The 72,089-nt window shown below is 42.8% G+C and overlaps 1 protein-coding gene across 1 annotated transcript; it reads right to left on the reverse strand.

Moving 5' to 3' along the window:
* Positions 1-20,677: 20,677 nt before the first annotated feature.
* BBS2 (Bardet-Biedl syndrome 2) lies at positions 20,678-54,306 on the reverse strand. Its single transcript, XM_047791778.1, has 17 exons — positions 54,012-54,306; positions 48,021-48,248; positions 42,520-42,645; positions 42,194-42,256; positions 40,842-40,919; positions 36,799-36,903; positions 36,628-36,714; positions 34,622-34,757; positions 33,942-34,081; positions 32,431-32,575; positions 32,172-32,343; positions 31,277-31,406; positions 29,646-29,777; positions 29,024-29,161; positions 27,691-27,803; positions 22,035-22,183; positions 20,678-21,152 (listed from the first exon to the last, which is right to left on the reverse strand). Exons 1-17 carry the CDS (start codon positions 54,126-54,128, stop codon positions 21,046-21,048), a joined length of 2,166 nt encoding a protein of 721 aa, XP_047647734.1. The 5' UTR covers positions 54,129-54,306; the 3' UTR covers positions 20,678-21,045.
* Between the last annotated feature and the right edge of the window lie 17,783 nt (positions 54,307-72,089).

Below are 72,089 nucleotides of genomic sequence, written 5' to 3' on the forward strand. Positions count from 1 at the left end.
GTTGCCCACCCTAATGCCACCGAAGTCCCCCATTCATTCAGCAGCACCACCCTCTTTCTCCCCCTATATAAACCCCCAATGGCCAGGGGCTTGAAAACAGCCATCTCATGATAAAACACAGTTTCTGTATTGGTCTGGGCCTCTGCTTCTGGAGGAACATAAGGCATCCTGAAACCCAGTGAAACCTTTGAGAATTCTTAACACACAGCCACCCAACCAGGCTGCTAATCAACCTCAAAATGCTGAAAGGGGGAGTTCCCATTGTGGTGCAGTGGTTAATGAATCCAACTAGGAACCATGAGGTTGCGGGTTCGGTCCCTGCCCTTGCTCAGTGGGTTAACGATCTGGCGTTGCCATGAGTTGTGGTGTAGGTTGCAGACGCGGCTCGGATCCAGCGTTGCTGTGGCCCTGGTGTAGGCCAGCGGCTTCAGCTCCGATTCGACCCCTAGCCTGGGAACTTCCATATGCCGTGGGAGCGGCGCAAGAAATGGCAAAAAAATAGAAGACAAAAAAAAAATGCTGAAAGGACACATGTGCCCTCTGCCTGGCATGGGGCGTCTTGGAACAGAGGCCCTAGTGCCCAGGAAAAAAATGAAAAATATCTGGGTGCTTGCTGTGTGTTCCACTCAAGACACCAGAAGCCCCAGCTAGAAGCCTGCACCTTCAGAGCCTTGCAGCTCTCAGCAGTTCCAGCCTGTGAGCGGCACCTGGGTCCAGAAGGTACTCTGGTGCCCTCATGTGGACACTGGCTCTAACAGCCACTCCCAAGTTTTCCTCCTCCCTCTGGCTCAGCTGTCCCCAGGGCTGCATTGGCCATAAGCAATATGCTCATTAGTTTTCCTTCCCCCTCTTTCATGAAATACCAAGAAGTACCCTTCCAGGTGGGCTAGTTCTCTCTCAAGGTTTTTCAGAGACTGAGGCCAACCTATATTATGCCCCTGCACTTAAACACTCAGCCCTCAACCCATCATGTCATACCAGCTTTCTTCCTTTTTTATATATCCCTGAACTTACAGATTTATGAAGATAGGTGTGTAGGTATATAACAATTGATTTTTTTCTTAATTTTCTAGCTGTGATTCCTTCATTTGTAAATTGACATCTTCATTTTTTCCTCTCCTTCCCTTTCTTTCTAAATTTATTGACCCCACCTGAAGCGAGGGTGAGTCATCTGCCCATCGATGTTTTTCAAGCCACAGTGTTTACCAAACCCACCACAGTGACAAAGACAGATTTTTTTTACCCAGGATGCCAAGCAGGATCTTGGTGAGAGCTTTATTTTATCAGTCAATCTTTTGGCATTTATATCCCTGACTTGGATTTAGGTCAGGTCTACTTACCAGTTGCATAGAAAGAACAGAAGAGGCTTACATCTATAGAAAAGGACTGAATATCATGAATCCTCTTAAGAGAAACAACCCATTGATTTGCACAGCTGCTCTCCAAAATATCAGCATTCTAGCACCTCCCATGCACAACCTGCAGGCACTTTATCTGGATCCCAAGCACAGGTCAGGCTGGGCTTCCAAAATTAATAGCTCAACAACTTACACCACCAAACAGCACAACAAAACCAACAACCCAATTGAAAAATGGGCAAAAGACCTGAATAAACCTTTCCATAAACCAAATAAACAGAGGGCAACAAGCAGCAGAAAAAAAATGAACACCATCACTCACTAATAGAGAACTGCAAATCAAAACGGAGTGGAGGTACCCATCACCCCTCTCCAAATGGCCATCCTTAGTACATCTACAAATAAAAAATCCTGGAGAGTGTGTGGGGAAGAAGATGCCCTCCCACATAGTGGTTGTACAAATTTACATGCACAGGACCACAGGATTCGATGTAATTTGAAAAATATTTATAGAATGACCATATGAACCAGCAATCCCACTCTTGGGCATATATGCAGAAAATGTTCTTCTAAAAAAAGTTAAATGCCTTGCTATGTTCATGCAGCACTATTCACAATAGCAAGCCGTCAAAAGACAATCTATGTACATGGACAGATGATTAGATTAGGAAGAGGATATACATATACACAGTGGAATAATACTCAGCCAAAAAAAAAAAACTGCAAAAAAAAATGCCCTTGGCAGCCACATAGAGGGAAAGAGAAACTCTCACACTAAGTGAATATGTCCAAAAGTCAAAGATAAACACCATGAGAAACCTCTTCCCTCTGGAATCTTACAAAGGACACCAATGAACCTTTCTACACAAAACAAACTCATGGACTGGAAAACAGATTTTTGGTTGCCAGAGTAGAGTGGTAGGGTGTGGGAAAGACTGGGATTTTGGAGGGTAATAAATCCAAACTCTTGCCCTTGGAGTGGGCAAGCCTAGGGAGCCTGCTGTATACCACAGGGACATACATTGTGTCACTATTTTTGGAACCAAACGGAGAATACTGTGAGAAAAAGAATATGTAGATGCATGTATGATTGGATCACTTTGCTGTTAAAGTGAAATCAAGCACCACAAATCAGCGATAATGGAAAATAATAAATGATTTTTAAAAACCAACAAAATTAGTGGCTCAGCGTTCACTAGAGAAAGTGTCTGGTTGAGACTGCTGCCTCTTAGAAAAGAGGCAAACTGACTCCATTCAACCTGTCAAGATTTCCTAGCAAAGTGACATCCGACTGTACCTAATTACCTAGCGTGTATGAATTTATTTCTATAATAATTTTTTTCATTTACTATTTTACTTACCTACTTATCTTCCTACACCCATGTGTCATGCAGATACACTCTGCCCTGGAAATAAATTCATTCCTATGCTATGCGTCCCAAGGCTCATACTTAAAACCCTCTGGCACCCAAGATATTTGGTAAAGAGAGCAATTAGGGTGGTCTTATCTATCAATTCCATTAGCTGCTCTGTAGGAATGTATATATGTATGTATTCATACGTATGTATGTGTATATATACCCCCCCACACACACATATATACACTCATTGACTTCCTTATCAATTAAGCTCACTCTTTTCAATATCTAATTTATCAATTTATTTGGGTGCCCCATGTGACACTGGGATGTTGTATGGTCAGAATTGGATCTCCAAATGCAGCTCTTGCCACAGCCACAGCAGTGACAAGGAGAGACTCTGAAGCCAGGCAGCCACAAGGGCACTCCCTGAGAGCTTGCTGGATGATACCAATCAATGCTGCTTAATTCATCAGACCTGGTTCCGCACAGGCTTCCATACCTGGCACTGTACTGAAAAGTGCTGCTCACGGCAACGCCGGATCGTTAACCCACTGAGCAAGGGCAGGGACCGAACCTGCAACCTCATGGTTCCTAGTCAGATTCATTAACCGCTGCGCCACGACAGGAACTCCTGAAAAGTGCTGCTCATCCCGAAAGGCAAGAAGGAAATTTCCATAAGCCTCTTGAGCAAAAAAAGCCCAGGGACTAGCCCAGCTGCCCACCCAAATGCCACTGAAGTCCCCCATTCATTCAGCAGCACCACCCTCTTTCTCCACCTACCTAAACAGCCACCAATGGTCAGGGGCTGGAAAATGGCCAGCTCCCGATACAACACAGATGCTCTGTGGGTCTCGGCCCCTGCCGCTGGAGGAACACAAGGTGTTCTGAAAACCAGTGAATCTTTCAAGCATTCTAAACACACTGCCACCCAACCAGGCTGCCAATCCACCTCAAAATGCTGAAGAGATACCTGTGTCCTCTGCCTGACATGAGGCGTCTTGGAGCAGAGCACCCCTGGTGCCCAGGAAACAACCAAAAAACCTCTGGGTGCTTGCTGTCAGTTCTGCTCAGATCACCATCAGCCCCAGCTCTGGGCCTGCACCTTCAGAGCCTTGGAGCTGCACTTGGGTCCAAAAGGTACTCTGGCGCACACGTGTGGACATCTGATCTATTAGCAACTCTCAGGTCCTCCTCATCTCTGGCTCAGCTGTCCCCAGGGCTGCATTGGTTGTGTGCAATATTCTTATTGGATTTCCTTCCACTCTTTGATGAAATACCAAGAAGTGCCCTGCCAAGTGGGCTCTTTATCTCTCAAAGGCTTTCAGAGCCCTGGGGCCAACCTACGCCAGGCCTCTCTGGTTACACCCTCAGCCCCTGCCCCATCATGTCATGACGACCTTCTTCCTTTTGTATATATCCCGGCACTTATGCATCTATGAAGATAGGTGTGTAGGTATGTAATGATTGATTTTTTTAATAAATTTTCTGCCTGTGATTCCTTCATTAGTAAGTAAAATCTGGCATCTTTTCTCTTTTTTCTCTTTCTGTTTCTAATTTATTGACCCCACCTGAAGCATGTGTGACTTGTCTGCACATTGATGATTTTCAAGCCACAGTATTTACCAAACCCACCACGGCGAGAAAGACAGATCTCTTACCCAGGTTGCTGGGAGGTATATTGGTGAGAGCTTTCTTTATATCAATCAATCTATTGGCCTTAATATCCCCAACCTGGCGTTAAATCAGGTTTTCATACCAAGTGAACAGAAGGAACAGATGAGGCTCACATGGAAAAAAAGGATGGAACTTCCTGACAACTCTTGAGAGAAAAAGCACAGGGATTTGCACAGCTGCTCACCAAAATATCACTGTTTTACTACCTCCTGTGCACAACCCGCAGGTACTTTATCTGGATCCCAAAGGCCAGATCAGGCTGGGCTTCCAAAATTAACAGCTCAATAACTGATACCAATACCACCCAAAAGCAAAACAAAACCAGCACCTCAATTGAAAAATGGGCAAAAACATGAATAGACATATCCCAAAGGAAACATGCCCCAGAAAAAATGATCACAATCACTTATTAACAAAGGAATGCAAATCAAAACAAACATGAGGTACCACCTCATCCCTCTCTGTATGGCCACTATTTCTAAGTCCTCAAATTACAACCCTGGAGAGGGTGTGGAGAATAAGGTGCCCTCCTACAGTGTGGGTGAGCATGTAATTTGGTACAACCACTATGGACCATAGGATCAATGTAATCTGAAATACAGAACAACCAAATGACCCCAGCAATCCCACTCTTGGGTGTATATCCAGAAAATGTTCTTTTAAAAATTTAAATGCCATGCTTTGTTCATGCAGCACTATTCTCAATACTAACACATGGAAACTCTATATCCATTGACAAATGATTGGATCAGGAAGAGGATGTATATATACACAATGTAATACTACTCAGCCATAAAAAAGTTAAAAAAAAAAAGCCATTGGCAGTCACATAGATGGAAAGAGAAACACTTATACTAAGCAAAATATGTCCGAAGGAGAAAGACAAATATAATGTGATATGCCTTCCTTGTGAAATATTACAAATGACACCAATGAACTTTTCTACAGAAAAGAAACTCATGGAGAGGAAACAGATTGTGGTTGCCAGATTGGAGAGGGATGGTGTGGGAAGGACTGGAATTTGGGGGGCATTACAACCAAACTCTGGCCCTTGGAGTGGGTAAACCATGATATTCAGCTGTACAGCACAATCAACTATATCTAGTCACTATTTTGGAACAAATGGATTAAAATGTGAGAAAAAGAATATGTGTATATATATGTATGACTGGCTCACTTTGCTGTTAAAGTGAAATTGATCAGCAAAAGTCAGTGATAATATAAGGTATTAAATGATAAAGTAAAACTCCCAAAATTTAGTGGCTCAGCAGTCACCAGAGAAGGCATCAGGGTTAAGACTCCTGCCTCTTGAGAAAAAAGAGCAGCAAACTGACTCCATTGAACTGGTCAGTATTTCCTAGCAATGTGACATTCAACCAGAACTAATTACCAAACATGTATGAAATTACTTCTATAATAACAGTTTTACTCATTTTTTACTTACCTATTTATGTTTCTGCACCCATGTGTGGCATGCAGATACCATCTGGTCAAGAATCGAAGCCACGCCTATGCTGTACATCCCCAGGGTCGTACTTAAAACCCTCTGCCACCCTAAGTGTAGGGTGAGGAGAGCCTTTAGGATTGCCTTATCAATTGCATTAGCTAATCTGTAGGAATATATATGTGTGTTCATTTACTTCTTTATCAATTGAGCTCATTGTTTTCAGCATCTGTTTTTACTTGTCAATTTATTTGGGTGCCACTGACATTGGGATGCTGTCTGGCCAGAGTTGGATCTCCCAACCCAGACCTTAGCATAGACACAGCAGTGATATAAGAGACTCTTGAGCCAGACAGCCACAATGGAACCCTCTGAGATTTATGGATGATACCAATTAACACTTCTTAATTCATCCGAACTGGTTTCAGTCAGGCTTCCATACCCTGGGCACCATACTGAAAAGTGATGCTCATCTCAAAAGCCAAGAAGGAAAAATCATTAACACCTGTGAGCAAAAAAGTACAGAGATTAGCACAGCTGCCCACCTAAATGCCACCCAAATACCCCATTCATTCATCAGCACCAGCTTCTTTTTCCACCTGCCTAAAGCCCTGATGGTCAGGGACTTGACAATGGCCAACTCACAACACAACACAGATGTTTGTGTCTCAGCCCCTGCCACTTGAGGAACCCAAAGCATTCCAAAACCCAGTGAATCCTTCAAGCATTCTAAAGACACAGCCACCCAACCAGGCTGCCAATCCTCCTCAAAATGCTGAAGGGACACCTGTACCCTCTGACTGACATGAGGCATCTTGAAGCAGAGACTCCCTGCTGCCCAGGAAACAACATAAAACCTCTGGATGCTGGCTGTGGGTTCCGCTCTACACCCCATCGACTGCAACTCTGAGACTGCACCTGCAGCCTTAGAGCTGCAACTGGGTCCAGAATGTACTCTGTCCCCCTCTGGTGGACAGATGCTCTAACAGCAACTCTCAGGTATTCCTCCTCTCTCTAGCTCAGCAATCCCTGGGGCTGCTATATTCCTGGGCAACATGCTCTTATGCTTTCCGAAATACCAAGAAGTGCCCTTCCAAGTTGGCTATTTCTCTCTCAAAGGCTTTCAGACCTTGAGGGCAACATACACCATTATTCCTCTCTGTTTAAACAGTCAGCTCCCATCCCAACAGGTCATGACAGTCTTCTTCCTTTTTATGTATCACTGCACTTACGTACTTATGAAGACAGGTGTGTAGGTGAGTAACAATTGATTTTTTTTCTTAATTTTCCAATTTTCCAACTTAATTTTCCAATTCCCAATGAATTACTTCATTCATAGAGTAATGTCTGGTGTCTTTGGTTCTTTGTATATTTTTCACCTCTTCATTCCCTATTTCTTCTAAAATAATTGACCCTACCTGAAGCATGCATGAGTTGTCTGCCCATCGATGTTTTTCAAATCACAGTGTTTACCAAACCCACTGCAGTGACAAAGACGTATCTTTTATCCAGGAAGCGGGGAGGGATCTCAGTGAGAGTTTTCTTTATATCAAGCAATCTTCTGGCCTTAATATTTCTGACCTGGTTTAGGTCAGATCTTCATACCAGAGCATAGAAAGAATAGAAGGGGTTCACATGGAAAGAAAAAGGGAGTTTAATGAGACTCCTGAGAGATAATGCCCAGCAATTGTTACAGCTTCTCTCCAAATTATCAGCACAACCCACAGGCACTTTATCTGGATCCCAAAGCCCAGGTTAACAACTGATACCACCCAACAGCAAAACAAAACCAACAACTCAACTGATATATGGGCAAAAGACCTGAAGAGACCTTTCCCTAAACCATATAAACTGAGGGCAACAAGCACTGGAATAGTGGACGCCATCACTCATTAATAAAGAATTGAAAATCAAACTGAAGCTGAGGTATCTCCTCACCCCTCTCCAAATGGTCATCATTAGTACATCTTCAAATAACAAACCCTGGAGAGGTGTGGAGAAGAAAGTCCCCTCCTATGGTGTGGGTGTGCATTTAAATGTGTACAACCACTATGGACCACAGGATCCAGGTAATCTGAAAATTAAATATAAAATGACTGTATGAACCAGCAATCCCACTCTTCTGCATATATCCAGAAAATGTTCTTTTTAAAAAGTTCAATGCTCCACTATGTTCGTGCAGCACTATTCACAATAGCAAGACATGGAAACACACTCTATGTCCATGGACAGATGATTGGATTTGGAAAAGGATGTCCATATACACCATGGAATACTACTCTGCCATAAAAAAGCAAAAAATTTCCATTGGCAGCCAAATAATTGCAAAGAAAAACTCTCTCATACTAAGCAACATATGTCCAAAAGAGGAAGATAAATACCATGAGAAACCCCTTCCCTCTGGAATCCTACAAATGACACCAATGAACCTTTCTACACAAAACAAACTCATGGACTGGAAAAACAGATTTTTGGTTGCCATATTTGAGGAGGAGGGTGTGGGAAGGCCTTTGATTTGGTGGGTAATAAATCCAAACTCTTGCCCTTGGAGTGGGTAAGCAAAGAGATCCTGCTCTATAGCACAGGGAACTATATCTAGTCACTATTTTTGGAACAAACTGGAGGATAATGTGAGAAAAAGAATATGTAGATACATGTATGATTGGGTCACTTTGTTATTAAAGTGAAATTGAGCAAGAAAAACAAGGATAATGGAAAATAGTAAGTGCTAAAAAAAAAAAAAAAAAAAACCACAAAATTACCAGCTCCGCAATCACCAGAGAAGATGTCTGGGTTGAGACTGCTGCCTCTCGAGAAAAGAGACAGGCAAACTGAGTCTACAGAACCTGTCAAGATTTCCCATCAAAGTGACATCTGACCAGACCTAAATACATAGCATTTAAGAATTTATTTGTACAATAATACCTTTATTTTTAACTTACCTATTTATGTACCTGCACCTATGTGTGGCAGGCAAATACACTCTTCCCTGGAAATGAATCCACGCCTATGCTGTACATTCCCAGGACTGTACATAAAACCATCTAGAACGCGAAGTATTGGGTCAGGAAAGCCTTTAGGATTGACTTATCTATCAATTCCATTAGCTACACTGTAGGAATATATAAATTTATTGGGGTGCCGTCTCTGAATTAGGATGTTGTCTGGCTGGAGTTTAATCTCCCAATGCAGCTCATGTCACAGCCACAGCAGTGACAAGAGACTCTTAAGCCAGGCAGCCAGGAGGGAAAACCCTGAGAGCATTCTTGATACCAATCAACCCTGCTTAATTCATCAGACCTGGTTTCATTCAAGCCTCCATACTGACGCACTGTACTGAATAGTGAGGATCATCTCGAAAGGGAAGAGGAAAAATTCACTAAGAATCCTGAGCGAAAAAAGCACAGGGATTAGGCTAGCTGCCCACTAAATACCACCGAAGTCCCCCATTCATTCAGCAGTACCACCCTCTTTCTCCACCTACCTAAACACCTGACAGCCAGGGGCTTGAAAATGGCCAGCTCCCGATACAACACACATGCTCTGTAGGTCTAGGCCCATTCATCCAAAGGAACACAAGGCGTTCCAAAACCCAGAGCATCCTTCAAGCATTCTAAACACACTGCCACACAACCAGGGTGCCAATCCACACAAAATGCTGAAGGGACACCTGTGCCCTCTGATTGACATGAGGCATCTTGTAGCAGAGAGCTACAGGTACCCAGAAAACAACCCCAAACCTCTGGAAGCTAGCTGTTGGTTCCACCAAACACACCATCCACCCCACTACTGAGCCTACACCTGCAGCCTTGGAGCAGCACCTGGGTCCAGAAGGTACTCTGGCGCCATCCTGTGGATATCTCCTCTAATAGCAACACTCAGGTTTTTCTCTTTCTGACTCAGCAGCCCCTGGGGCTGCATTGGCCTTAGGCAATATGCTGGTTGATTTACTTCCTCCACTTTCGTGAAATACATAGAAGCGCCATTCAAGGTGGGATATTTCTCTCTCAAAGGCTTCAGAGCCCTGAGTCCAAACTACCCCATGCCATGCCACTCAAACTATCACCTTTTGACCCATCATATCTTGACAGACTTCTTCCAGATTTAGATATACCTGCACTTGTGTATTCATGAGAAGAGTTGTGTATATATAGAACTCTTGGTTTTTTTCTTAAATGTCCAACTCTTACACCTTCATTCATACAATAAACTCTTGCTTCATTTATTTCATTTTTTTTTTCTCTTTCTCAATCCCTCTTACATACTTATTGACCCTTCCTGGAGCATGCATGAGGTGCCAGCCCACTGATGGATTTCAAGCCACAGAAGTTGCCAAACTGACCCCATCACAAAGATAGAACTTTTACCCAGGGAGCCAGGTGGGATCTCCATGATAGCTTGCTTTATGTCAATATACAAGCCTAAATTCACCTGAATTTGGCTATGGATCCAGGCATCAGACCACATGTATAGAGAGAAAAAAGAGGCTCCCCTGGAAAAGAAAAGATGGAGTTTCAGCAGACATCTTGGGAGAAAATGCACAGGGATGAGCCAGATGCTCACCAAAATATCCCCGTTTTACCACCTTCCATACACAACCAGCAGGCACTTGAGACGGATCCCAAAGCCAGGTCAGGCCGAGGTTTCAAAATTACCAGCTTGACAACTGATACCCGCCCAACAGCAAAAAAAAATGAACAACCCAATTGAAAAATGGGCAAAAGTTCTGAATATACATTTCCCTAAACCAGATAGACAGAGGGGAAGAAGCACTGCGAAAAAATGATCAACATCACTCATTAGGAGAGAAATGCATATACAAACTACGCTGAGGTACAACCTGACACCCGTCCAAATGGCTATGTTTAGTATATCTACAAATAAATTCTGAGGAGGGTGGCGAGAAGAGGGTTCCCTCCAACAGTGTGTGTGTATGTAATTAGGTACCAATACTCTGGACCACAGGATTGAGGAAAATCTGAAAAAATTATAAAGAACTACTGAAGTACACAGCAATCCCACTCTTGGGAATACATCCAGAACAAAAACGTTCTTTTCCAAAAGTTAATGGCCACGCTATGGTCATATCAGCACTATTCACAATGGTCAATACAGGGACTCAAACACCATGTCCATTGACAGATGACTGCATTAAGTAGATGTTGTACAGATACACGATGGAACACTAACTACTCAGCCATAAAACAAGAACAAAATAAAGCCATTTGCAGCCACAGAGCTGGAACTAGAAACTCCATACTAAGTGACATGAGACAGGGAAATACAAAGAGCCTAGGATACCTTTTCTCTCTGGAATCCAACAAATGGCACAAATGAACACTTCTACAGGAAAGTCATGGACTGGTGAAGAGAGGTGTGATTGCCAGATTTGATATAGGGTGTGTGGGAAGGACTGGGATTTGGGGGATAATAGATGCAAAATCTTGCACTTGAGTGGGAAGCAATGAGATTCTGAAATATAGTAAGGGGAGGTATATCTAGTCACATTTTTTGGAACAGGATCTAGGCTAATGTGAGAAAAAGAATATGTATGTACATGTATGTCTGCTTCGATTGGCTGTCAAAGAGAAACTGTGCATGATGAATCAGCAATAATGGAAATAATATGTGATGGAAAAAAACACCCAAAATTACCACTCAGTGTTGGCCAGAGAAGGTGTCTGGGTGCCTGTTGTAGATTCTGCAAAACACATGATCAGCACCAACACTGAGCCTGAACCTGCAGCCCTGGAGCTGCACCTGGGTCCAGGAGGTACTCTGGCACCTCCAGGAGGACATCTGCTCTAACAGCAACTCTAAGGGTTTCCACCCCTCCTTGCTCAGCAACACACATGACTGCATTTTCCTTAGGTAATATGCTGGATGGATTTCCTTCTTCCACTTGCCTAAAATACCAAGTAGGGCCATTCCAAGTGGGTTATTTCTTTCTCAAAGGCATTCAGAGCCACTCCATTCATACCCTCAGCTCCCAACCCTTCAGCTCATGACAGCCTTCTTTGGATACCCTTGAAGTTATGTATTGATGAAGACAGGTACGTATGTATAGAAGTCCTGATTTTTTCTTAATTTTCCAACTCTTATGCCTTCATTTGTACAGTAATGTCTTCCTCTTTTTCTTTTTCTTTCTCTTTCACTCAACCACTCTTTCATTCTTACTTTATTGACCCAACCTGAAGGGTGCATGAGGTTTAAGTCCACTAGAGGATTTCAAGACACAGAGGTTACCAAACCGACCCCAGAGCAAAGGCTGAAATTTTACCCACGGAGGCAGGTGGGATCTCCATGATAGCTTGCTTTATATCAATATACCTTTCTTAATTCATCTGAATTTGGCTACAGATCCTGTCTTCAGAACACATATAGAGACAAGAAAAGAGGCTCCCATGGAAAGGAAAGGATAGAGTTTCAGCAGATCTCTTTTGAGAAAACCCAAAGGGATAAGCCAGATGCTCACCAAAATATCCCTGTTTTACCACCTTCCATACAAAACCCACAGGCACTTGATCCAGATCCCAAAGCTAGGTCAGGATGGGGTTTCAAAATTACCACCTCGACAAATGATACCACCCATCAGCAAAACAAAACCAAAAACCCAATGGAAAAATCGACAAATGTCCTGAATAGACATTTCCCTAAACCAGATATAAAAAGGGCAACAAGCACTGGGGGAAAAAAAAAAAAACAAAAAAACCAGCATCACTCCTAAGGAGAGAAATACATATCCAAACTACTCTGAGGTACCACCTGAAACCTGTCCAAATGGCATTAGTAAGTCTACAATAAACAAATCCAGAGGAAAGTGTTGAGAAGAGGGTGCCCTCCAAAAGTGTGGATTTCCATGTAATCTGGTACCATAGCTCTGGACAACAGGATCGAGGTAAATAAAAAAAAGAAAAAAGAAAAAAGAAAAAGATAAAGAGCCACTGTAGTACACAGCAATCCCACTCTTGGGCATATATATGAAACAAAGATGTCCTTTTTCAAATGTTAAAGGCCCCACTATGTTCATTTCAGGACTCTTCACTACAGCTAAGACAGGGAACCAAACAAAATATCCATCAACAGATGCTTGCATTAGGTAGATCATGTACAGATACACAATTTAACATGACTTAGCCATAAAAAAGAAAAACAAAGTAAAGCCACTCGAAGCCATATACCTAGAACTAGAAACTCCCATACTAAGTGACGTAAGTGCGATATAGAAAGACATATAGCCTAAGATATCCCTTCACTCTGGAATCCAACAAATGCACAAATGAAGCCCTCTACATAAAAGAAAGGCATGGACTGGAAAACAGAGGTGTGCTTGCCAGATTTGACATGGAGTGTGTGGGAAGGACTGGGTTTTGGGGGGGCGGGTAATAGATGCAAAATCTTGCACTTGGAGTGGGTAAGCAATGAGATTCTTAAATATAGTACGGGGGAGTGTATCTAGTCACATTTTTTGGAATAGAATCGAGGATAATGTGAGAAAAAAGAATATGTATATACATCTTCATTTTGCAGTCAAAGAGAAATTGGGCATGATCAATCAGCTAAAATGGAAATAATAATTGATGAAAAAATACACCAAATTTCCAGCTCAGTGTTGACCACAGAAGGTATCTGGGTTCAGATGAATGACTCTTGAGGAAAAAACAGGCAACCTGACTCCGCTAAACCTGTCAAGTCTTTAGCCATGTGAAATGTGACCTTAAGTAATTACCTGAGATGTACGAATTTATTTCTCTATTAATATTCATCTATTTATTTTACCTACATATTTATTTTTCTACACATATGTGTGGCTTGAAGATACAGTGTGGCTAGGAATTGAATCCACGCCACTGCTGTACAATCCCCTGCTTGTATTAAATCCCCTCTGCCAGCAGAGATGTTGTGCCAGGAGAACTCTTATGACTGCCTTATCAGTCATTTCCTTAAGTCCTCTGTAGGCATGTATTTACTGATTTCTATATCCATTGAGCTCAATCTTTGCAATATCCATTTTACTTCATAAAATTATAAGGTGCCCACAACCGACTTTGGTTGGTTGTCTGGCCAGGGTTTGATTTCCCAACACAACTCTACCACAGCCACAGAAGGGTCAGATGGAGATTCATAAGCAAGGCGGCCAGGAGGGATAACCCTGAGAGCATTCTTGATGATACTATTCAACCCTGATTAAGGGATCAGAGCTGGTTTAGGTTGGGCCTCATATTCTGGCACTGTACTGAAAACAGACTAATTTCAAAAGGCAGAAAGGAAATTCCACAGAGCAAAGACAGAAATTTTAGCCAGGGACCTAGGTGGGCTCTCCGTGAGCGCTTGCTTTATACCAGTCTACCATCCTTAAATCACCTGAATTCGGCTACCGATCTGGTCTTCAGACCGTGTGTACAGAGAGAACACAACAGACTCCCATGGAAAGGAAAGGATGTGGTTCAGCAGACCTCTTCTTAGAAAACGCACAGGGATGAGCGCAGCCACTCACCAAAATATCCCCGTTTGACCCCCTTCCATACACAACACACAGGCACTTGATCCAGATTTCAAAATTACCAGCTCGACCACTGACTGATACTACCCAACTGCAAAACAAAACCAACAACCCAAGGGAAAAATGGGCAAAAGTCTTGAATAGACATTTCCCTAAACCAGATATACAGAGTGCAATAAGCCCCCGAAATAAAAAATGATCACCATCGACTAGGAGAGAAATGCATACATATCCAAACTATTCTGAAGTCCCACCTAGCACCTGTTTGAATGGCCATGATTAGTAAGTCTCCATACAACAATTTCTGAAGAGGGTGTTGAGAATAGGGTGCCCTCCCACAGTGTGGGTGTTTATGTCAATTGGTACCACTACTCTGGACAAGAGAGATCGAGGTAAACCTGAAAAAAGATAAAGAACCCCTGTAGTACACAGCGATCCCACTCTTGGGCATGTATCCAGGACAAAGGTGTCCTTTTCCAAATGTTAAAGGCCCCACTATGTTCATTTCAGCACCCTTCACCACAACCAAGACTGGGAAGCAAGCAAAATGTCCATCCATCGACAGGTTAGTTTGATGTGGTACAGATACACAATGGAACACTACTCAGCTATAAAATAAGATCAAATTCAAGCCATTCACAGCCACATGGCTGAAAACAGAAACTCCCATGCTAAGTCACTTAAGTGCGATAGAGAAGGACCAAGAGCCCAGGGTACTCCTTCCCTCTGGAATCCAACAAATGGCACAAATGAACCTCTCCACCCACAAGAAAGGCATGGACTGGAAAACAGAGGTGTGGTTGCCAGATTTGACATGCAGTGTGTGGGAAGGACTGGGATTTGAGGGGTAATAGAGGCCAAATCTCACACCTGGAGTGGGTAAGCAGTGAGATCCTCATATAGTACAGGGGAGTTTATCTGGTCACTTTTGCAACAAAATCAAGGATAAGGTGGGAAAAAGAGTATGTACATACCTATGTCTGCTTCCCTTGGCTGTCAAAGAGGACTTGAGCATTGTGAGTCAGCTATAACGGAAATAATACTTGATGAGAAACACCCAAAATTACCAGCTCAGCGTGGACCAGAAAAGGTGTCTGGGTCCAGACGACAGCCTCTCGAAGAAAAAAAAAACTGCCAACATGACTCTGTGGAACCTATCAAGAGTTTTAGCCATGTGACATTTGACCTTAAGTCATTACCTGAGGTGTATGGATTCATTTAAGTGCTGTATTTATGTATGCATTTCTTTACTTCACTTAACCTATTTATTATTCCGCACCCACATGTGGCTTGAGGCTACTAAATTGAAGATAATTCACTTTTGTGATCACAGGACTGTGCACTGGCACATCTGCAACTGCTAATTATAAAGTCTGAAATGTTAATAATGTTGAAGATCCTTCTTGTAAAGTACCTCTAGGGCTGCATAACAGTCATAAAGTTCCCAGTTCTTTGATTCCTGAAGCGACTGACCGGCTTACACAGGACAGGCATGTCCATGGAGAGCAGCAGTGCTTTTCTGTGCTTCAGGCACTGGCTCAGCACCATAAGGAGGATGAAGCTGATTAAGATACAGCCCCAGCTCTCCTTTAATAGAGGATTAAGATTTACATAAACACAAAATGTAAAAAGGGTTAAAGAACAGACATGGGGAAGGAAAGGTCTCCTGAGAGAGCATCTGAATTGAGCCTTGATACATTTAAACAGGCAGACATGGTGGAAAGTAATAAAAAATCATACTCTCTCTGAAATGCTGAATAACTGAATCTGGGAGTAAGAGGGGGTGACTTTAAAGGGAATGCTTTAAAAGTGACTACAAGCTTTCTCCCAAATACCAGAATCCTCAAGAGCTTTAAAATGAAGGCAGAGTGTTCACTTAAAGTTTCAAGGAAATTCAGCAACAAAAGTGTCTAAGCTGTAGCTTCTAGAAGGCACTCAGATTCTACCAGAATAGAAGAAGATGGCAACAAAACAGAGAAGAAGCTGATAACCAAACACCTGCTCTCTTCCCTAGGCTGAACATGACCTCGAGGGGGATAAAAAGGGTAGTTAGGTGTCAGAGGCACATTTTCATCTCGTCCTGCCTTTACTCACTTGGGAATAGTTTCAAAGAGCAGAAAAAGCAGTGACTACTTAGTTTCAAATCTCCACTGTGACTTAACCAAGCTGTAGACACCTACAGAAAAAAATCTGCCTCTCTGAGCTCAGAGACACTAGTATAAAGAGGATCAAATTAATGTGAAAATAACCTATATGTAATCTAAATATCAGGGTTATAAGGAGATATCTTGCTGCAAGTAGACCCCTTCAAGCCTTGTCCATGAATATTTTTAGGTGTAAGAAGGAAGTTTTGGGGCGGAAGAACAACAGAATGACCTTTAATGAGATTATTAAGGGTCCCTAAAGATGAATAGTGCCATACCATTTAAAACCAATACCGGGAGTTCCCATTGTGGCTCAGTGGGTTAAGAATCTGACTAGTATCCATGAGGATGTGGGTTTGATCCCTGACCTTGCTCAGTGGGTTAAAGGATCCCAAGCTGCAGTGTAGGTCAAAGACACAGCTGGGATCTGGCCTGAATGTGGCTCTGACTGTGGTATAGGCTGGCAGCTGCAGCTCCAATTTGACCCCTAGCCTGGGAACTTCCATATGCCTCAAAAGAAGCCCTAAAAAGAAAAAACAAAGAAAAAAAAACACCAATTAGAGATTTTGATCTCAAAAGGTTTAATTTAGACTATGGCTAAAACAGAGAAAGACTCCACAGCGGGATTTGAGTTTTGCCAGTAGCTCTGTGGCTACTAGCAAGTAATTAATCCCTGCACTTCACTCCCCTCCACTCTGAAGCTGATATAAGAGACCTTATTACTTCAGAGATTAATGAAAATACAGTATAAGTGGAGGTCTTTTGAGCTTACAGGTTGAAAATGCAGAACAAAGGTATTACAGGTACATAGTCTCACAAAGTTTAGGACTCCTTAAAGATCACATTTCAGAAATGGAAGAAAAATAATTTACCAGAGAGGAAAGGCCTTCTCCTCTAACTACTTACAAATGCTATGTCTTTTTTGTCTTTTTTAGGGCCCACACCCATGGCATATGGAGGTTCCCAGGCTAAGGGTCGAATTAGAGCTGCAGCCCGCACAGCCACAGCGATGCAGGACCTGAGCCAAGTCTGAGAACTATACCATAGCTCACAGCATTGCCAGATACTTAACCCACTGAGCAAGGCCAGGGATAGAAACTGCATCCTCAGGAATACCAGTTGGGTTCGTTGAGCCATGATGGGAACTCTAAATGCTCTAAGATGTGAAACTAAGGTTTTGGTCCTAAAGCCAATCCTGAAACCTACCCTAAGGCGAAATTTTAACTCTTAGGGAAGGAACTGCTAGCTGTTGGCACAAACATGAGCTTTCTTTGCCTTGCAGGCATACAGCTGGATAACGTTTCCTGGCTGCTTGGCAGTAGGGTGTAGCCGCATTAGCTATCGGAATGTGAGTGGAAATGATAATGTGCTAGTTTCAGACTACAGCTTTTAAAAGATTTTCCTTTTCTACTGGCTTGTATATAAATAACTGCAAGGCCCGAAAACAACCCTTCTCAGGAGGAATTCCGAGTGAGGGAATTAAGCTCCAATATCCTAAGGTCTTCACTGTGTGCAGTGCGTGTGGACATCATCATCCAGGTCATTTTCCTGAAGCTTATTTTTCGAGAGAACTCAGGTTGAGAAAGGCTGCCCTAGAGGATGATTAAAGGAATCTGGGTCCCTGAATAACTACAGAGAAATCCTAGCATAAATGAGAAGTAAGTGAAGTCATCATGAATTTTGAGATCTATTTGTTTCAGCAGCTAACATTACTCCACCTAATAAGTCATTCTAAATTGGCTCTCCCTTAATACAAATGTGCTTACACTCACTTTCCATTGATTAAAAAGATGGCACGCACAAAAGATCTGAATGGATGTTTTTCTAGAGAAGACAGAGCTGGCCAACAGCTACATGAAAAGATGTTCAACATCATTAATCATCAGGGAAATGCAAAACAAAACCAAAATGAAACATCACAGCTATTAAAATAGTTATTATAAAAAAAACAAGCATTAATAAATGTTGGCAAGAATCTGGAGTAAAGGGAATCCTCATGCACTGTTGGTGGGAATGTAAATTGGTGTGACTGCTATGGAGAACAGTATGGAGGTTCCTCAAAAAATTAAAAATAGAACTACCATAGTATCCAGCAATCCCACTTCTGGGTATTTATTTGAAGGAAACAAAAACACTAATTCAAAAAGATATCTGCACCCCTATATTCACTGCAGCATTACTGAAAATAGCCAAGACATTGAAAGAACCTGTGTCCATTGATGGATGAATGGATAAAGAAAGTGTGAGGGAGTTTCCATTTGCGGCTCAGCTGCTTAAGAACTCAACATAGCGTCCGTGAGTATGCAGGTTCAATCCCTGGTCTTGTTCAGTGGATTAAGGATCCGGTGTTGCTGAGAGCTACAGCACAGTTTACAGATGCAGCTCGGATCTGGTGTTGCCGAGGTGTTGCCTGCAGCTGCAGCTCCGATTTGAACCCTAGCCCAGGAACTTACATATGTCACAGATGTGGCCATAGAAGAAAAAAAAGAAAAAGAAAAACAGAAAACTGCCATTTGCAATGACATGGATGGACCTTGAGGGCATTATGCCAAGCAGAATAAGTCAAACAAAGACAAATACCATTATGATTTCTCTTATAAAAAAACAAAAAATAAAAACCAAAAATAATCTAAAAACAAAAAATAAAACCAGGCTCATAGATAGAGAACAGACTGGTGGTTTCAAGAAGTAGGGAGAAGAATGGGTAAGAGAAAAGGGAGAACTCTTTTTTGGTTTTTTTTAGGTTAAATAAATTGAATTTTTAAGATTTAAATGCAATTTTTCAACAGATAGACAAGGGAATGAGGACAAAAAGGAAGTTTAGCAGTAGGGATTTTTGTTTGTTTAATTAGAGGAAAAGAGAGTGTACACTTGAAGATATAGCCGAAAAAGAGTTAAAGATTATTGCACCACACTGAGGATGAACTAAACACTGCAAACTAACGATAAGTACTGCATTTCAAGAGAACACTTCCTCACAGATATTACAGCTAAAATGCAACCTACTCTCACCTGTCCTCTGAATGGTGAGGCCTCACATGAAGCATGGAGAGAAGGGAGCAGAAAATAACTGGGAGTGAAAAAGGAGAGAAATCACTATGGGAGACCTGTTATCAGAGTCAGTTATTTCTCAACTCAATTATCTGACTTTTTAAAATATAATCATAAAAAACTATTCTTTTACATGTTCTGTATACTCTCTTTGAGGTTTCATATTGGTCAATATTCTGATGCAGAGACCAGATTCCTTGCTAGACAATTTGAATAAGAGGATTACGGCATGCCAGATGGCTTAGAGAATTATTAAGGTACTTGAATAAAAAACTGTAGGATGCAATTCCAGAATCTATGCTCAAGTCTACACTGCAGAAGCAGGCTGCCAAAGGAGCTGCTTCTCCTGCCAAATCAGGAAGCTGCTTGTGAATTCAGGAGGCACCCCTTACTGTGTATATAAATATAGGACTGTCTTAATCGGAGCTGCTACATCAGCTACAGTTACTGGTTCCAGAACAAAATCACTGTGCTCCATTCAAGAAACCTCACGTGCCCCAAATCAGGAAGCTGCCATTCTAGCTTCCAAGTCTCATATCATGCCACCTTTTCTACTATCCCGAACTACTTCTGCTCAATCAGCAAGCCTCAGAGACAGAGAGGCTGACTCTGGAAGGAACCACATCACATTCACTATAATCCACACTGGAAAAATACATGCCCAATATCCTATTTCTCCCAGTTCAAATTTCAAGTCTCATGTGGTTGCATCTGAAATGGAAGCTGAATCAAACTTGGACATCACCAGCTGAAAACAAATTGGAGACATTTGTGTTTTAGCTTCCTGCTCTTCAGAGAAAAGGGAAGTCACACAAGAAGAAAACTCAAAATACTTATTCTGAGCCAAACCTCCATTACTACATTAGACTTCACTGTCACTGCTCCACATTAAGCTTGGAAAATTCCAAACCTTTTCTTATGTATTTGGTCCATCTTTTGAGCACAGTCCCAAGTCTAGAACATTCCTATTATAAGTAAGTCCTTGACAAATAAACACTCAGTACATTAATGCAAGGTTTTTTAAAAAGGACACACAAATTGAATAGCCATTTGTTTTTCTCCATGTAATACAATTGGTTTTATGCAATTCTGATATGGTGGTGATTTTATAATCAGTCAACACAAAGTGCAGCACTTTTAAATTTTAATGAAAAAGTAGATAATCTATTTTTAATTACAAATTCAGTAACAATTTCAAGAAAAAAGACGTATCTACATACCAATTTTACACACATACAGAAAAACAACTTTGAATCCATAATGTTTCAAAAGTATTCGGTTATCTCCATACAAACCTAGTATTATATGGCAACAGTACTACTGACTTTTTACAGAAAAATAAATTGGGGACACTTTTCAGAAACAAATGCTTTTTTTCACTTGTACAACTCACCAAGGTTGTTTTCACTCCTAGCACCTTGGGTTCACGAGGATGTGACCCAAAGCAAACCAGCCTAGATGTTTAAAGAAAAATCCTTTTGAGGAACTTGGTTACCTATTCTCTCCTCTCCTACGAAGAAGCTGTCCCCACTCGCATGATTCGGAACAGCGTGTTGATGTTGTTGCTTCGAATGGCATCCCGACAAGCACTGATCACCTGGTTCTTTGGTTTTCCAACTGTATGAGAAGAAACATCAAAACTGTATGAGCAAGAAATTGGTAAAAGTGAAATTATAAACCAGAGGCCATCTTTAATAAAACAACATAAAACTAAAGTAGAAAAGTTATAGACAATGCAAATTTAACTTATTTACCGCTCCCTAAAAAAGATGCCTTTAGTGAGGGACTTTACCACAAACCAAGCATAGAGACCATCTCACACCTAGAAACCACGAGTCAGTTTTACAGAAAAGGACCGGAGCGCTCATAGCCACCTAGCTCATAGCCACCTAGCCACCTTCCATTATTTCTAAAAGGAAATCGTGGAGTTTCCTGGTGGCCTGGAAGTTAAGGACTCAGCCTAGCAGTTAAGGTCAGTGCTATGGCTTGGGTTTGGTCCCTGGCCCAGGAACTTCCGTATGTCACAGGCTTGGTCAAACAAAGCAAAACAAAAAACATAAAAGGAGGTCAAAGCCTTGACCCAAAACAGCAGATTCCAAGTATAAATCTCTGGAATATAGTTCTGCCTCTCTGGTTTATTCTGTTGTTCTTTTTCTAAATTTTAAGTTGGATACTTACCCTCATTAATTTTCAGTCTTCCCCCCCCCAATGGGAGTATTTAAGGCTTTCCTCTTGGGTACATGTCACTAGCTTTACCTTTAGAGGATGCAGCAAGATCTAAGGAAAGGAGCTGAAAGTGGTTCTTTTTCTCTGAAGTCTGCAGCCTAACTATAGCCAAACAAGAGGCTGACTGAAACTCGAGTGAGTGGTGCCAACTTAAGTGTAAAAGTTATCTTTAAAAATACAAGCCCTGATATGGATTCCTGAAGCTACCACCATTGCCAATGACTCTCATCCCCAAATTACAGACAGAATACAATGCCACAGAAAGAGACTTACCACGCAGACGACCTGCTCTTTGAATCGCTTGATTTACTGCTTTGAGGCTTCCCAAGAGCTCTGTGTGATTGTTACAGCGAATTTTATATCCATTTAGCAAGTCTTTATTAAGGTCATAAAGTTCCATATAGCGACTCTTCATTGTTTTCCTGTATACATCAATATAGATTTAACACCACTCAAAACAGCGGGCTTACATGAAAAGACCTGCCAACTTCTTAGATACAATTAAAAAAAATTTTAAAAAAGGAACACATCAGATTTTTAGCTATACTGTCCATTAAAACAGGGTAACCGCTAAAGTTTGCTTTGAAAACATTAAGAATTTTCCATCAAATACTCTGCTTCTTCCAAATGAATGGAAGACAAGGACTTCCTTGGTTACTGATCCATGGTTTGTTTGAATTTAAGAACCAAGAATTATCCATGCTAACAACATGAGGGGTGGGGAAAAGTGAGCAAGGTTCAGGCTATCTCCCAGGATTCAGATTAATATTGGCAATTTCTTATAAAGTTACATATACACTTACTATACAACCCAGCAATCGCATTATGAGCTATTTATCCAAAAGAAATGAAAACATGTCTGCAAAAAACCTGTACACAAATGTTCACAGGAGCTTTATTCTCAATTACCAAAGTCTGGAAATAACCCAAAAGTCCATTAACTGGTAGAAGGTTACACAAAGTATGGATATCTATACAATAGAATTCTATTCAGCAATAAAAAGGAATGAACTACTCATAACTAGTGACAATATGGATGACTCTCAAAGGCATTAGGGTAGGTCAAACAAAGCAGACTTGGAGTTCCCATCTTGGCGCAGTGGAAACCAATCCAACCAGGAACCATGAGGTTGTGGGTTCGATCCCTGGCCTTGCTCAGTGAGTTAAGGATCTGGAGTTGTGGTCTAAGTCACAGATGCGGCTTAGATCTGGCATTGCTGTGGCTGTGGTGTAGGCCGGCAGCTGTAGCCCTAGTTGGACCCCTAGCCTGGTAACCTCCATATACCATGGGTACGACCCTAAAAAGCAAAAAAAGCAAAAAAAAAAAAAAAAAAAACAGACTCAAAAGGCTATATATAATGTATGATTCCATTTATATGACATTTTTGGAAGTAAAACTATAGGAAGAGAAATTAGATCAGTGGTTGTTGTCAGGAGGTTAGGAGATGTACTTGATTGTGGTAGTAGCAGCAAAACTGTACTTGATTGTGGTAGTAGCAGCACAACTGTATAAATTTCCCCAAATTTACTGAACTGTAAAAACCTAAAAAGCAGGAGTTCCCATTGTGGCTCATTGGAAACAAATCAGACTAGGATCCTTGAGGATGCAGGTTTGATCCCTGGCCCTGCACAGTAAGTTAAGGATCCGTGAGCTGTGGTGTATAGGCCGGCGGCTATCACTCCCATTTGACCTCTAGCCTGGGAACTTCCATATGCCACCAGAGCAGTCGAAAAAAATAAATAAATAAATAAATAAAAGACAAAAAAACCTAAAAACCATATATAATTTATAATATACATGCAGAAAATATATCAACTAACTTGACTTTTAAAAAATAAAACAATGTACCTCTGACAGTCTCTAAATGAAACATAAATAAATCAGGAAAAAAAGGAATTCAGAGGTTGCTGATCACTTCTCTGCAGTTCAGTACAGTCAAATGCCTAAAGCCAGCACCATTTAAAAAAAAAAAAAAAAAAGCCAGGGAGAAAAAAAAGGTGGGGGGAGCCGTCTGTACTGGCATAAAATTGGCAAGAAAAAGCAAAAACTGTATATACCTAGGTGATGTTGATGTGGCTGCAGTGTAGGCTGGAAGCTATAGCTCCAATTTGACCCCTAGCCTTGGAACCTCCATATGCTGTGGGTGTGGCCCTAAAAAGACAGAAAAAAAGGAAAAGAAATGCAAATGGCCTGTAAAACAATGAAAAGATGCTCAGTACTGCTCATAAGAAAATAAATTAGAACTACAATGAAACCATTTCTCAGGCATTGAACTGGTAAATATCCAAGAGTTTACCAATATACTCCATCAGCAAGACTGAAGGGAAACAGGCACTCTCATAGGTTACTGATACAAAATGATATGACACCTATGGAGAGGAATTTGGCAAAATCTTGCAAAACTGTGTACACATTTACCATTTTCCCCAGCAATCCCATTTTCAAACTTTTATTGAAAGATACTTTGGAAAAAATATGAAAAGATTTATGTAATAGTTATACACTGCAATATAATAGCCAAAAAGTGATCCAAATGTGTGGAACTGGCTGAATAAACATTCGGAGAATGGAGTACTATGAAGCTGTAAAAACAAACGAGCACTATCTCTTTGTGCTACTTGGAGTGAAATCCAAAATAGATTTTTAAGTTCAAAAAGCAAGGTGGAAATGAGTTAACATGCTATGTGAGGAGGTATGCATATATTTAAAATTTTTAGTGGTGATTTGTAATGAAAGGGAGGGAATAGGATGGAGGTGACAGGAGAGGAGAGTTAGACTTTTCTGGATGTGTTTTATAGAGCCAACTTTGGAACTACATAAAAGTTTTAATAAATATGTAATAAAATCAAACCAAAAAGGAAAGAAAATCAATCCCCCAAGACTGAAAGCAAAATAAACCAAATGAACTTAACTGTATAGCACATCTGTAGCAAAATCACAAAGTGAGGAATTTTTTCAAATTTTAAAATACAGTAATTTGACCAAAACTCTGTACTAGAATACATTCTAATGACACAAAACACTGGGGAAAAAAAATCTCATACCACTGTTGGCAATCATGTTGTTGACCTTAAATACTGGTATTATCCTTAAATGTTGTATTATAGTATGTTGTACTATAAGATAAAGCCAATAGTTATGTTGATAGTGGCTACAACCATGATTTTCAACATGAGGGAGAAGAGATATAACTCCAATATCACAGTTAAGTAAGAGCCTATATTCATAAATCTTAAATACTATGAATTCATGATACATTTTCTCATTGAAAAAATTTATACATTTTCTAGCTTTATCCACTGAAAAGGTCTAGAACCAAAAATCAACCCAGTAGAAATGAGCATTTCTAATGCTCAGATTATGACATCTATGTAACATTTCCCACTAAAAAGAAGCAGGATTAAAGAAATGGGTGATTCCAGATTCAGAACAGGATGTATACTACAGAAGCCTAAAACATCGTGTACAAGAAAACAAACTAATGAAATTAATAGGATCCATCCAAAGGTAACTGTAGCCAACCTGAAAAGGCTTCCACTAGCCAAAGACAAGACAACTGAGCCATCATAAAGAATGACTGAAAACGGAGTTGCCATTGTGGCGTGGTGGAAACGAATCCGAGTAGGAACCAGGAGGTTGCAGGTTCAATCCCTGGCCTCGCTCAGTGGGTTAAGGATCTGACATTGCCATGATGTAGGTTGCAGATGTGGCTCAGATCTGGTGTTGCTGTGGCTCTGGCATAGGCCAGTGGCTACAGCTCCAATTAGATCCCTAGTCTGGGAAGCTCCATATGCCTCAGGAGTGGCCCTAAAAGGACAAAAAAGACAAAAAGACAAAAAAAAAAGAAAGAAAAAAGAGTGAAATGGACTGCAGCACATTATATATGTTAATAAGGATTTTTAAATTTCATTGGTCAACTTGGAAATGCTAGAAAACCAACTCATTATTTTAAAGCTGATAAATAAATAGCCCGTCTTTCCAGGACAAACTACCTTAGGAAACCCAGTAATTCATTAATTCCCGACAGAATTTTGTTTCGTTTTGTTTTGTTTTTAGGGCCACACCTGTGGCATATGGAGGTTCCCAGGCTAGGGGTCAAATCAGAGCTGCAGCTGCCAGCCTACAACACAGCCACAGCAATGCCAGATCTGAGCCAGGTCTGTGCCTACACCACAGCTAACAGCAACGCCAGATCCTTAACCTACTGAGTGAGGCCAGAGATAGAACCTGCATCCTCATGTCAGATTCATTTCCACTGAGCCACGACAGGAATTCCAGAGCATGTTATTCTTACAGAGCTATTTCAGCTAATATATGACAAAGAAATAACTGAATTAAAACACCACTATTTTTGCAAACTACAAAAGAAATAATCGATCTCAGCAATGATCATAGAGAGCTAGTAACATTATAAAAAAAGAGACAACCAGACATTACATGCATCCTCATGGAAGTACATACTCATTCTTGCCAAAAAAACTAAACCTGAATCTGATCAATCTTCTATATCTAACTACCATTCTAACAGAAATACAGGGTACGGAAGAATCATACTAAACATTACCACAAGGACACAATCAGCAAAATCCAAAAAGGGAAACAACAGGAGAAGGAGAAGGTCAGGAGAAAAAGTGAAGCAGCAAACATATGGATTAAAAAAAAATTTATCAACCAAATTCAACACATGGTCTTTGGGTCTTGATTGCAACAAAACAACTTAAAATACACTGAGATACACACACACACCATTTATGATACAACTGGGGAAATTTTAAACACTGACTAGATATTTTGTGATATTAAATTATTTTACATTTTTCTAAGTGTGATAATGGTACTGCGATTATTGTTTTTTAAAAGTTTCACTGTCTAAAATATTTGTGGCTAAAATTATGTGATGTCTAGAATCTAATTTCAATACAATAACGTGTTTGGAAGAGAGAGAAGTTGAGTGTGGAGAGGAAACAAGATGAGCCATTGGTCGATGATTATTGAAACTAAGAGGCTGGTATTATAGGAAATCATTATATAATTCAATCTAGTCATGTATGTGTTTGAAATTTTCAGCAGTATAATTATTTCAAAAAAAAAATCACTTACTTCTGATAAAGACCATTTTAACTATTTGCTAATGACTCAGACCTTTCGGGGGAAAAAAAAGCAAGTAGCACCTTAGGCGAACCCTTACCTCTAAAATACAAATATAAAGTTCATCTATTATTGGTTAACTATTTTATACATCTATCAATGGATAACCATTTTACAGAGTTCACCTCAGTACATTTTATTTTCAAGATAAATTTTGCATATTAGCAAAAAGCTAGCTAGACCTGCGCAAATTTTTAACTTTTTTATTCTAAAATACAATACATATTCAGAAAAACCTCATAAAAGCAAATGCTTGTTAACTAGGTCAAGAAACAAGACTTTGCCAACATCCCAGAAGCTTCCCAATGTGTTCTTTCTGAAGAGTCCCTCCTCCCCAGGGGAAAATACCATCTTATATGATAATCTCTTCCCTGCATTTCTTTGTATTTTTATCATCTACATATGCTTCCCAAACAATATGGTTCACTTGTGTGTGTTTCCAAACTACATAAATGGAGAGGCATCTTGTGCATAATCTTTGTTTTTTTGGCTTTTTGGGCCACACCTGTGGCACATGGAAGTTCTTAGTCTAGGGGTCGAATTAGAGCCACAGCTGCTGGTCTATGCCACGGCCACAGCAACATGGGATCCGAGCCACATCTGTGACCTACACCACCACGCACGGCAATGCTGGATGCTTAACCCACTGAACAAGGCCAGGGATCCAAGCCGAGTCCTCAGGGATACTAGTCAGGTGCGTTACTGCTGAGCCACACAAGAACTCCCTATATTGCTGACATTTTAAACCATGCACCTGTCCTAGCAATGGAAAATACTCACATGTCCCGCATCAGACGAGCATCCTCAGCTCGGACCAGCAAACTTCGGATCAGATTAGAATTATCAGCCATGTCAGCACTGAGCTTCTGATGGACTGAGTGATATTCATCAACCTGGAGACCGTGAACATCCAGGAATTAAAAAGGCCTCACAAACTTCTTTAAACTAGACAAACTGATAAGACTATCTACTATACACCAGGGCCTTTTTTTTTTTCCATCATTGATTTATCCTATCTTAACTGTCTCCCACAGTTTCATTTCCTCTTCAATGAAATAACTAGTCTATGCTGCCTCCAACAGTCGAGATGACATTCTATGTGAATCCTTTCCATGTTTTAGCACCATGAGCCTAAGCCACACACATATTAATATTTTAGAGATTTGGGTGAGAATGTTGATAAAAGTGGGGACGAATCACAATCATTTTTTTCTTTCAATTTTGGGTTGCTGGAAAGCACTAAACCAAGAACAAAGTAGATACAGTGGATAAGATGAAGGACTAGCCAAGGAAAACGTTCACGTATTTTTTAAAAGCATCCCTCCAAACCAAAGAAAGAAAGTACGGTGGTCAAGAGCTAAATACTCATTTTTTTTTGTCTTTTTGTCTTTTTTGTTGTTGCTGTTGTTGTTGTTGTTGCTATTTCTTGGGCCGCTCCCGCGGCATATGTAGGTTCCCAGGCTAGGGGTTGAATAGGAGCCGTAGCCACCGGCCTACGCCAGAGCCACAGCAACACGGGATCCGAGCCGCGTCTGCAACCTACACCACAGCTCACGGCAACGCCGGATGGTTAACCCACTGAGCAAGGGCAGGGACCGAACCCGCAACCTCATGGTTCCTAGTCGGATTCGTTAACCACTGCGCCACGATGGGAACTCCTAAATATTCATTTTTATACAAGAAATCTTTAACTAATGAACTCTCCAGTACTAGTTCAATTTTGATTTTAAGAACTTGCAGAAATTTGGGAGTTCCAGTCATGGCGCAGTGGAAATGAATCTAGTAGTATCCACGAGGATGCAGGTTTGATCCCTGGACTTGCTCAGTGGGTTAAGGATCCGGTGCTGCTGTGAGCTGTGGTGTTGGTTGCAGATGCGGCTCATATCCCGCATTGTTGTGGCTATGGCTGTAGCTTTGATTTGACCCCTAGCCTGGGAACTTCCATATGCGGCGTGTGAAGCCCTAAAAAGCAAAAAAAAAAAAAAAGGAATTTGCAAAAATTCTTTAAATCTTGATTATCATGTAACATTTGTAGTATCATTAATTTAACAGAGACAGTCAAGCATTATTGAACCACCATGTTCTCCCAAATGCACCCCCTAGGTGCCCTCACCTTAACCAGCACCTTTCGTAATTCTTCAAAGTAGACAGGGAAATCCGCTTCTACCTGAAGGTCTTCAATACCAAAAAATGATGCCATCGACTGGATGATGTCACCAGCCAAATCAATATCATCAGTATTTATAGTGATCTATCCAGAGAGAAAAAGACAAGTTTGGTATCCTCGGATATTAAAGACAAACTTCGCTGAAACAGTACCTTAACATCCCCACATTCAACACACTTACAGGACATAAATTTATATGCAGTGATAAAGATGAGGTCTAGCTCTCAAAGAAATTAAAAATCACATTAATTATTTCTAGTGCAGGCAAAAAAAAAAAAATCAATCCTCTTGCCTTATGAACTAAACAACAAAATCAAACAGTGCAAATGTTTTGCTCTCCACTGTATTCTTAAGCCATCCCACATTAGGCAAGGAATGGTGAAGGGAAGGAGAGAGAGCGAGGCAGAAAACCGCTGTTCTAGATGATACCCTCATGTCAGAGATGCTAACACTAACAGACTGGGTTGAAACGTGGTTTTACAACCTTGAGATCTGTGCCACCCGCCTCACTTTACACTGAAAGGTAGGTATTACATTAGAAATCTATGCCCATGACAGCAAAAATTACCTCTCCACTAAGTTTTATTTTTATAAACAGCTGGTCACCATTTCGTAAGGATGTGAAACACACTTGAAATGGAGCATTCTGAATGTTTGTGTCCTCTGGTAACAGAAAGTTCTGGTTGAGCCACATAACAACCTTTAAGATGAAGAGGATGAAATGAACTTCAATTTTTAAAGTACAGTCATCATTAAGTTATTCTACTTTATCCTACTGCTTGGTTTAAACAAACAAACAAACAAAAAAGACCCAGAGTTCACATCATGGCTCAGTGGAAACGAAACTGACTAGTATCCATGAGGATGCAGGTTTGATCCCTGGCCTTGCCATGAGCTGTGGTCGGTGAAGAATCTGGCGTTGCCGTGAGCTGTGGTGTAGGTTGCAAATGCAGCTCAGATCTGGCATTGCTGTGGCTGTGGCACAGGCCAGTGGCTGCAGCTCCAGTTCAACCCCTAGCCTAGGAACCTCCATATACCGTGGGTCTGATCTTTAAAAAAAAAAAAAAAAAGATGTAAATAAATAATTTTTAAAAAGACCCCAAAACAAAGATTTATACTTTACCCCTCGCTAGTCACACTCCTTTTTCCCACGTCATACATGTTCTTAAAGTAACATTCACAATTACATCTGGTCCCACAGCATGCATGATTTTACAGCATTCTCTACTTAGATATAACTTATATGTCATGTGGAAACAACTCATGTATGATGCTAATTCTGTTTACATGACAGATCTTTTGCAGCTATATCCTGCTTAAAATCATTCCATTCCATCCTTCAAAAAACATAAATCAATTTTTGCACGTACACATATCAAAGACACAGAGCTACATCCATTCTATAAGTAAAGAATAAATTTTAATATAAATAATAATAATACTTTACAGTAGTTTGCAACACAGGTGCCACATAAGATCTACCTGAGAGCCCTGGAAGGGGCCACCTGTAGAGTTTCAAGTTTCATAGGCCAGGAAGGGGCCTAACAATCTACATGACTGAAAAGCCTCACTGAGAATTCTGAAGTCCAACCATGGTTAAAATCCACAGGCAGTAGTCTTCTAAACCTTACAAAGTGCTAGTGCACCAACGTGTTACCCCTCCCGGGCCCCTAGTGAGGGAAGACCGTCCTGACCTATAGGTGAGAAAACTGGGGCTCAGACTGCTGAGGGGAATTCCCTAAGACCACTAGGAAGTTCATCAGTTAAGCCAGCACTTGAACCCCCCACCCCACCCCCAAATGTTCTCACTGCCAAGTCCTACTCTTTCTATTCTGATGCAGGCTCCTCTTGCAACACTAGATGGGACAGGCACACAAGGACCATGAGAAAAGAAAGAGAAGAACTAAAAACAGGTTAAGAACTCATCTGTAACTAAGGATTGCTTAAGTAAATACTTTTGAATTGATTAGCCAAAATACATATTTTTGAATAATTTTTAAAAATGGAAAAAGGTATTTTAGCAACACTTTTGTTACAAGGTTATAAACCAACTCCAAGCTACATAACTCTTTCATGTCCTATTTACTGCTACCAAATAACACACTCATGTAATTTCCTCCTTCCTACAAAATAACATCCGAAGGATTCCAAAGTGGAAAAGTGTTGGGGAAAAAAAAAAAAAAAAAGGCAGACACTTACCCTCTGCGCCCGTTCTGCGATGATGAAGTTGACATAACTAGGCGGCTCACTGGCTGAGTCTGGGCTGGTCAGTGCATACATGGAGAAGCGGGGGAGCTGTCTTGTCAGCTCAAATACGTGAAACTGGGTGCTATGGCCAACCAACGGAACACAAGGGAACCGTTTGTGTGGAGTGTTATTTCAACGTGAAGGACCCAGAAAATACATGTAAAGTCACTACCGGGTCATCAACCTGATATTTATGGGTTTCACTCAAGTAACCTCCCCACTCCCATAAAAAACCGTGAAGATTAAAGTCCCATAGACATGCACGTTGGGATTTAGAGATAACATGAGTCCATGAGTATACATGCATGCACCAAGGGTTTAAAACACTCTAAAAGGAATGAGGAGCTCCCTCTGTGGCCCAGTGGAAATGAATCTGACTAGTATCCATGAGGATGCGGGTTCGATCCCTGGGCTTGCTTGGTGGGTTAAGAATCTGGCATTCCCAGGAGCTATGGTGTAGGCTGCAGACATGGCTCAGATCCTGCGTTGCTGTGGCTGTGGTGTAGACCGGCAGCTGTAGCTCCAATTGGATCCCTAGCCTGGGAACTTTCATTTGCAAGGTACAACATAACCCCTAAAGTCTTAGTGGCCAAAATTAAATCAATAAAACATATTTTTGGAACTTTTGTGAATATGAGATAATTTGACTAAAGCCAGAAAATAACCATCTTAAACTTTTTTTTAAAGATTTCAAATTAGAGAAATAAGCAGTTATGGCTTGCCTAGGTGGGAAGAACCACTAAATGGCCCCTCCAGCCCCAGAGAACACATAGCATGAAGGGAAATCTACACATTTTGCTCTGTCCCCTAAGTGCTGTCTGGAAACCAACCGACTTGCAGTGGTTACCTGCTTCTGTAACCCACGAAGGTTTTCAAGTGCAGATCCACAGGGACATCTTTGGGAGGTGTGATTGGGATGCGAATGGAGCTGGAAAGGTTGTGAATGCTGGGATGCACCACGTGGCTTTCACCTAGAAAAATTCCCTCTGCAAAAATCAGTACTGCTCGGATGATGGTGTCTGCAGGGAAGAGAGAAGATGGCAGTCCAGGAACCACTCCAAGATGGTGCAGGTGCCAGCAAACATCAGCTATAAATACCAACTTACTGTTAGAAGTGGAGATGCACAACTCGGTGTGGGCAGCCTGCGCTGCACTCCCCAGGTTGATGGAGAGGGCCGTGTGCAGCTTGGTGTTGGCCGGGATGACGCCCCGATGCCCATCAGCCTCACTCAGGGGACTGCTCAGTTCGGCCTGAAAAACACCCCACCCACATCCAGCTCAAGTCCTCGGAACACTGAACTGATGCCAGTTTTAAATAATTCAGCTATTCAGCTTCAGAAGACAGATCCCCATCATCTTATTAATCCGATTCTTCAGACTTCAGAGACTCACCTCATTAGTGCTCTTGCTCTACTTGGCCTTTTAAAAGGAAATACCCTCATCCCTTTCTGCAGTGAGGGTCCATTGTCCCCTAGCATGCCTTTTACTGACTGCTGTTTCGTTTTTTAAAAACTACTAAAGAAATTCACTTAATTTAGCAAATTCAAATACAGTTGTGCATGATGGAACAAATTAAAACCCTATTCCCCAGCTCATCCTCCTGCCAGTTTAGCATGTACATGGACATAAATGTATATACACACTCACCAGAGTTTCTGTCAATTTTTATGTTATTTGTTGTTGAAAAGTCAAAAGATACTCTATACATACTGCCCTGGCTTTCTCTCACTCAATAATACCATAGATAACCTTCCATATCAGCCTATATGTATATACACACACATATATATATATATTCCTCATTTTTTTGTCTTTTAGGGCTGCACCCCTAAAAAGGCATACAGAGGTTCCCAGGCTAGGGGTTGAAGTGGAGCTATAGCTGCCGACCTACACCACAGCCACAGCAATGTGGGATCCTTAACCACTGAGCAAGGCAAGGGATCAAACCTGTGTCTTCATGGATACCAGCTAGATTCATTTCCACTAAGTCGTGACGGGAACTCCAATACACCTAATTTTTTTTTTTTCTCTTGAGCTGCTTATTATTCCCCAGCATACACTCCCTACTACTTTTTTTTCCCCATCTTTTTAGGGCCCCACCTGAGACATACGAAGTTCCCAAGCTAGGGGGTGAATCAAAACCATAGCTACTGGCCTACACCATAGCCACTGCCAAGCCAGACCCAAGCCGGATCCATGACCTATACCACAGCTTGCGACAATGCCGCCAGATCCTTAACCCACTGAAAGGGGTAGGGATAGAACCTGCATCCTCACAGATACTAGGCGGTTTCTTAACTCGCCAAGCCACCACAGGAACTCCCACACTCCCTACCACTGATCAAAATTTAGGTTGCTTCTATCTGTTCCCTGCTACAAACAGTGGCGCAGTAAATGCCTCCGAACCCTCGTGCAAACACTTCTACAGCTTAGCTACTGGCGGTGGGATTTCTAGGTCAAAGGATGCACGCCCTCTTCACTCTGGCACTAGCCAACAGGCACTTCTCTCCCTTTCCCTTCCGGGGCAGACATGGAAACGCTCCTTTCACAAGCGCCGATCCTTCCCGGCCACCCTCAATTTTTCAGGTTCCCACGTGCCCTCCGCATCAGGACCCACCTTGGCATTGTCCTCGTAGTTACGGAGCTCCAGCAACAGGTTCTGTTTTTTCTGACTCAGCTCTCGGATCAGGTCCTGCTCTACACTGGTGTCTATGATGTTCCCTCTCATCTCAGGCGTGCCTGGCAGGTAGCCACGGACTGACAGGAGGAAAACACACTCACCAGACTGAGGGAAGGCCCAAATACAGCCAGATCTACTTTTCTTTTTTAGGGCCATATCTGTGGCATATGGAGGTTCCCAGGCTATGGGTCAAATCAGAGCTGCAGCTGCTGGCCTACACCACAGCCACAGCAACACTGGATCCAAGCCGCATCTGTGACCTATGTTACAGCTTGTGGCAATGCCACATCCTTAACTCACTGAACAAAGCCAGGGACCCAACCCAGGTCAGGTTCTTCACCCACTGAGCCACAATGGGAATGCTTCAGCCCGGTCTACTTTGAAGGGATGTGGAAGTTCCCAGTCCAAAGACTGAATGGCACCATGGCAGTGACAATGCCAGGTCCTTAACTCCAATTACCTATTCTTAAAACCTAAGGCCTCATTTCCCCAACTTCAGTGAATTTATTAGGACAAAAGTACAGCAACACAAACACTTTCTAGTGGAATTTCCCAGTATTCTGACCCAATCAAATTGAAAATCTGACTTTTCAAGGACTGCTCCTATCTCAATTTACTTTCCCCATCCACCGAGCAGCAGATTAACTGAATGTGGCCATCCATCCGGTAATCTCCCTCTACCACACCGGCAATTGCAGAAGAAAAGTTGTCTTTAAAGATGACCTCCCCAGTTCGGTCACTCCGAGCATCGACCTAAAATAAAGTAAGAACCTGAAAAATAGCTTATGCTACAGTTTTGTTTTGTTTAAATAACACAAAATTTCAAATATATTTTTGTCTTTTTTTTAATTTTAGGGCTGCACCCAGGGCATATGGAGGTCCCCAGGCTAGGGGTTGGATCAGAGCTACAGCTGCTGCCCTACACCGCAGCCACAGCAGTGTGAGATCCAAGCCACATCTCGACCTACACCAGAGCTCAAGGTGATGCCAGGCCCTTAACCCACTGATCAAGGCCAGGGATCAAACTTGCCTCCTCATGGATGCTAATCAGATTCGTTTCTGCTGAGCCACTATGGGAACTCTGAAATTTCAAATTTAAATCAGCTTTAGTCTAGAAGTTTTCAAAAGTACTCCATAGAGCCCTGTGGCTTCTCAGGAGGACTTATAACCACAGGGGCCAATCAGCTCTGCTTTCTTTTTCTTTTTCTCAGAAAATAAAAGCTATTTTCCATATGGGCCTTCACATAATATTTCATTTGGAGAAGTGGCTTAGCTGAGAGGCAGTACATTTAGAATATGCAGCATAGTACAAAAGTCCAAACTGCCCAGGTTCGGATTCCAATTTGCCACTTACTCTCTGTGGGATCTTGGGAAGTTTCTTAACCATTCTGTACTTGGCCTCCTCCTCTGGAGATCAATAATAAGAACCTGAGGAAAGTAACCGTATCTAGACCTCAGACTTGTGATGAGGCCTAAAGGTGTTAACACATGTTAAGCACTTAGAACAGGCCCTGGCACACGGAGATATATGAGACATGTTAGCTCTCTTTTTTTAACTTAATTTTTTTTTCTTTTTAGGGCTGCACCTACAGCATATGGAAGTTTCCAGGCTAGGGGCTGAATAGGAGCTGCAGCTGCCAGCCTACAACACAGCCATAGCAATGCCAGATCCTTAACCCACTGACCAAGGCCAGGGATTGAACCTGCATCCTCATGGATACTAGTTGGATTAGTTTCCACTATACCAGGATGGGAACTCTTACAATCCTTTCTTTGAATCAAGACTTGGATCCAGTACAATAATTTATATTCCTCAGAATAGGGTACCTTTTATGGATTTTTTAATGAACAACTACATAGTCTTCCTTTACAATTTTCAATGTACATACCAAACACAAAATCAAGTGGAGAAGAAACATAACAGTTTTTTAGAATTTGTTCTTCACACAACACCAAAGGAAGGTTACAAGGCACTGACCAAAGGTAAAGGAAAATCAAAGAAGAAGAGACAGAATTAGCTGATCTCCTTTTAGGCAATCAGCACTGACAGACAAAAGAGTTAGGACAAATGGTATCCATGGAGACCTGGCAGCTACTTAGGCAGTTTCTAACAAGACAATCCCAACTTGCCAAAAAACTATAGAAAACTCTGATTTGAAGTTAAAAAAGGAAAGAATTTTTAAAATTCTATCTTGAAGTTGTAGCTGGGAAGACAATATGATAACATAATTCTTCCCATTAATTCTAAGTTTTTAGTTAGACTTGAAGATTAGAAAAGAGCTATACAAACAGTTTGTTATTAGCTTATTAAAAATCCTTTTCTGCTTGCCTATGCCCAGGATCAACCTGATTAAACTGAATCTCATTCCTTTAAGAAGAGATTTAGAAAGAACCTTCCTGGAGATTTTCCTCCAAATAGGACTTATAAGACCAAAAGAACACTCACTCACTTTGCAGTGTTGATAGCTAGAGCAGGAACTGAAAACATGGAAAGATTATGGAGTTAAAAAGCACAGCCAAGGAACTCAAGTTTATATTCTCACATCACTGTTCTGAGTCATACAGCCAATCTATTTCAGACAATTATTACTTTAAATTACATCTGAATTTTACTTAAACTTACCTTCCCATTGGACCAACCAGTTATCAGTTCACATACTCCATCAGAATTAAGGTCAAAAGCATGAATGCTCATGGCATGATTTTTGGACTGAAAAGAAATTTCAATAATTAGTACAGAAGTAATCTCAATAAATATAAAACCCTTGAACATCAGAGGCTGAATCATACTAACTTTAATTCTCCAGTATCGGGCTGTTTTGTCATAAACTCCAACTGTGCCATTGGAAAGGGCATAACCAAATCGACTGCCATACATGGGGCAAAGAGAGGTGATTACCTGCAAAAAATAATGATAAAGATACAACACCTTTCATTAAGGCTCAATTTAATGCAAAGTGTGGCTTTATGAAATTGGAAGCTTTGCTACAAGTGTGTTAAAATTAGATTTAAACATGCTTCCAACCCATTAGTGGGGAATGCGTTGCTCTTCTCTATGATCAATGTCACCTATTCCAGAGTTGAATAATTAGAATTAAATAAACTCGCAAAAATTTACTGTTTCAGATCGAGCATATGTAGTAAGTTTCAACAAATTACATATTTTTTAAAAATTTGTAAACCAGCTATAGCAAAAAAAAATCTTTAAAAAAATCTTAAAAATTAAAAAATAGTAAAATTGAGGAAATAAGCTGCATACACAAATCTGGAATACGTACAACAGATTTTTTTTTTTTTTTTTTTTTTTTTGCTGCTTAGGGCTGCACTCATGGTATATAGAGATTCCCAGGCTAAGGACTGAACTGGAGCCACAGCTGCTGGCCTACACCACAGCCACAGCAACTCTGAATCGCTGAACCACTGAGCAATGCCAGGGCTCAAATCCACATCCTCATGGATGCTAGTCAGATTCGTTTCTGCTGCGCCACAACAGGAACTCCTACAACAGAGGTTACATATACTAACTCAAAATGTTTTAATGATTACTCTAGTTTCCTTAACTAACAATATCCCAGAGTCTAGAATTTTAAAGGACTTGTAAAATCCACAAATATCTTTTTAGTGTATACTTTTCTATGACCTAATTTATTATTTGCCAGAGAGATGCAAGTCATTTTTTAGAAAAAATCACAATCCTTTGAAAAGGGAAAACTCAGCACATAGGAGCTCCTGCTTTGGCACAATGGGGCCAGTGGTGTCTCTGAAGTGCCAGGATGCAGATTCAATCCCTGGCCTGGCACAGTGAATTAAGGATCTGGCATTGCTGCAGCTGTAGTATAAGTCACAACTGTGGCTCAGATCTGACCCCTGGTCCAGGAACTTCATATGCTGTAGGTGGCCAAATAAAGAAAAAAAAAAAAAAAAAAGCCATGTGTTAGAGTTCCCATAGTGGCTCAGTGGGTTACGAACCCGACAGAGTGTCCATGAAGATTCAGGTTCAATCCTTGGCCTCGCCCAGTGGGTTAAAGATCCGGCATTGCTGTGAGCTGCACCTTAGGCTACAGATGCAGCTTGGATCTGGCATTGCTGTGGCTGTGGCACAGGCTGACAGCTGCTGTTCCAATTCGATCCCTAGCCTGGGAACCTCCATATGCTACAGGTACAGCTGTAAAAAGAAAAACAGAAAACAAAAATTCAGCACATAGATTTGTGTGTGTATCTAACAACATACAGAATGCAGGTATTATACAAAGTATTTATAGCACTATTCGAGGGTTTAATATACTTAAAAGGGTAAAGTTTTAGATACTGAATGAAATGAAATTATCCTTTAAAATTAAAACCAAAGTTTAATGATGTCTACAATCCTGCAGATATCCTTTCTTACACTAATATGAGAGACATTAAGAAATAAATTGTACAGAGAATAGTTATATAATTTCTTCTACGCCTACAGCTTGTCTATAAAACCACCCACTTCACTTAACTCAGAATATAAAGTGCCATGTAGGACTCCAGAATTATTTAGCTGAAGGCATTCTTTTGCCAGTACTTTCAGCTGCCAAATAAATTATCATTTTGCTAATGTGAGAAGGACATTTGAACTGGAGCAAAATCAAACCAAGAGAACAGGAAAACAACCCTGAAATGAATAATTTTCTAAAGTCCACATTGTCATAAATGCAGCCCCAGATTCCCTAGTCCTTCAGTTCTTCATTAGTTCACTAGTTTCTTGTTTTGCAGACCAGAGGATCAACCGGCACCTCAGATCTCCCTATTTCCTGTTCTTCTACCCTTTTCTAGGATTTAGGAAGAAGGTCTTTCAGAGGAGGCACTGCCTTCACATCTAGTACTGACAATTAACAGAGATCCAAAAAGACCTCAATGATCCCCACCAAATGGGAAAAGATTTATTACAAATGTGAAGGGGAAATGGTAATGCAGGATGCAGCACCTACAGGCCAGTGGTCCTCAAGTTGTTTTTGCGGGGGGAGGGGGGGGTGCAGCACAGGTAACAGGGTAATGGCAACCACCTTTAAGAATCTAATGAAAGCTAAGATCTCTCCAGAAAGATGCATGTTATACATTAACAAAACTCCTAGCATGGACACATATCTTCAGACTGCTGCTTCTCACACTCATTTCTCCCCTCATTTCCCTCTATCCACAACTGTCGGCTTACAATTATAATACCTATGAATATATAAATAGGAGGACTAATCAAAAATCTATGCTAAAGGTAAACAAGTTAAAAATAATTGATAACATTTTATATATCAATATGCACATTTTGCTCTTTGGTCTCCTGTTCATAGCCAGGGGAACAGAAGCCTGACTTTCCTAGACAGTTCTGTAAGTGACAAGAAGCAAGGACAAGTGGTCAAGGTGGGTTTTGAAGCCAGTTCCCTCAAGCTTTTCTTTTTCTTTTTGGCTTTAGGGCCGCACCCACGGCATATGGAGGTTCCCAGGCTAGGGGTCCAATCTGAGCTGTAGCCACTGGCCTACGCCACAGCCACAGCAATGCCAGATCCCAGCCGAATGTGTGACCTACACCACAGCTCATAGCAATGCCGAATCCTTAAGCCACTGAGTGAGGCCAGGGATGGAACTCGTAACCTCATGGTTCCTAGTTGGATTCATTTCCGCTGTGCCATGACGGGAACGCCAAGCTTTTCTGATACAGACCCTCAAGCACCCTAATTACATTTTGTACAATCCCACCATTCTGCTCTCTAAAACCTCCTTCTGCAGTGGTTTCTTTTTCTGTTCCTTTACAACATTCACAAGCTATTGCTCCTTAATCTCCTTCTCCTTCCCTCATTCTGAATATCCTACATCTTTTTTATTTCCATCTTACCCAAGCTTAGAAAATCAGCAGCAAATAAGGATCCTCAGAATACCAAAACTACAAAAGATAAGAGCAATCTTTAGATCCTGCTTAAAAAAAATAAACTCTCTAATATCTCAGATTTAATTACATGAATAATTCTAATCACAAAGAAACTCATTAAGTTCCATAATATTTAACTTTTATCTACAGAAATGTGCTTAAGAAGTACTTAATTTGAATGAAGAGAAAAAGTATAAAAATCTCATTTATGCACTTCAATATTCAATACCATTTAACAGATGATGAAGAAGAGGAGGACAAGGCACAAAGCCTCAAATCCTGATCATGTCACTTAATAGTCATAACTTTGTAAGAATTAACGAAGAAACTTAACATGTTCCCTCATCTGTGAAATGAGAATTAATACTACCACCTTCATAATAGGGTTGTTGTAGAATTAAATGAGTAAATTCATGTAAAGCACTTAGAACAGTGCCTGGTATACATAAGGTGCACAATAAATGGTTGCCTTTAAAAAAAAAATGGGGGCCACACCCACAGCATATGTAAGTTCTGGGGGCCAGAGATAGAATCTGAGCCACAGCTGAGACCTATGCCACAGCTGCAGCAACACCGGATCCTTAACCCATTGCACCAGACCAGGGATCGAACCCATGCCTCAGCAGTTCACTGCAGAGACAAAGCTGGATCCTTAATCTGCTGCTCCATAGTGAGAACACCTATTGTTATTAGTAGGTATTAGCTCATTAAAATACCTTTAGGTGCTTAATAATTTTTCTCTAGGCAATAAGTCTTTTCAAAATATATCCTGGTAACGAAACATTTAAATATCCTTTATCTATAACGTACGGCTCTGTTTAATCCCCACAGTTTTTAACCCTAAAAACTGTCCAGACTGTAAGATGTCCGAGTGCTTGAATCTAATGTTACATTTGACTGTGCTAATCTGTCGAGATTTATCATAATTCTGAAATAGCACTTCTTACCTCTGTTTCTGTCATTTCTGCCACAATCTCATCTTCTTTAAAAACTCGGATATCAAAATCCTCAGATCCAACAAGCAGCTAAGAGGAAAAAAAAAATTTATGCATATTTAGTTCAGCAAATGAACACAGCAAAATTTCCATAAATAAAATGTAAAAACTGCATAATACTTTTTTTTTTAGGGCCACACTTGCGGCATATGGAAGTTCCCAGGCTAGGGGTCCAACTGGAACTACAGCTGCTAGCCTACACCACAGCCACAGAAATGCAGGATATGATCCATGTCTGCGACCTACCCCACAGCTCACAGCAAAGCCGGATCCTTAACCCACTAAGGGAGGCCAGGGATCGAACCAACAACCTCACAGTTCCTAGTTGGATTCATTTCTGCTGAGCCACAATGGGAACTCCAAAACTGCGTAATACTTTGTACGCTGCTACAGCCGCCCAAGAGTTCCAACCCCCCAAGAATGTGATTCTAGGAAAGGTTCCTTCTAATGAGGAGGTCAAGATTCAGTCAGTGATGAAAAAGTGGTTACTACAGATCCTGCCACGTGGGCTACACCTCCTACCAAAACAAGTTCCTTCACTAGGCACCTGAAATATTCTTGGTTCAGTGTCTGTCTGCCTGCAGGTGAAAGCCCTATTTCAAAAGCCAGAGTTCAGGAGTTCCCGCTGTGGTGAAGTGAGTTAGGAATTCAACTGCAGCAGCTCAGGTCTCTGTGCAGTTGAAAGTTTGCTCCCCAGCCCAGTATAGTGCGTTAAAGGACCCAGTGCTGCTGCACCTACAACTATGATTCAATCCCTGGACTGCGAACTTTCATATGCTGCACGTGCAGCCATTAAAAAAAAATCAAGAAATTTTTAAAAAGCCAGAGCCCAGTATTCATGTACAAGTGGAGGGTAAAGTCAATGCCTAACACAGTGCTTCACTAGCTGCTCAAGATGCTAATATCTAGAGTAACCATTATAGTAGTTTAAAAAGGCTAAGAGCCAACCTCTAAAACTTTTAGATTCCTAAAAAAGTTGGCCAAAATTAAGGAGTAGGTGCTAATATGGTTTCAAAGCAACAGAATCAAGTTATAAGACTGTGAATATGACTTCAAAACCATCAACTGTTCTGCCCTCCCTCCTCATCCTGTGTCTTTGAAACATCATAATCTTGATCCCTGTATGAGACAAACATAAATGATGATTGTTCAAAAGAGAGGAGAGAGAAAAGTGAGGCCACATAGGTCATTATTTAGGCAACAACCATGAGAAGCTAACACTTCTCTCAACCCTAGTGTCACTGTCATGGGAAAATGTATGTACTGAGCCGACACAAAAAGAGACAGATCTCCTCCCCCAGTACCTCTTTCTTCCCATCACTGTCGAAGTCACACAAGGCCAAGGAGTGAACATTATCTCCAGTAACCTGAAAATAAAACCAAAATCATTACTATGCCATCTTTTTCCTTTTAATCTAAACATAGGAGCTACATGAAAGAGAGGATGATACAAACCATGAATTTAAAATTCTAATTACTTATATACTTTTTTAACATACAGAATTATAGTGTTCTATTTTATTTCTAGTATTCATTACAGTCAATTGTAAAAAGCAAACAAACAAGACCTAAAGAACATTAAAAGTAAAAATGCTTAAGAGTATTAAAGAGAATGTTCTGTTCTTCATACCGTCCAAAAGAGATCATTTCCTTCATGATCAAAACCCTGCAGAGCACAATTTCCACCAATAATTGCAAGAGGAGAGGAAATGTCTCCCAATGTCCCCAGCACAATTGCATTGGCCCCATCTGCTACCTAAGAAGGAAAAAAAGATATCAACTCTCAAACACAATGAGGCACAGGCACACTGGAGGCACACAGATCTTTATTTCTATTTGGACACCCAAGTTTCTCTGCCACCTTTTCTGAAATGCCATGTGGTCTCCTGAGCAGCAAGCCAGGCCTGCCCACCTAGGATGGCCTCTTTGGCTTATATGTGTTCATGCCAGGATGAGCACAGACCCAGGATCAACTCAGATGATTGGCTCCTCACACTAATCTGCTAGAGCAACTTGCTACAAAATCCCAGGTGCTCCTGGCCGACCAGATTCTGGAAGCCAAATTCTCCAATGAATCAAGATGTATGCCTTTAAAACATTCAAACTTTTGAAATCTATTTTAACTATTTTAGATGGAAATATTTTTAATCTTTATTACCCAGTTCTCCTATCACTGCTCTTTTGGATTATAAAGTACTAAAAACTACAAAGAATAAAACAAACACCTAAAGAGCCACCATCTAGAATTAATAAATGTCTCAGATTGTTTTTTGGTTTTTGGGTTTTTTTTTGGCTGCACCCACAGCCTGCAAAAGTTTCCAGGCCAGCAATTAAACCCACACCACAACAATGACAACACCAGATCCTCAATCTACTAGGTCACAGGGAAATCAGACTTCTTGAATAAAATGTAAAAGCATAATTTAATTTATTTTTCGAATACTCAAGGACATCTTTGTAAACCTAATTGTTTATTGCACAGGAAAACAATCCTTACTTGTATAATCTTTAAGTTTAAGAACTACAAAAAACATGTATAAAAAGAAAGAATTCATAAAAAATAAAAAACATAAATGACCAATCAAGGTAAAAAATAAACTGGGAAAAATAACTGCGATATATAAGACAAAGAATTAATTTTTTCTTTTTTTTTTTTTTTTTGCTTTTTAGGGCTGCACCCACGGCATATGGAGGTTCCCACGCTACGGCTTCAATCAGAGCTACAGCTGCCAGCCTAGGTCATAGCCACAGCCATACCAGCTCCAAGCCACATCTGCAACCTGCCACTGCAACTCACGGCAACACCGGATCCTGAACCCGCTGAGCAAGGCCAGGGATCAAACCCGCATCCTCATGCATCCTAGCCGGGTTTATTAACCGCTCAGCCACAATGGGAACTCCAAAGAGTTAATATTTTTGTTAATACAAAGCAGATCAATAAGTAAACAAGCAAAAATAAATAAACAGAAAAGTCACAAGAAATACAAATAGACAAAAAACATGAAAAATATTCATTCTCACAATACACCATTTCACAAATTGACAAAGATGAAAAAAAAAAACCAACACTATCCATTGTAGGCTAGGGTGTGATAAAATAGGCACTCTCATATTCTGAGGGGGGAGGTGAAAAAACAGTTGTCTTTCTAGAGAGCAATTTACCAATATCTATCTAAAATCTCATTTAAAAAAGGTTAACTTGGATTTTCCATCATGACTTAGCAGAAACCAATCCAACTAGCAACCATGAGGACATGGGTTTGATCCCTTGCCTTGCTCAGTGGGTTAAGGATCTCACATTGTCATGAGCTGTGGTATAAATCGCAGACACAATTTGGATTTGGCGTTGCTGTGGCTGTGGTGTAGGCCAGCAGCTACAGCTCCGATTCAACCCCTAGCCTGGGAACCTCCATGTTCCATAAGTGTGGACCTAAAGAGACAAAAAAAAAAAAAAGAAAAAGAAAGAAAAAAGAAAAGAAAAGTTAACTTACCAATTAAAAAAAAAAATTTTTTTAAAAAAGGTCTTTAACTCAGCAATTGTAAAACTGAATTGTTGTGATCACTAATTTTATGTCAACTTGGCCAGGCCATGGTATCCAGATATTTGGTCAAACATTACTCCAAATGTTTCTATGAAAGTATTTTTTATTTTTTTTTATTTTTTATTTTTGCTTTTTTTTTAGATCGAACCCACAACCTAGTTCCTAGTTGGATTTGTTTTGGCTGAGCCACAAGGGAACTCCTCTGTGAAAGTATTTTTTAGATGAGATTAACATTTAAATCAATAGACTCTCAGTCAGCGCATTACCCTCTATAATGCTGGTGGGCTTCATTCAATCAGTTGAAGGTTTAAATTGAAAAAGACTGACCTCTCTAAGGAAGAAAGCATTCCGCCACCAGAATGCCTTTGGACTTGAGCTTCAACCTCAACTCTTCCCTCTGTCTCCAACCTGCTGGCGTACCCTGCAAATTTTGGACTTGCCAGCCTGCACAATTTTGGGAGTTAATTCCTTAAAATAAATCCCTCTCCACTCCCTCTCTTTACATATACACACATCCTGTTGGTTCTATTTCTCTAGAGAACCTTAAGACAGTCCTAAATGCAATTTCAGTCATACAAAAATACAGAAAGAGGAGTTCCTGTCGTAGCTCAGCAGTCATGAATCCAACTAGTATCCATAGGGATACAGGTTTGATCCCTGGCCTTGCTCAGTGGGTGGGAGATCCAGTGTTGCTGTGGACTGTGGTGTGGGTAGCAGATGCAGCTCCAATTCGGCCCCTAGCCTGGGAACTTCCATATATCACAGTTGCAGCCCTAAAAAGACAAAGAAAAAAAATACAGAAAGAGTATCTTTGTGACCCTGAAATAGGCAAAGATTTCTTAGTACAAAAAGTACACTAACCATTAAAGAAAAAAACTGATCAGCTAGACTTCATCAAAACTTTGCTCCTCAAGACACCTACCTATTGGAATGAAACACATACTGGAAAAAAATATTTGTTATGTATGAATCTGATAAAGAGCTTGTACCAAGTATATCCAGAGAACATCTAAAAATCAATAATATACTCAAGGAGTTCCCACTGTGGCACAATAGCAAGTGGCATCTCTGGAGTGCTGGGATACAGGTTTGATGCCTGGCCCAACACAGTGGGTCAAGGATCCAACGCTGCTGTACTTGGCCTGGAAACTCCATGTGCCACAGGGCCACCAAAAAGGAAAAAACAAAAACAAAAAAAAAACCAATACTACCAATAAAAAACAGGCAAAAGACTTAGACACTTTACAAAAGAAGACATGCAAATAAAAAGTAAGCACAAAGGAGATTCTTGGTGCTGGAGTTGTCACTGCTGTGGCTCAGGTTCAAGCCTTGGCCTGGGAACTTTCTCATGCAGCCGAGAAAAAAAAAATACCAAAGGGAAAAAAATTGCACTTCTAAGAACGTATCCTTAGGAAATAATCAGAGAAGGTGGCAAAGACATATGCTTATGAAAGTTATCAATTGTAATAGAGAAAATATGAAAACATAAATATGAAACAATATGGAATGGGTGAAACAAATTATGGTATATTTTAACACAGTGAAATACTACAGAGCTAATAAGAATAAAGCAGAGATATAACAGTAACTTGAAAGATGTTCACGACACATATCTTATTGAATAAAAAGGCCACGTGTAATAGCCAGGGAGTGGAAATAACCCAAATGTCTATTAACTGATGAATGGGTAAATAAAATGTTGTGTATACATATAATGGAATACTAGCCATAAAAATAATGACGTGTGATACATGCAACAAACTGTCCAGAATAGGCAGATCGATGGAGACAGAAAGCAGATTAGCGGTTACTTAAGGATGAGAGGTTGGGAGCAAAATGGAGAGTGACTCTAAATGGATACAGGTTTCTTTTTGGGATAATGAACATGTTCTAAAATTGACTGTGGTGATGGTTACACGACTCTGAATAAAGTGAAGAGCCTTTGTATGGTATACGATTTTTTTTTTTTGGCTTTTTGGCTTTTTGGCTTTTTTGCTATTTCTTTGGGCCGCTCCCGCAGCATATGGAGGTTCCCAGGCTAGGGGTCTAATCGGAGCTGTAGCCGCCAGCCTACGCCAGAGCCACAGCAACGCGGGATCCGAGCCGCGTCTGCAACCTACACCACAGCTCACGGCAACACCGGATCCTTAACCCACTGAGCAAGGGCAGGGACCGAACCCGCAACCTCATAGTTCCTAGTCGGATTCATTAACCTCTGCGCCACGATGGGAACTCCTGGTATACGAATTTTATCTTAATAAAGCTGTTACAGGAAAAAAAGGAAAGGCTACATGTACATAGTATGATCTTATTTTGTAAAAAAAAAAAATCATAAATATTTAGTAAAATAAGTATAAATGGGAAAAATCAATTCAAGAGTTAAGTGTTATTTCCAAATGAAGAAATTATGGGTAACTATTTTTATTTTCCTTCCATATCTTTTCTATAATAAAGACCGATTATTTGAATACTAAAGTTGCAGTGGCCTGTAGATGGCAGGCTACAGTAAATGCTTCTCCCACAAATTATATAGTAAACTTTAATCCAAAGCCACCAGGAGACCTGGTTGATGGCTTTCTGGCTGTTGGCTGAATTCTCAATAGTAAACCTTTTTAAAAATTTTTTATTAATTTACAATGTTCTGTCAATTTCTGCTATACAGCAAAGTGACCAGTTATACATACATATATATTCTTTTTCTCCTATTACCTTCCATCATGTCCCATCACAAGTGTTTGGATATAGTTCCCTGTGCTATACAGCAGGAACTCATTACCAATAGCAAATCCTAACAGACGGTATTATCATGGATCAACCTCATGAGAGATAAGTTGGAGGGTCACCAAGTGGTTACCAACTGTGACCAAATACATTAAGTGTCAAGTACATGAAGCAGATGTAAACGGCAAAAATCTTTTCTTTTCTTTTCTTTTTGGGGATGAACCCACAGCATATGGAAGTTCCCAGGCTATGGGTAGAATCAGAGCTGCAGGTGCTCACCTAGGCTGCAGCCACAGCAACACCAGATGCCAGCCTCATCTGTGTCACAGCTCTCGGAAATGCCGGATACTTAACCCACTGAACAAGGCCAAGGATCGAACCTGCATCCTCATGGATACTAGTTGGATTCTTTTTTTTTTTTTTTTTTTTTGTCTTTGTGCCTTTTCTAGGGCTACTCCTGCGGCATATGGAGGTTCCCAGGCTAGGGGTCAAATCAGAGCTGTAGCCGCCGGCCTACGCCACAGCCACAGCAACATGGAATCCAAGCCGAATCTGCAACCTACACCACAGCTTCATGGCAACGCCGGATCCTTAACCCACTGAGCAAGGTCAGGGATCGAACCTGCAACCTCTTGGTTCCTAGTCAGATTTGTTAACCACTGTGCCATGAAGGGAACTCCACTAGTTGGATTCTTAACCCACTGAGCCACAACAGGAACTCCAAATGGCAAAATCTCATGTTTTTTAACTACACTATAACAGCCACATAATAAACCAGAAGCAATGTCTGATCTCTTTCAAATATTAAAAAAAAAAAAAGACATTAATAGGTAATGGGAGTTTTATGATTATAAAGGGGTACACCTACCTCTCTGTAGAATAAATCTGAATTATTATAGACATCATAAGCCAAAAGGTTAGTCTGTGTCCCCACTAAAAGAGTATCATAGCCAAGCTCAGGGTTCAGTACTCCTGCAGTCAGGCAGCTGACTGCCTGGTTAATGTTGAGAAGCGAAACGTCAGACTCCAGGGGGCTCTGGAAGACCCTGGATGCACTGAAATGCTGGCTCCGTGTATGAGGGTTGTGAATAAAAACCTAAAAAAAAAAAAAGTTAATTACATCTCCTTAAATACCAAAATGTAAAATTAACATGCAGTTTTTTTTAAAAAAAAGACTCAGGTTAGTAACAGATATCAACATTAACAAGAAGTTACTTTAATCATGTACAAAACTTAAAACACCCACACACAGTTTTCTGTGTGGCTAGCTTTCAATCACTGTGAATCATAGAAATTCAGTGGTTCTTAGCTTTGTAAAGAATAAGGTAATGGCCAAGATCTACCTGGACAGCTCATATACTACCCCACCAGCAGGATGTTAAAGCCCCTTTACAAAGCAGCCTTTTCCTAATCAACCTATACAAAGCTGCTACCAGCTACAGAGTGATTGCTATGCACCAAGAAGCTCAGAGAAAACAAACACATCCTTTAGCATCTTTCCTCCAAGCACCTAACATATTCACTTCCTAACCCTTAAAACTGGTAGTTTTAAAGCCTGGTAATGAGTAAATTTCTTTTACAAACCTAAAATGAGTCACACAAATCAAGCTTTTTAAAGGCTATCTGTCTATATTGGGGAGACAGAATTAAGTAGTTAGCTCAAAGCTAATTTAGCAGTTTCAACTATCATAAACATAATCCTCTATTATGAGTGTCCACATAAATCACTCAACTTTCTTGGGCTTCATCTGTAAAAAGGAGGTTTGGACAAGAACATGATTCTCAGGAGGGGTGCTATTGCTCCCAGGAGGGGTAACTGGGTTTGGGGTGGAGGATCTTAGACATTAAGCTTGTGGGGCTCCAAAGGACCAAAGTACAAGAACAGGTAGGCATACAGGATATCTACGGCTTTAAAATTTCACTAGGAAAATTTTCACTTTCTGAACAAAGCTCACTGGGAAGCAATATGGGAAAAAAAAAAAAAAGGATGAGAAACTGTACTTGAGATCCCTTAAGTCCCTTCTAGTTCTAAAACTCGTCTGTTTTCAACAAGCATTTTAACACTTTGGTATAAATCTGTTAACCAGACAAGGCTGGCTCAGTTGCTCATCACTCCAAAGGCCAATACTCAAGAGATAAGTGCGGTGGAAAAAGAAATGCTTTATTCAGGAGCCCAACAACCTGGGAAGATGGTGGACTGATGTCCTGAGATCATCTGCAAGTTGCGGGTCAGGAGACAAGGTTTTGAAGGCAGTGTGAGGGAGTCCAGTGGCTTTATAGCCTAAACTGCTGCCAGTTTCTCGGCCCAACAGCTATTCATTATTTCTACATCTTCACCTTGCCTAATTATTCACTTATTTTGCCCACACCCAAGGAAGTTCCCGGGCCAAGAACTGAACCCGAGCCATAGCTGCACCACAAGGGAACTTCCCCTAGTCGCTAACTCTTGAGCCAGTCTTTTGAGACTTGGGAGAGGCCTAGGAGACTAAAGCTTTTCTACAAACAAGAGGCAGGTGGAGGACATGCAGGGAGGAGGGTTGTCCCAGAAGGGCCCACAGGTTCCTGCTTGGTTACAAACCTCCCCTTTCTTTGCTGCTCCTCAATCCTGAGGAGGAACAGGTGTGAAAGGAGAAAAGGAATAAAGTTTTGCATAGAGAGGTTAATCATAAACTCGGCAAGGAACTCAGTTTTAGGGGACTTAGTTGAAATTCGAGTAGGACTAATTTTAAATTATTATCCCAGCGTTGCCGTGGCATAGGCCAGCAGCTATAGCCCCGATGGGCCCCTAGCCTGAGAACTTCCATATGCCACAAGTGCAGGCCTAAAAACATAAATAGATAAATAAATAAATAAACAAGATAGCCTATTCAACAAAAAGCTTTTTAAAGATGGGTTAGAAACATATAGAAAAGGTGTGTAGCTACTGAATATTGTGTTCCTGTTCTCATTTGTGTTTACTTTACAACATGCTTTTACAAATGTTACTGCATTTGGTCCTCACAACAAGCCCTGATATACAGAGAAGGTCAGAGCGATTAAGGCCCCTCCCCACGGTCTCACCACTAATAAGTGACAAGGCTAAGACACAAGCCAGGTGTCTGGCTCCAAACTCTCATCTCTATCAACTTGTCTTCCTTTTACAACCATTCTGAAGGAAAAAAAAAAAATCATACAGTCTTCTAGTAATAAGATTTGCCCAGAAAGAACAGGTGGGGAAAAAAACCTATGGACTTCATTGTTACTGGAGTGGAAAGAGGTTGGGGTTTGCTGCCAAGAGCAACACGAGTCCCAGGAGTATGGTTTCTCCCTAGTTCCCCTCCTGCTGTTCTCCACACACAGAAATCAGTGCCCAGGAGACCTAGCTGTCCCACAGGTGAGAAAAAGTCAAGTTTAGTCACACAACAAATAGGTCACTCCCAGTACCTTCAGCCAACAGACTGGCTGAAAGTCACGTATTTGTTCTAGTGAAGGGGGTGCTGCTGACAATGTGAACTCCAACTAAGCCCTCCAACTCCGTGGGGAAAAGAAACATGTCCATGGATGAACCATGTTCATTCTGCAAGAAACCCCTTTTTAAAATATGCTTGCTTGGAGTTCCTGTCATGGCGCAACGGAAACGAATCTGAGTAGGAACCATGAGGTTGCGGGTTTGATCCCTGGCCTTGCTCAGTGGGTTAAAGATCCGGCGTTGCCATGAGCTGTGGTGCAGGTCACAGACCTGGCTCAGATCTGGCACTGCTGTGGTTGTGGCGTAGGCTGGCAGCTATAACTCCAATTAGCCTGGGAACCTCCATGTGCTGCAAGTGCAGCCCTAAAAAGCAAAAAAAATTAAAAAATAAAATATGCTTGCTCAAGGTCAGAGACCAGATCCCAGTAAGTCTGCCCCACATTCACAAAAGAATCTCACTGAAAATGACAAAGTCCTGTTTCTAGAGACATGGGTCAAGGAGGGCTTTAGCCTTACCTGAAATGGTTTGGAGTTTTTTGGGGTTTGGGGTGTGGTTTTTTTGGTTTTGTTTTTGTTTTTGCTTTTTAGGGCCGCACCTACAGCCTATCAAAGTTCCCAGGCTAGGGGTCGAATGGGAGCTGCAGCTACGGGCCTACACCACAGACACATCAACACAGGATCTGAGCCACATCTGCAGCCTACACCACAGCTCACGGCAACGCCAGATCCCCAACCCACTGAGCAAGACCAGGGACCGAACCCACATCCTCATGGATACTAGTCAGATTCCTTTCTGCTGTGCTACGATGAGAACTCCCTAAAATGTTAGTTTTTAAAGAAAAATATATTTGTGTATTACATGGATCCACATAAATCACTCAACTTTCTTGGGCTTCATCTGTAAAAAGGAGGTTTGGACAAGAACATGATTCTCAGGAGGGGTGCTAAAATAGTACCAATTTTATTTTAAAGTCTCCAGATAAAAGATCAGGTCAGAACTTTTCAGATTTGTTTACAGTTCTGAATATAAAGCAATTACCTAGGCCATAGCACCTCCCCTCTCTCCCCCGACCCCCATCTCCAGAAACAGACTTAGAATCAAGTGTACCTGCTTCTGACTCTACATCACATTCTAATGAAAGGGTTTCAAAAGGAACCTCTGCCTGATCTTCCTGTTTCCACTCCTACAGTTCCCTCCCTGCATCTCTGTTTGCAGCACCAGCCAGTAATCCTTTATCTAAAAACATAAACCAAATCCCATCACCCACTTTCTTAAAACCAGCGTCTTCACTATGGCATATCAGGCCCTAAATGATCCAGCTATTGGCTACTTTACTGCTTCCCTCATCCCACTCCAGCCCCAGCAGCCTTCTGGAACACACCAAGCATATCTCTACCTCAAGGCTGTTGTGCTTACTGATGCCTCTGCCTGGAAGACACTTACCTTGCCTATCTGCAGGGCTTGTTTCCTCATTGCCTTTCAAACCTCTGATCCACAGTTACCTTATCACAGGCCTATCTGACCACCGTGTCTAAAATAGCAATATCCTCTCACACTCAACCCCTTACTCTGTTTTTCTTCTATCAAGACACTGTGCGCATGTGTTTGTGTGTCTGTGTTTCTGTTAACTGTCTCGTTCCCCCTCTCAAAGGTAACCTCCAAGGGGGTACAACTTGTCTGTTAAATTCAACCTTGTACCTGCAGAGCTAAGAACAGTGCCCAGCACATACCAAGCCCTCAAAAAATCAGGGCTAAGCTAATATCCATGGGACTTTTTCAGCCCATTGAGTTAGCTGCTGTGCACCAATACGAATTTCTTTTTCCTATTTGTCAGTGCCTTCCAACATTTTTATAACTAACATTATTACATGTCAGGCTCTGTGCTAAGGGTTTTACTCCATTATATTACTCAGTGAAAATGAATCATTACTTTTTACTTACATAGCCCAAGGCATAGCATATGGGAAAACATACAACATAGGTCGAAGTGTCTTGAAAACTACAAGTCACTACCTAAATGTCAGCTTATTAAATCCATACTGGGGAGTTCCTGTCATGGCGCACCGGAAACAAATCTGACTAGTATCCACAAGGATGTGAGTTCGATCCCTGGCCTTGCTCAGTGGGTCGGGGATCCGGCATTGCTGTGAGCTGTGGTGTAAGTCAAAGGTGCAGCTCAGATCCCGTGGTGTAGGCTGGCAGCTGTAGCTCCGATTCAACCCCTAGCCTGGGAAGCTCCATAAGCTTCAGGTGCGGAAGAAAGAAAGGAAGGGAGGAAGAGAGAGAAAGATACACAGACAGACACACTGGGTCACAGAACAGGCACTCTAATCTCATTTCCACCACTTTCCAGTTGAGCGGCCTTAAACATTGCTTTGAACCTCTCTGAACTGTTATTTCTAATGAAGAAAATAACAGCTAACAATTAGTGACCACCGCCTAGATGCCAAGCACATGACACGTTGTAACATTTTAATCCTCTTAATAACCCTCTGTGGTAGAGACGAAGTACCTTGCTCAAGGTCATGAAATTAGCAGGTATTGGAGCCAGGATCTACCACACCTGTGCTATGCTGTTGCCATTGGCAATGCAGCAAGGATGCTGATATAATTAATGTAATAAGGCTTTGTGCTTATTAAAAGTTACTACGCTTGATGTCACTGTATTCCATGTATGGTGGGCATGCCTCCGTCAATACACAGTGCCTTGTTTGCCTTGTCTATTGTCCTTCTGGACGATAAGCTTTCTGAAAGTAAGCACTCCAGCTTTATCTCTGAATCCCCAAGATCTAGCACGAAGGAGCTGTTCAGAAATTCTAGTGAATGCCGAATGACATATCTTTTTCATCTCTGTGACTCACAACTTGCACAGCACTTGCCACACAGGAAGCACCTAACAGGTACTTAGTGAATAAACAACAGGATGAAACGTGAATGTACGTGGATAAAGATCAAAAGTGTAATTTGAGTCATTTAAGTTAGGGTGTCTTTGTAACTTTTTCCCCATAAAGTTGTTTAGCTCTGAGAGAAGAAGTTCAGAGCTATAGGCAGAAGCCCTGGCCTCTAATCTGGGATCTGTCCCTACTGCTAACGCCGACCAAGCCCTTTCCCCTTTAGGGACTTCTCTTCCCCAAGCTCCCTAGCCGTACAGAGATTCCAACACCCCGACACTTAGGCACTCATGAGTCTAAGTACCTGAAGAGAAATAAACTGCTCAGAAAAGTCCTTCCCCGTTTTCACTCATTACTTCTGCGCAAGCTAAAGAGCTACAAACACTACTGACTCGTTGCCGGGCAACCCTGGCTGGGGGCGGAGTCGGACAATGAAGAACGGGATTGCAGGGACGCGCCCCGCGGGGGACTCCAGGGGCACTGGCTCCGTGCGGGTTGGGAGCAGGTGGGATTGGTTACCTTGCCCGCTTGGGTAGCGGCCGCCAGACACGGGTGAGTCCCGTCGTAGCGCCCAACGGCCACCATGCGGGGGCTGATTTTGTGGCGCAGTTTGAGGGTGAATACGGGCAGCAGCATGATGGCGGTGGCTCAGGAGAAAAGGGTTAGCGGCACGAGAGCGGAGCCGTGGAGCCGGCCTTACCCACCGCGGTGAGGGACGTGGGGACCAGGCCAGACCTGCTCCCGCACCCTCGGACCTGGCGGGAAACCGCTGCACCGACGTGGACCCCGGGCCGTTGGCTATTTCTGCGCCTGCGCAGGCCCGCCCACCTAGTTCTGCGGCTGCGCGTTCGGGCCTCGCGCTGGGCTGAGGCTGAAGTTGGGTCGCCGTGGTTGGGTCTGCTTTTTGTTGCTGTAACCTAACGGCGATGGGACTCATCGGGTCTACTTCGGCAGTTTCCGAGCCAGTGCATCCCTGGGGCTTCTTCTAGCACCACAACCAACTTGCTGCACCGTTGCAGTTTACACACACTTCTATGCCACTCCAAACGGTCATTAATTCAAGAAATATGCCTTGAATGCCTACTTTGCCCCTTAACTTTAGCTGTTATGTTGATGCCCACAGTAGTTCTTAAATGTATCAATCACCTCCCCCCCACACACAAAAAAATGCTTTAAACTCTCACCTTTAAACAGCCCGTGGCCCTTTCTAAGATTCCCTGAGTATATATACATATAATGTACATATGAGTGTATATATATATATGTTTTGTTTTTTGTTTTTTTTTTTTGCTTTTAAGGGCCACATCCACAGCATATAGAGGTTCCCGGGCTAGGGGTCGAATTGGAGCTGCAGTCGCTGGCCTATGCCACAGCCATTGAAACGCGGGATCCCAGCCGAATCTGCAAGACCTACACCACAGCTCACGGCAACTACCGATCCTTTAACCCACTTGAACAAGGCCAGGGATCAAACCCGCAACCTCATGGTTCCTATTCGGGTTCATTTCCTCTGCACCACGACGGGAACTCCTCCCTGTATATTTTTAAAGGAGGACATGCAAAGTCACTAAACTTTTCAGCATTTTTTCAAATAGTTTTTAAGGGCTTGCTCTGTGTGGGGTACTGTTCTGGGCAATATGGCAGCAAACATAAGACAAACTTCTGCTTTCCTGTTGCTGACATACAAGTCAGGGGAGAGAAACACTAAACAGGAAATACAAATGGGAGGTCATTTAGTGGTTAAGTGCTAAGGAGGGGAGAGAGATTGACTTCTGGAGGGAGTACAATTTTTTCTTTTTTTGTCTTTTTAGGGCCACACCAGCAGCATGTGGAGGTTCCCAGGTTATGGGTCCAATCAGAGCTGTAGCTGCCGGCCTATACCACAGCCACAGCAACACTGGATCCGAGCCACGTCTGCGACCTACCGCACGGTTAGCAGCAATGCTGGATCCTTAACCCACTGATCGGGGTTTGTTAACTGCTGAGCCACAATGGGAACTCCGGGAGTACAATTTTAAATAAGGTGGTGGGGAAGAGACCTCACTGAGAAAGTGACATTCAGGCCAGAACTTGAAAGAAGTAAAAGAATCAGTTCTGAGGAAGAGTGTTCCAGCAGAAGAAATTCAGGTGCAAAGGCACTGAGGGATCACCTAGGTTGTCTGCTAGAAATAAAAACATTCAGGTGTGTTTGGGATGACACGAGTAGGAACAAAGAGAGGAGACCGAGAAGCAAGCCAAGTGAAGAGAGTGTTGCCATCCACCTAGCCAAGCCTTACTTATTCTGTGTACTCCTTGGTGACCTGCAGCTTTGCAGTTGCTCCTCCCAACAGAATAGTACAGTCAACAATGGCTGCATTGCCAGCATTTAAAGAGCATTTTGTATGTAATTTTGTATGTGAAATGTATAGGGATCACCTCTCTTAGTCCTACAACAACCTATGAGGCAGGTACCACTGTTAGCCCATTTGACAGATGACAAAACCTTACCAGTTTTCTCCTCCCTTCCTAACTCATCACCAGCTCCCCATTTTCAACCACAGTAAGTTCAAGCCCTTTGAGAGGTTACACAAAATCTCCAAGTTCTTTTTTTTTTTTTTTTTGGTCTTTCCTAGGGCCGCTCCCGCGGCATACGGAGCTTCCCAGGCTAGGGGGTCTAATCGGAGCTGTAGCCACCGGGCTACACCAGAGACACAGCAACTCAGCATCCGAGCCATGTCTGCAACCTATACCACAGCTCACGGCAACGCCAGATCCTTAACCCACTAAGCAAGGCCAGGGATCAAACCCGCAACCTCTTGGTTCCTAGTCGGATTTGTTAACCACTGAACCATGACGGGAACTCCCAAAATCTCCAACTTCTGATCATTGTTGGCCTCTGCCGCCCCTTGCCTCCAACTCGGTCCCTTCTGAGACGCCGTCTCTGGCCTCTCCGCCTTTGTTCCCATTAGCCCTCTGCCCGGGGAGTCCTTACCATCATGTCACAGGTTGAAAAGCATCACTCCAGGGAGTCACGTCTGATGGTCTCTCCCACAGCTGCTTCCATGCTTAGGAGGGAGCCGCCCCTCCTAGGTCCCAGCCGACATATCAATCACCATATTGGAGGTATTTGATTCTTTGCATCACACACTAATTAGGATCAGCATGGATCCCCAGAAGGGTGGAGAATCCCCATCCTCCCTGCCAAGCCCTGATCAGGGTGGGGGACTTGAGGTTTTTCAACAACCAAGAGAGGCTGCACATCTCCTCCAACAACAAAAAGTTTCTTATAGAGGAAATTGTAAGGGACTAAAAATAACTGTACGCATGTGCTTTGGGGGCAATTACGAACATTAAGATACAAAAAGGCCACAAACGAACTGCCATTTCTGAGGTGCCAGGAGAAAAACAGGGTACTGACCATGAGCGAGCCCTGCACACGGCATCACCAAAGGTGTGGGCAGACCACTGATAAGCCACCCTTCCGGCCCTGCCCACGGATCCACCCCAACCCTCACCCATTTACGGAACGAGCTTGCCCTGCAAGCAGAGGCACCTGTTTCTTGTTTTCACTCCCTTGAGCCGCAGCATGAGCCCCAATAAAGCCTTGCCTGAATTTCTTGTCTGGCCTCGTCAATTTCTATTGATTAAAGGGTCTAAGGGCCTGCAGTGGTAACACCATGACCCACTAGGAATCACTGGGTCTTCAGAAGGAACACAACTGCACATCAGTGAGAGCTGGACTCAGGACTTGGGGTGAGGGCAGGAGCTGGTAGGGATGAGGTTGGCAGCACTCCACAGCAGGTAAGCCCACAAGCCTTGATGGCAAGCAGACCTGGGTTCAAATTCCTCCTCCATCAATCACCAGCTGAAACGGGCCCATCCTTTCCTCATGCTCACATGTATTGAGTGCCTTCTCTGCGCAAGGTTCTTGGCACACTAACACACTGAATCCTTACTGCCACCCTCTGAGGGAGATTCTGTCATCAGCCCATTTTACAAGAGAGGACACTGAGTCATGGGAAGTTACATAACATAAGCCCAAGGTCACACAGCTGGTCAGCGGCGGGACCAGGATGGCCAGCCCAGGTGGTTGGTGCTACCACGCCTGAGCTGTTAACCACTCCACTACTCTCTCCTGTGACAAACACCCCAAGTGCCAGTGTCTCTTCTAGAAAAGAGAAACAATAATAGGACTGCTTCTGGGGAGTGTTGTTGTGAGAATTAGACCAACTAATATAAATCAAGCAATGCCTGGCACTTCATAAGGGTCCCATAAATGGTTATCATCGCTGTCACTATAAGGTCATTATTTTAACCTCTAGGTGAAAATGCTGTTTTTGACTTGTTAGGGTTGCTATTGTAATAAAGTTGGTGTCTTCTTTCTTTTTTAGCAGATAGTTCTTTTCCAAATATTTTCTCAGCCCTGGGGTCAGAAGAAACAACAAAGCTAGTCAAGATGTGGTGGGACCAGGTGAGAACAAGAATTTAGATCCTGACTTAGAGGGGCCTTAGGCGACCCCTGCCACCAAAGCCTCTCCCTTTGTGTCCTCACCGCGCCTAGGCAGAGCACCCCCACTAGGGGGTGTGCAGGTGTAAAGAATGGAAGCTCTCATGCTAAGGACTCAGGACTGAAGGCCTAGAGGGAGGTGGGGTGAGAGGACCCCCAGGACCCAGGCCTCCACTAGTCACAGCGTTGACTTCTGGGGGTGGACGCGGGGCAGGGGACCAGCTGGGGCCATAAGGGTGAGGCCATCTGGGTGAGTCTCTTTGACAGCCCATTTCACACCTTAAGAAATGAAGAAATGAAAGCCACTTAACAGCATGTCACTTAGGAAAAACAGAAACAGCTGTCTTTTGGTCAGCAGATGGCGCAAAGCTGCATCACCACCATCATCGTCATCATCGAAGCTGACGTCTGTTACACACTTACCATGTGCCAGACTTTAAATTATTTACTTGTGTTCTTATCTCGGTTCTCATAATAACTCAAGAGAGGGAATATTATAATCTCTGTTTTACAGATACAGAAACTAATTTCAACTCCAATTTTTGTTTCCTCCTCCCCTTATCCCTCCCAGGCCTGCACATTTCACAGCATTGGTAGGAAATGCCATCAATGTTAACTAACAAGGACCTGCTGTGTAGCACAGGGAAATCTACTCAGTATTCTGTAATAACCTATATTGGGAAGAAAAAGAATGGACCTATGTATATGCATAATGGATTTACTTTGCTGTACTCCTGAAACTAACACAACACTGTAAGTCAACTATACTCCAATAAAGTTAATTAAAAATGGAGTTCCCGTCGTGGCTTAGTGGTTAATGAACCCAACTAGTATCCATGAGGACGTGGTTCAATCCCTGGCCTCACTCAGTGGGTTAAGGATCCAGCATTGCCATGAGCTGTGGTGTAGGATCATAGACACGGCTCGGATCTGGAGTTACTGTGGCTGTGGCTGTGGCTATGGCACAGGATGGCAGCTACAGCTCCAATTTGATCCCTAGCCCGGGCATCTCCATGTGCCGTGGACGCAGCCCTAAAAAGACAAAAGACAAAAGACAATAGACAAAAAAAAAAAATACTATGATGACCCCCCCACCCCCAAAGATCATTTCACTCCTTCCTATTCACAAAATCCTCCAATGACTTCCCACATGGAACAAAATGCAAATGTTTAACTTGGCCTATAGAACTCTGGTGTTTGTGAATCATCCAAACACCCTGAGTGTGGTCTCAACTCAGGGCCTTTGCACTTACGGTTCCCTCTGCCCAGAGTGCTCAGCCCTAAGACCTGGTCAAGCCTGGCTCCTTTGTGTCAATCAGATCTCAGCTCAATGTTCTCCTTCTCAGAATGTTCTGCCCACTGCCCTAGTGTGAGCTCTCTCTCTCATAATTCTGCTTTTTATTAAAATAGCATTTAAAAAAAATGCTTTCTCTCATTATCCTGTTTTCTCAACCCCACCCTGTGGGACTGGTCTCCAAAACTTCTCCCCACTGAAAAATTCAAAATAGATTGTATATTATATTTTGTACTAATAAGCATCAAGATGTGATGCCTCTTTCTTTTTCTTGTTTTGTACCATTACACCCACGAGACCATGCTTGAGATTCTGGGCATGATCTGAGCCTGATTCATGATTCTGGGTGAGCCGGAGACTCCCGAAGAGAAGAAGGGAAGCTATGGAGACATGACCACCATTTGCACATATTTGAGAACTAGAAGTTAATCTTTTTATAGAAATAACAAGTAATGCCTTAGTGCATCACATACTCAATTATTCAAAGATTTAGTAAGTTACATTAAAAGACTCTTTAGGAAAGAAAAGATTTTTTTCTAGCAGGAATCAAACATCATAATAGCCTTCCCAAACAATTCACTCAAAAACATATTTTGATCAATTTTTGTTGAGGTTCTTTCTGACATTCTCTGACTTTAAGCATAAGCTTCTGAGGTTGAAGTCCTTACATAACCTGCATAAATTTTGATTTTTTAATCTGCAAATCTACTCTCAATCTTTTCGTTGCTATGATTGATGAAAAATTCCTTCCACTTTCATCTCCACCTGCCAAGCCCAGAGTGGCAAGTGGTGTTGATTGATAGGAAGGTGGGAGCAGGTGTGTGTTGACAATGACAAGTCATCTCTGCCAGGGAAATGGAGACCCAAGAGTCTTCAAGGTGATTTTGAAATTAGATGAGGCCACACAGGATGCCGGAAGCCCAGCATCCTAGGACCAGAGAAACTGGCTCCTGGTCCAGCCCGCCCCCAGGGCTCAGATCAAAGCTGATGGCTGGAGTGTGTTCCAGTTTCCAAGGAGTGTGCTCTTTATAGCCCACTGGAGCCATACGTGGGTGTGGGCGGCATCTGACGCCGGCTGAGGCTTGACTCAGCTTTAGAAACCACCTATGTGGGTGGGAAGCCAACCTCTGGGGCACCTGCTCTGGAAGGCTGGAGTTTTTCTACCTTTGTCTGAACTCCTCTAGCTAAAAAGCAGTGTGCAGCTTTGCAGATCTGAGCCTTCTATCTTCAGAGGACAGAGCAGAGCAGGCTAAAGGAAACTCTAAATTCCATTTCTACAATCATGGTATTTCTCAGTTGGAGGGAGCCAGAGCGATCACCAGCCCGGGCTTCTAACCAAGGCAAGAATCACCATCCCACCCCAGTTTGAATACTTCCCATGATTGAATGCGGCCATTATGTTTGAAGACAATTCTCAGAAACCTCTTAACCTATTAGGTCATGAGTCATTGTCTCTGTAGAAACAGACTGACTTTATCACTATCCCCACATGGGCTCCTTGGGTGTTTGAAGACATATCATCATCTATCTATGGCTTCTTTATGCTGAACAAACCCAGGTGGAGTCTTCAGGGGCTAGGGAGGTGGCAGGGATGAAATGCCCTGTTCCCTTACCCAACCTGGTCACACTTCACCATCCCTTCTTCTTTAAGGAGCCTGCTTTGAGAGGAACACAACTTTAAAGCAGACGTAACATCTCGTGAGCCCTCCCCTCCTCCCCCACACACATGTCCTTTCCCTGCTGGCCTCAAGGTCCCAGCAGTGAATTTCTCCAACAGCAACAGCAGGAATCAAAGATCAGGGCTAGGAGTTCCTGTCGTGCCTCAGTGGTTAACGAATCTGACTAGGAACCATGAGGTTGCGGGTTCGATCCCAGGCCTTGCTCAGCGGGTTAAGGATCCGGCGTTGCTGTGAGCTGTGGTATAGGTTGCAGACGCGGCTCGGATCCCACATTGCTGTGGCTGTGTCGTAGGCCAGTAGCTACAGCTCCGATTCAACACCTAGCCTGGGAATCTCCATATGCCGTGGGAGCGGCCCAAGAAATAGCAAAAAGACCAACAACAACAAAAAAAAAAAAATCAGGGCTATTTTTTGAAAAATAGACCAAAGCAAATGGCCAGGGTGCTAAGTTGAGGGAGTCCCTGTAAGACACGGAAGGTGTGGTCGGCTGGGACTGCAAGAAACTGAATGAAGGCTGGGGCAGGATTTGGGAAACCAACACGGGGAAAGGAAGCACCTGAACAGAATTGTATCCCTCCAAAAAAAAAAAAAAAAAAGGTATGTAGGTTTTCTAATCCCAGTGCCTCAGAATGGAGCTGGAGTCTTTGCATAGATAATGAAGTTAAAAGAGATCAATAGGATGTCATATTCCAATACCACGAGTGCCCTTAGAAGAGGGGAAATTGGGACGCAGAAATTTCTTTCACTGGGAGAAGGCCATGCGAAAATGAAGGCAGAGATCAGGGTGATGCTTCTACAAGCCAAGGAACCCCAAAGATGGCCAGCAAACCACCAGAAGCTAAGAGAAAGGCAGGAGATAGATTCCCACTCTCAGACCACAGAAGAAACCAACACCACCGACACTTGGATCCCAATCTCTAGCCTCCAGAACTGTGAGACAATACATTTCTGTGGTTTGAGCACACGTGCACACACACCCCCGCCCCAGTTTGTAGTACGTTGTTATGGCAGCCCTAGACATAGAACACACCACATGAAGACACAAGGGAAGGAAACTAGGCTGCAGGAGCCCCGCGAAGGTGCGCCTGGCTGGAGCTGTGTTCATAGAGGTGGCAATGCAAGGAGGGAGCCAAGCCATCAAGACAACAATTGACGGCATCTCTGCAATACCAGGATGAAAGTTCCAGTCCTGGCCCAGCACAGTGGGTTAAGTGATTCAGCATTGCTGCAGCGGGAGTGGTGGGTCGCAATTGTGGCTTAGATCTGACCCCTGGCCCAGGAACTCCATATCCCAAAGAAGAAAAAAAACTAAAATTAAAAAAAGATTTTAACACCCCCCCACACTGCTCTCTCCTTCCTCTCTCCAGTCCCCTGCATCCCTAACCCAATGGGAGCCAGAGGGCAAGAGAACCTACCTGGGGGGGCATTGTCCTCATTTCTTCTGGGACCTATCTGTGTGGCATCCTCAGCTGATAGAGCAGGAAGGGAACTCAGGAGCACCTAATTCAACTCTTTTATTTGACCCCCAAGGGAACCAAGTCCTAAAGCAGGGTGTAGCAATGCAGCCAATTAAATACAGAAGCTAAAGTCAACCCTCTGGATTCTTTCTTCCTTTTTTAAATAGTTTTAAGTATTTTAATCAATTAATTAATTTAGCTGTGCCTGAGGCATGCAGAAGTTCCAGCGCCAGGGATCAAACCCTTGCCACAGCAGTGCCAACACCAGTCCCCTAACCTGCTGAGCCACCAGGGAACTCCAACTCTCTGGATTCTGAGTCATGCACTCCTTCTGAATATCTGGGCAGCTTTTTGTTTTATTGTTGTTGTCTTATTTTTCTACTCATGCCCCCTAACCTCTTTAGCATGATGTTCTTTTTAAAAATTTAATTTGTTATTTGAATAGGTAACGCTTTGATATCATACCAAATTAAAAGCTATAAAAGCAGATACATGAAGATGCGGAGAAACTGGAATCCTGTACGCTTGCGCACTGCTGTCACTACATGTAAAACAATGTAGCCACTATGGAAAACAGTATGATGATTCCTCAAAAAATTGAGCATAGAATTACCATATGATCCAGCAGTTCCACTCCTAGGTATATACACACAGGTTTTGAAAGCAGGAATTTAAGTAGATACTTATACACCAGTGTTCATAGCAGCATTATTCCCAACAGCCAAAAGTGGCAACGGCTTAAGTGTCTACCAACAGATGAATTTTTAAAAAGTGGTAATTATGGCTATATGTGATAATACATGACTGAATATTATTCAGCCATTAAAAAGAATGAATTACTGGGAGTTCCCATCATGGCTCAGCAGGTTAAGAACCCGACTAGTATCCATGAGGATGCAGGTTTGATCCCTTGCCTCGCTCAGTGGGTTAAGGATCCAGCATTGCCATGAGTTGTAGTATACGTTGCACACATGGCTTGGATCCCATGTGGCTGTTGCTGTGGAGTGGGCTGGCAGCCACAGCTCCAATTCAACCCCTATCCTAGGAACTTCTATATGCAGCAGGTGGGCACCCTAAAAAGAAAAAAAGAGAAAGAAAAAAAAATAAAAAGAATGCAGTACTGAACATGCTGCAACATGGATGAAACTTGAAGACATTATGCTAAGTGAAATAAGCCAGACACAAAAGGACAAGGTTTGTGTGATTCCACTTATGTGAGTTACTGGAATAGGCTAATATGTAAGGAAAGAAAATAGAGGTTACCAGAGGCTGGAGGGAAGAGCGAATGGGAAGTTAGTGTTTAATAGGTACAGTGTCTGTTAGGAATGATGAGAATGTTCTTAAAATAAACAGCAGAGATGGTGCTTAAGCATGAATGTGCTTCATGCTATTGAATTGTATACTTAAAATGATAGCATTTACATTACATATATTTTACTATAATAAAATGCATATAATAAAATATATTCTATGGCTGCACCCTCAGCATAGGGATTCCTGGGCTAGAGATTGAATCCAGATTGAATTTAGAAGTGGCCTAAACCTCAGCTGTGGAAACCCACTGTGCCAGGCTGAGGATTGAACCTGTGCCTCTGAAGCAACCAGACCTGGGCCAGTCGGATTCTTAACCCACTGTGCCACAGCAGGAACTGCAAAAAAGTATGAATATATACACACACATGTATATATATATTTTAAAAGCATATATGTATATATCTATATACACACATTTGTATACACACGTGTGAATATATATGTGTGTATTTATATGTTTTTTTTTAAAGCATATGCAATGAAAAGGAAGTCCCTTCCTACCCCCATCCTCGCCATCAAGATCCCCTCCTTAGAGACCCTTCCCCCCCACACACCAATTTCCTGGGGGTCCTGAGATGGCCTATGATTACACAGGTAAGTCCTCTCTATATATCACCTTCTCCCAGCTTTTGTTTTCTCCATAAATGGTTGTATACGAGACACCGGGTTTTATCTTTTGCTTTTTCACTTACCAATAGGCTTCGGAGAGCAGCCTCATTTTCCTTTTAAGGCCACAGAAAGCATTCGTGCACAAAACCTTTTACACAGAAAGGGTTCAACTAATGTTGGAGTTGACAACATTTGCATTTTAATAAGGCGTAATATCTTACCTCCAAAGAATGAAATAGGGATGAGAGAATTTCAGAAACCAGCCAAGGGCATGTGCCATGAGGAGAGGGGGGGTATCGTCTTTTCAGTTCATCTTAACAAACATTTATGGAAAAAGGCCCTTTGCAATACGTTGGTGTAATAACGGCCAATAGCTGGAAAACTCCTACCCTGTGGCAGCTTCTGTTCTACAGGCATTAACTTATTTAACCCTCACAACACCCGTAGGAGCTAGGTGCTATTATTAATGATTTCCACTTTACAGGGCAGGACTCCCAGGCATGACGTGGTGACTTGCCTAAGACCACAGAGCTCATGAATGACAGAACAGGGGCTGCACCCACAGACTCGGGCTCTTGTTCGCGACACCGCCCTGCTGCCTCTGGGACACACAAACATGTATTGAATTTTACTCCAGGCCCTGGGCTTCCTACTTCGAGAGAAGTAATGATGTCTTTGACAAAAGTCCCAAGTTCAGTGAGTTAACGATTGAAATGGGGGCACAATTCACCCTAATGCAAAACAGAACTGATTGGTGATTTAAAAAAAAAAAAAAAAAAAGAGGAACTTATGGAATGTTCTGGAGGTTAGAGGAGGGATGATGGGGAATCCAGAAATGCCCCATGGAGGAAGTGGCATCTGGATACAAAAGGAACCAACACTCGTGGAGCGGCTGTCCCACATGGACCACTTGATATGCTGAATGCTCCCAATGACCTTGTCATCACTGCATTTCATAGATGATAAAACTGAGGCTCCCAGAGATGCATTAAAATAGTGAAGCCAGGGAGTTCCCATTGTGGCTCAGTGGTTAGCGAATCCGACTGGGAGCCATGAGGTTGTGGGTTCGATCCCTGGCCTCGCTCAGTGGGTTGAGGATCTGGCGTTGCCATGAGCTGTGGTGTAGGTTGCAGACGCGGCTCGGATCCCGCGTTGCTGTGGCTCTGGCGTAGGCCAGTGGCTACAGCTCTGATTCGACCCCTAGCCTGGGAACCTCCATAGGCCGCAGGATCGGCCCAAGAAATGGCAAAAAGACAAAAAAAAAAAAAAATAGTGAAGCCGGACTGGGTCACTTTATTGTACAGCAGAAATTATCACAGACTTGTACATTAACTATACTTCAATAAAGGTTGAAAAAGTGAAATAAAATAAAGCATTAATTATACTTCAATAAAACTTGAAAAAATAAGTGAAGCCAGGATCCTTTCCTAGGCTGGTCTGTGACTCAGAGCCACAGAGCTGAGGCCTTTCCACAGTAGGGGCCAGCCACCAACCTGGCAGGGTGTTCCCAATACCAGTGACATCAGCCCTCCCTGGGCGGCCAGGAGGAGGGGGCCGTGTGGGATCTTTAGTCAGCTGGGTGTAAGTCGCAGCTAATTAACAAGTTAAAAGCACTTTGAAGATGACTTTGTGCCTAGAAAGGGCCTGTTCCGACACGTGCAGACAATGGGGTAGGGACAGTTCGGGGAGGGGCTGTGGTGATGACCTTGTAGGGGCAGGGTAGGGACTCCTGGGCCAAGGAGCCTGGAGCCGAGAGGCTGAGCTTCCAGGCCATTCAAAAAAGTTCCTTCTCTGGATCCAGAGGTGTCCACAATCTAGGGCAGAGTCACCACAACTTCAGTGTTTCCTGATCACAGCCCCCTGATTTTTGCCATAAATGCGCACTGCCTGTGCTGTAACTTACTCAGTCTTTTCATTACACTGATTCAGTTCAAACTTATTCATCCTAAGAACAAATGTAATTTGTGCAAAAATCTTGTGCAATTATAAATTCCACGTATTAGTTGCATTGCTTTCTAATATGCCTTCAAGTCCATTAAAACCACTAAAACAACAAAGTTTTTCCAGACACCGTCTGAAAGCTGGTGTTTATTATCCCATTGATTTCTCTGGGCCTCAGTTTCCCCATCTGCCAAGTCCCTGTAGCTCTTATGAGGTGGTGAAATGTACAGATTCAAACCAATCAGCCTGGGTTAGAATGCCTGCCTTCCGTTTCTTGCCAGTGTGACTCCAGGCAAGTCACTTAATTCCTCTCTGCCTCAGCTGCACCATCTGTAAAATGGGGACGACCTCACAGGGCTGCTGAGGGAATTTGCACCTATTCTAAATTGCCCACCCTACTGTATACGCCACGTGTCTCCTGCCCCCACCAACATCCGATCCCTCTCCCTCTTCTCTACTTTTCTTCCCAGCCGTCATTACCTCCTAACAAACTGTACGCTCAATCGATTGACTACGGTTACTCTCTTCACCCTCCTGCTTTTCCCTGAGAACATAAACTCCGTGAGAGCTGGAATATCACCAGTTTTGTTCACGGATGTATCTCAAGATAGAACACTGTCTGGTCCTTAGTAAATGATTCTTTGGGTGGGGGAGGCGAAGGAGAAAAAAATAGCTTTTATTGCTTTGCCAGGCAAAGGAGGGTCACAGCAGGCTAATGCCTCAAAGACTGAGTCCCCCCTTAGCAGAGCTCGGGAGGTTGTTTTATAGTTTGGGGAGTGAAAAATAGAGCCACAGATAAGGATCAGGGCCGAGGCGAGCTTGCATTGTTTTCAAAGCTGGTGTTCGGGGGTCTGGTGGTCTTCTTTTGAGGTCCAGGTTCTTCATGCCTCCACGCAGGAGATTCAGCGAGAGAGAGAGAGAGAGAGAGGGAGAGGGAGAGAGAGAGAGAGAGTGATAGGCAAGAAATAGATTTATTGGAGTTCCCATTGTGGCACTGTGGAAATGAATCTGACTAGGAACCATAAGGTTGCGGGTTCGATCCCTGGCCTCCCTCAGTGGGTTAAGGATCTGGCATTGCTGTGTGCTGTGATGTAGGTCGCAGATGTGGCTCAGATCCCTATTTGCTGTGGCTGTGGCATAGGCCAGAAGCAGTAGCTCCGATTGGACCCCTGGCCTGGGAATCTCCATATGCCACAGGTGCGGCCCTAAAAAGCAAAAAGAGAAAGAAAAGAAATAGATTAAGATAGGATGCTTGTGAGAAACGCAAGCAGGCAGGCAAAGAGGCTCTGCCAGTAAATATTTCTTGAATGGAGTTCCCACTATGGCAGAGTGGGTTAAGAACCCAGCTGTAGTGGCTCAGTTTGCTGGGGTAGCGCAGGTTCAACCCCTGGGTTGAAGGATCTGTTGCCGCCCCTGTGGTATAGGTTGCCACTGTGGCTCGGATGCAGTCCCTGGCCTGGAAACTTCCATGTGCTAGGGGGTGGCCATAAAATTAAAAAATCAAATTTCTTGAATAAAGGGAATGACTGGATGAATCTTGAGTCTCATAGACTCCCACACAGGGTTAGAATTCCACACCCCAGGAAAAGTTAATAAAACCCCTGGCCAAAGAAATCACCGCCTTCAGTTTAGTATTTCTAAGGAACAGGGATTAGGGAATGGTCTCTGACTCTAAGAAAAGCTCGTCTTTTTCGCTTTCTACAAGTATTAACGGCATGTCAAAGGAAATAAAAATACCATCAAAACAGGTAAATTTCAGCAAGCCTGGGGGCGGGGTTGTGGGGGATGTGGGGCTGCTGCCCAATTTGACTTTGAAAGTGGTGTTTGTTGGGTCCAGGGATGGCCCCAGGTTTCACCTCCCTGCTGGCTTGGGTGTGTGCGTGGGGGGCGGTGCATTTACTGAGCACCTACTAAGTGCAGCGCAGGGGCTTCCTGTTACATGAGCTCATTTATTCTGCCAAACAACCCCATGTAGGGGATGGAATTATGCCTATTTTACAGAAGGGAAAAGAGGTATGGAAAAGGGACTTGCTGGGGATGGGGGATCGTCCAGCCAATTGATTAGTAGCAGAATCTGGGCTGGCCCCCGGGCCTACTCTTGGTTCTGCCAGACCCTCACTCACCCCCGCATCCTGCTTCTTATCCCTAGAGCTCGGGCTTCCTGGAAACAGGGCAAATCAGGCTTCTGCTGCTGATGCCGTGGAAGTGCATTTATTCACCATGGAAAGATGCCCTCTGGCACACCTTGAAAGCCAGAGCTGGCTTTCCGATCCCAGAGACCTGGCCCACTTCATCCACCAGGCTGGGTGCCAGGAGATCTGGGTTGTTTCCAGAGGAGCCTCCTATGAGATCCTGGGAGGCAGCAGGTCAGAGGCCACTCTCCCAAAATTACGATATGGACAGGGACGTCCTGCCTCCTGCTCCTTAGAGAGTCACCACACTGTGGCGTCTCATCACCAGATGCTTATACAAAATATTGGTGCAAGGAGACAGAAAAACAGGGAATAGTCATTGCTTCAGGGAGGAGAATGGCAAGGTTGGCTCGGGGGAGGGTGGGACACTTTCCACAGCTGCCCTTTTTTTTTTTTTTTTTTTGCTTTTTAGGGCCACACCCACAGCATATGGAAGTTCCCAGGAATCAAATCAGAGCTACAGCCCCCAGCCACAGCCACAGCAATGTGGGATCCGAGCCACATCTGTGACCTACACTACAGCTCACAGCAACTCCAGATCCTTAACCGGCTGAGTGGAGAGAGGGATAGAACCTGCATCCTCACAGATACTAGTATGTTGGATTCTTAAACTGCTGAGCCACAACAGGAACTCTGTCCACAGCTTCCCTTTTGCTCTGGGAAAACAGGCAAAACAGGGCCTTGGATAGCTACATATCAGGAGGCTTTTTTTTTTTTTTTTTTTTTTAACATTTTAGGGCCACACCCATGGTATATGGCAGTTCCCAGGCTAGGGCTTGAATCACACCTACAGCTGCAGGCCTACATCACAGCCACAGCAATTCGGGATCTGAGCTGCATCTTCCACCTACGCTGCACCTTGCAGCTAACCCACTGAGCCAGGCCAGGGATCAAACCAGCATCCTCAGGGATACTAGTCAGATACCCTTTTATTTTTTTTCACTTTTTAGGGCCACACCTGCAGCATATGGAGGTTCCCAGGCTAGGGGTTGAATCAGAGCTACAGCCACCAGCCTACGCCACAGCCACAGCCACGCGGGATCCGAGCTGCTTCTGTGAACTATACCACACCTCACAGCAATGCCAGATCCTTAACCGACTGAGCACGACCCTCAACCTCATGGTTCCTAGTCGGATTCATTTCCACTGCGCCATGATGGGAACTCCACTAGTCAGATTCTTAAACCACTGAGCCACAGCAGGAACGCCAGGAGAAATGTATTTAATGAACCCAGATGCCTGCATCTTTCCAAACTTAGGAAAGCATTAAAATCACTAGCTGAGACATCTATTCCTCATAAGCAGCAGTAACCAAGATGTAGATTGGGTTGCATGTGCTCCTTAGCCAAACTCATATGTACGATGTCCTCTCTCCCCTCTCTTCAGAGCAGTTCCTTACAGCTGAGAGGCTGTCTCCCTGGCTGTAGTCCTCAGTAAGTTCCCTCAATAAGACTGAAATTCACACAGAGCTTTTTTCTTTTTTTCAGTCGACCTACATATGCCCTTTAAATCTGGGGAGCTCTCCTAGTTATCCTGCAGTTTGCACATCACCATCCACAACTGGGCACACCTGATTCCCCACAGCTCTCCCACATCGCATATTCCACATTTTGGGATCTCTGCCAATCAGATAAAAAAGATTTTTACATGATAGCTGGTTGTAGTTTTCATGTGCATTTCTATTAGTATGAGGGTAGATGAGTATCTTATCGTTTGCTCTAAAAGCCATTTGTATTATTTTGGTTCTCTCTGTCATCTCTCACTCCATTTATATGCATGGTGTAAAGTGTCTACCACAGACCCCGCCCTCCCACAACATCAGTCTCAGGCTGAGCCCTCTTTGGACCCCCCCCCCCCCCAAGCACTGAAAAGAAGCGGATCTGTATCCTCTGGTGCATCCAGACCACAATCATGCCCAGTGACTCAAGCCTCTTTGGGGTTTTCTAGCTGTAAACCAAGGACAATTATTTACCACGTGTATGGGGAAGGTGACTCAGCCCAGGCCCAGGGCAGCCCCCAGCTCTCTGATCAGCCGGCTGCAGGTGCCTGTCCCGTGGCAGGCCTGTCCTTGGACTTTTCAGCACTCCTGCTTGCCCGCCCTGAGGAACAGAACTTCTTTTTCCTTCTGGGTTTCTATTTTCTCCCCTTGTCTTTAAAAGGCTATGGTAGGAACAGAACACTTCATTCAGGGGAGGCCCTGAATGGCCCTTTTGTACTGCATCAATTCCAGGAGCCAGCTCGGTATTCTCAGAAAGAGCAAAGACTGGGACAAAAGCTGGCATCCTAAGAACCTAGTCCTTATTAATTAGCCACGGGCGTCTGTGCCTCCTTAGTATGCAAACAGAGCCTCTGCTCCTCGAGCCCTCATTGACCCAGCTCTGTGTGGATGTTGATTTTACAGTTGAAATCTTCTTCCCTCCAACTTTTGCAAGAAAAGCTCCACAGACAGGGACTTTTCCTACCTGGGGACATGGCTGAGAATATTTCAGGGTGACAGTCATTATCTTGACCCTGCATGCATTGTGGACAAAGCCTGGGGTTCCAAACTGATAGACCGGGTTTCAAATCCTAGCCCTGCCCCTTCCTGGATGGATGACCTTAGCAGATGACCACTCTGAGCCAGTGTTCTCATCTCTAATATGGATTTACAATAGTACCTACTTTGCAGGTGAGATGCTGGTGCCTTGGGATGAATAATAGATGCAGAAATGAGTTCCCATGAGGGCTCAGCACATTAAGAACTCCACGTAGTGTCCCTGAGGATGCAGGTTCAATCCTTGGCCTTCTCAGTGGGTTAAGGATTCAGCATTGTGGCAAGTTGCAGCATAAGTTGCAGATGCTGCTCAGATCCAGTGTTGGCGTGGCTGTGGCACAGGCCTCAGCTGCAGCTCAGTTCGACCCCCAGCCCAGGAACTTCCATGTGCTGCAGGTGTGGCTATAATAAGAAAAAAAAAAAAAAAAGATGTAGAAAAAAAATGCAAATCCTAACATTTTCTTTTGGGTTGAAACTCAGCAACTTCTAATTACTCTATTACTCTCAAGGTTAAAAAATAATCCTGGCCCTGGCTCCTAAGACCCCTGCGAGCTCAACCCTGTACCTTCCTAACCACCAATCCACCACTAGGCCTTGGGCTGCACCTGCAGCATATGGAAGTTCCCAAGCTAGGGGCGGAAGCAGAGCTACAGCTGTGATTTACAGCCCAGCCAGATGACAACACCAGATCCTTAACCCATTGATCGAGGCCAGCGATCAAACGGGCATCCTCCCGCTGAGCCACAGTGGGAACTCCACAGCTGTACTTATTTATTTGTCTCTTTCTCCCCTACTAAACTAAAAAGCCTAGGAGGGAAAGGATTGCTTTGTGTTATTGATTGCTGCATCCACAACATAAGGCCATAGGCTGACCCATCTTACAAACATGGTCAATATTTATGGCTTGAATGTAAGGATGAATGCTTGAGGGCACGAGTGGGACTCTGGCAAGCCCAGGGGCACTCATTCAGTGACAAGAGACCTATCTTCCCTGTCTTCCTGCAGGGTGGGTAAGAGGATACCATTTTCCCAGTCTCCCTGTGGGATTCACTCAAGCCCCTGCCTGGGAGGCACAGGTGTTCCCTTGTTCCA

Source organism: Phacochoerus africanus, chromosome 8 (genome assembly GCF_016906955.1).
Source record: "Phacochoerus africanus isolate WHEZ1 chromosome 8, ROS_Pafr_v1, whole genome shotgun sequence".
NCBI classification, from domain to species: Eukaryota; Metazoa; Chordata; class Mammalia; order Artiodactyla; family Suidae; genus Phacochoerus; species Phacochoerus africanus.

Coding starts and splice junctions, on each gene's coding strand:
- BBS2 (XM_047791778.1), bottom strand. CDS start 54,128: ATGCTGCTGCCCGTATTCACCCTCAAACTGCGCCACAAAATCAGCCCC. Junction 48,249..54,011: donor CCGCTACCCAAGCGGGCAAG/GTAACCAATCCC, acceptor TTTTTTTTTTAG/GTTTTTATTCACAACCCTCA. Junction 22,184..27,690: donor GCTCGTCTGATGCGGGACAT/GTGAGTATTTTC, acceptor TGATGTATACAG/GAAAACAATGAAGAGTCGCT.